General features: G+C 31.7%; 10 protein-coding genes across 10 annotated transcripts; 6 read left to right on the forward strand and 4 right to left on the reverse strand.

Moving 5' to 3' along the window:
* The first annotated feature begins 7,612 nt into the window (after window positions 1-7,612).
* On the forward strand, window positions 7,613-8,600 carry LOC115700089 (uncharacterized). The gene is made up of 3 exons (XM_061103347.1): window positions 7,613-8,047; window positions 8,142-8,274; window positions 8,418-8,600. The coding sequence occupies exons 1-3, from the start codon at window positions 7,749-7,751 to the stop codon at window positions 8,598-8,600; spliced, it is 615 nt and encodes a 204-aa protein (XP_060959330.1). The 5' UTR covers window positions 7,613-7,748.
* Window positions 8,576-9,348, forward strand: LOC133030265 (uncharacterized). The gene is made up of 2 exons (XM_061102818.1): window positions 8,576-8,907; window positions 9,008-9,348. The coding sequence occupies exons 1-2, from the start codon at window positions 8,612-8,614 to the stop codon at window positions 9,201-9,203; spliced, it is 492 nt and encodes a 163-aa protein (XP_060958801.1). The 5' UTR covers window positions 8,576-8,611; the 3' UTR covers window positions 9,204-9,348.
* A 777-nt stretch (window positions 9,349-10,125) lies between these two features.
* On the reverse strand, window positions 10,126-11,832 carry LOC115700090 (uncharacterized). The gene is made up of 3 exons (XM_061102819.1): window positions 11,259-11,832; window positions 10,571-11,141; window positions 10,126-10,437 (listed from the first exon to the last, which is right to left on the reverse strand). Exons 1-3 carry the CDS (start codon window positions 11,830-11,832, stop codon window positions 10,137-10,139), a joined length of 1,446 nt encoding a protein of 481 aa, XP_060958802.1. The 3' UTR covers window positions 10,126-10,136.
* Window positions 11,833-11,955: 123 nt separating this feature from the next.
* LOC133030560 (uncharacterized) lies at window positions 11,956-13,896 on the reverse strand. The gene is made up of 2 exons (XM_061103348.1): window positions 12,904-13,896; window positions 11,956-12,441 (listed from the first exon to the last, which is right to left on the reverse strand). Exons 1-2 carry the CDS (start codon window positions 12,928-12,930, stop codon window positions 11,956-11,958), a joined length of 513 nt encoding a protein of 170 aa, XP_060959331.1. The 5' UTR covers window positions 12,931-13,896.
* A 2,235-nt stretch (window positions 13,897-16,131) lies between these two features.
* Window positions 16,132-16,653, forward strand: LOC115702440 (uncharacterized). The gene is made up of 2 exons (XM_061102820.1): window positions 16,132-16,198; window positions 16,278-16,653. Exons 1-2 carry the CDS (start codon window positions 16,145-16,147, stop codon window positions 16,518-16,520), a joined length of 297 nt encoding a protein of 98 aa, XP_060958803.1. The 5' UTR covers window positions 16,132-16,144; the 3' UTR covers window positions 16,521-16,653.
* A 264-nt stretch (window positions 16,654-16,917) lies between these two features.
* On the forward strand, window positions 16,918-18,044 carry LOC133030561 (uncharacterized). The gene is made up of 3 exons (XM_061103349.1): window positions 16,918-17,512; window positions 17,607-17,739; window positions 17,883-18,044. Exons 1-3 carry the CDS (start codon window positions 17,340-17,342, stop codon window positions 18,042-18,044), a joined length of 468 nt encoding a protein of 155 aa, XP_060959332.1. The 5' UTR covers window positions 16,918-17,339.
* Window positions 18,045-18,080: 36 nt separating this feature from the next.
* On the forward strand, window positions 18,081-18,817 carry LOC133030267 (uncharacterized). Its single transcript, XM_061102822.1, has 2 exons — window positions 18,081-18,376; window positions 18,477-18,817. Exons 1-2 carry the CDS (start codon window positions 18,081-18,083, stop codon window positions 18,670-18,672), a joined length of 492 nt encoding a protein of 163 aa, XP_060958805.1. The 3' UTR covers window positions 18,673-18,817.
* LOC133030266 (uncharacterized) lies at window positions 18,098-20,162 on the reverse strand. Its single transcript, XM_061102821.1, has 3 exons — window positions 20,039-20,162; window positions 19,689-19,905; window positions 18,098-19,595 (listed from the first exon to the last, which is right to left on the reverse strand). The coding sequence occupies exons 1-3, from the start codon at window positions 20,149-20,151 to the stop codon at window positions 19,128-19,130; spliced, it is 798 nt and encodes a 265-aa protein (XP_060958804.1). The 5' UTR covers window positions 20,152-20,162; the 3' UTR covers window positions 18,098-19,127.
* A 21,143-nt stretch (window positions 20,163-41,305) lies between these two features.
* Window positions 41,306-44,627, forward strand: LOC115700561 (uncharacterized). Its single transcript, XM_030628131.2, has 8 exons — window positions 41,306-42,182; window positions 42,268-42,369; window positions 42,448-42,529; window positions 42,646-42,665; window positions 42,821-42,881; window positions 43,774-43,838; window positions 44,186-44,293; window positions 44,412-44,627. The coding sequence occupies exons 1-8, from the start codon at window positions 41,691-41,693 to the stop codon at window positions 44,475-44,477; spliced, it is 996 nt and encodes a 331-aa protein (XP_030483991.2). The 5' UTR covers window positions 41,306-41,690; the 3' UTR covers window positions 44,478-44,627.
* A 1,858-nt stretch (window positions 44,628-46,485) lies between these two features.
* Window positions 46,486-52,278, reverse strand: LOC115700798 (zinc finger protein CONSTANS-LIKE 10). The gene is made up of 5 exons (XM_030628450.2): window positions 51,997-52,278; window positions 50,491-51,210; window positions 48,553-48,780; window positions 47,812-48,104; window positions 46,486-47,441 (listed from the first exon to the last, which is right to left on the reverse strand). Exons 2-5 carry the CDS (start codon window positions 51,061-51,063, stop codon window positions 47,312-47,314), a joined length of 1,224 nt encoding a protein of 407 aa, XP_030484310.1. The 5' UTR covers window positions 51,064-51,210; window positions 51,997-52,278; the 3' UTR covers window positions 46,486-47,311.
* Window positions 52,279-70,150: the final 17,872 nt, after the last annotated feature.

Here is a 70,150-nt window from a genome sequence, read left to right on the forward strand (position 1 = left end):
CGTACCTAGAAGACTTCTCCAGAATCACGAGACTGGAGAGACGAGACAGTGTGTTCCTGGAAGACCTTTTCAGTTTCCCTTTTTATTCCTACACATAACTAAGAAAACTCCAGTTGTCAGATCATAACAGAGCATCATATCAAGATTAAAGGAGAAACTTCCTACAATGAATATTATGCAATTAATTTAGATTAATTGCCCACAATCAGTGTACGAAGTGTTGACCAAATCAATCCCAATTTGATCCACCTAGTCAACAGATTGCCTTCTCCATGGGTTGGACTTCATGAGAAAGCCGAAAAATATTATTTACTGTAAACTCCCCAATAGAGGAAAGGGAAAACTCAATGTAATTCTCAAACTACTATAAATACCCCACTAATCCTATGGATTAAGAGTGGAATTCTCTTGTAAACTTTGTTCAAGAAAACTTGAGAACATTCATTCTGTGTATTTCCTAAGGTATTTACAAGTAAAATATTTACTAAATAATACAGACTCATGGACTAAGGCTAGTTAACAGCCCAACCACGTTAAAAACTATTTGTCTCATTTTATACTTTCTCTTTTGATTATTTATTCTTTAGCTCTTATTATTTTTATTCTATTTTTGGAAATCTCGATAAATATTTTGGTGCTTTCATTGAGAGGTAAAGAAAGCAGTGAGACCACTTGCACATTACGTCCGAGTAATCATGGCCTCCACCCGAACCGAATCTGGCCTTCGTTTAACTGGCCCTAGTGCCAGAGCTGGAGATTCTAGTGACCCCCAAGAGGTGACTAGTCGTTGAGACGAAGATCAGAATCAAGATGATCCCATCATTGAGGACGCAAAGTCCAAAAAAAGTAGTTCGAAGGACGTTGAAGTTAACGTCAAAGATGTACTAGAGGACATGCATGAAGACGACCCTCGGGATAAAGTTGTTGATGATGACGCTGGAGAGAAGAGCTAGCCTGATGAGTCAGACCTCGTGGTCATCATGGCAAGACAACTTCAACTAGCCGAAAAGTAGGTTAACTAGGCAAGATCAATTCAATGAGTTTCTCGAAATTTTGCAGGATGTCTTAAATAATTATAACGTAAACTATCATGAAAAATTGGACTAAAAATTCTCTCATATGCTGAAATAAATAGGGGGTGTATCGATGGACCCATAATGCATTGTAGATTTTTTTCATGGTCGTGTACATTATAGTTATTTATGACATCCTGCAAAATTTTAAAAAAATCAAAAAAAATTAATACACCAAAACTAAAGTTTAAACTGTTGCACGCGTAACCCTTTTATTTGGAGGGGTGCATTATAAAAGTACATTTTAATTTATTGTGTATAAATTTAAAAGCGAATACAATATTTTTTTGGGTGATTCTACAATGCACTCCCTTAAAAGGGATGTACTGATACACCCTTGACTTGTTTCGGCATCCAAAAAAAAATTTTAGTCTAATTTTTTTTCATATTCATGTACGTTTTAACTATTTAAGATAACCTACAAAATTTTGAGAAATTCCGAATAATTTACAATATATAAAACAATGTTCAAACAGTCTATTTTACACGCGTATAAAATAAAATAGTCACGCGTGCAATACACTGTTTGAACGTAGTTTTCGGTGTATTAAACTTTTCTAAATTTCTTAAAATATTGTAGGATGTCTTAAATAACTATAACGTACATGACCATGAGAAAAAATTTGACGAAAAAATTATTTCGGGTGCTAAAACAGATAAGGATACATCAATATATCTATTTTAAGAAGTGTATTGTAGAATTCCCTTACTTTTTTTATTTTATTAAAAAATTAATATAATAATAAGAAATATTTTTTAGTGTATTTTTAATATTATAATTGGAATGAAAATAACTTTAACATTAATTTAAGAAATTTTTACACCAAAAATCTAAAATGATAAATTTATTACACAAATACCTATACACGCTAAACCAACTTTTTTACTCATCTTTTATATTTTATTACTATTTTACCACATGCACACACAATTCAACCTTTTTTGACACGTGATTGATTGATGTATTACATCAATCACTCTATACATCATTTCTCTCTTTTTTCTCTTATTTTTCCTTTTATTTTCCATTTCTTTTCAGTTTTTTTTTTTTAAATAATAACCTTCATAGCTGAACATTTTTCTCTCCACAATCACAACTCCATTTTCACTCTTCTTTTTGTTCTTCAATTTTTTTTTCAACTCCCATTAACCGTTTTCCCTCTTTTTATGTTTCTCTTAATCTATATATAAATATGGTTGTAACTCATTCTTCATCAACTCCTTCCCCTGTTCAAAAAAAAATTCTAAAATGGAGTTGAAATCTTTAGCTAATAGAAACAAGGGTAAACGACCTGTTGTTGAGGATGATGACTATGATTTTGCTCCATTGTCGAAACGTGGGCGAGCTCTTCCAAAAAAGAAATCAAAGGTGGCAGCCCATGAAAAAATTCCTCAAGATGATGCTCAAAAAAATGATCAAGATGAAGTTGGTCTTCAGTATAAGGTTTGATTTTAGTTTCTTTTTGGTTTCGCCCCTATTTAAAATTTGTTTGTATTTGCCATTTGTGTGTCTTGTGTTTTTCGATTTTACTATTCTAGGTTTTTTATTTTAGCATTTCGTTTGGTTTTTTAAGACTACTATTTTTTTAGTTTAATTTATTTGTTCTTTTTATGGGTTTTTTATTTTCGTTTGTTTAGTCTTAAAAACTATTTCATTTTGTTGTTTTTTTTTTGTTTTTTGTTTTTTTTTTCTGTTTTATGTTTTTCCAGATGTTTTATTCTTTTTCATTTCAGTTTTTTCATTTGTTCTATTCTCAGTTTGTATTAGTTTTTTCATAGTTTTTTAATAGTGTAAACACGTTCTGTATGTATTTTTTTTAGAAATATATTTTTGTCTAGTTGTTTCCTGTCCATTTGTATATCATCAATGGGTAACAATTTAATTTATCATGGATGTTGATGTTCAAAGAGTTTTTTCTGTATTTTAGTTTGTTTACAATTATTTTGTAGTTTTATTATGGTTTTGCTACTTGCATAATATATAAACTATCATAAAACGATAATGCAACTATAATGCAACCAAAACAAAAAATAAACAGACTTATACGTAATGTGTTGTCCCTTAATTCAAATTTGCTCTTCTTATTGTGTTTTTTAAAAAATATATTCAACATTGGAAACGAGTAATCAACCAAAATGCAACTATATATAACGTAGATCTATTATTCATGAGGTTTTTTTTAAAAAAAAATCACATCATACCTTGTTTTGGATCCGGGGGGAGCTCCAGATTTGTTTGTTACAGATCTACATTTCATGAATCTGGATTTTGATATTAGGGGAAGTTGTTTTGATCGAATAAAACCGAAAACAATTGTGTAATTTTAGTTTCTTCCCAGTTTTTCTGGTTTTTTTTCGTAAATTTCTGTTTAGATCATTGCAGGTCTTCTTTTCCAGTTGATTTCGCCGGAATTAATGGTTGTATTTCTTCGTTTTGGTTTCATTTTAGTTGTTTTGCGGTTTTGAAACGATCGAGGTATGTCATCTTCATTGTTCGCTCCGTGCAGCTAAAGGTTTAGTGCATGTGGTATTTTTGTAAATATTTGTATGTGGACTGTATAAATGTTTAATGGGGCGGCCCATAGTATTTTTGTAATTTTTTTTTCTTTTTTGTATTTTTCTGTTTTTTTCCCTTAATTAAATAATAATATAACACTAAATTTAATGTCTTCCTTAAAATACTCTGATTGGATATAAATTTGAGATTTTTACACCTCATGTCAAAATTGACATCTTTTTTACATTTTTATCAATACACGGTTTTTTAAAGAGATTTTTACACCTCATGTCAAAATTGACATCTTTTTTACATTTTTATCAATACACGGTTTTTTAAACTTTTTTAACTTTTACATTTTTCAATTTTACTTTTCAAAAAGTTTCATAATTACAAAATTACCTTTTCCCTTCTTCCTTACACACGTACACGCACGCCACCTCATAACTCCTTTTTTATTTTTTTTTTTGAATTTTTCATTTCTCTGATTCTTCCACTCTTCAAACCGTAGCTTCCCACGATCACCATTCTCAAGCCCTAACCCATTTCTTCTTCCCACGATCACCTTCTCCAAGCCCTCACCCACGTTTTCCTCAACCTACATTGTCATCCTCCACTATTTTTTTCTATATAAATGGCAACCACTAGAAGTGGTTCGAAATCACCATCTCCGGCGAAGAAAGTTTCTAAAAAATCGAAGAAGGCTCCAGCTGTTACTTCCAAAGTCGAACCTAAAATGGGGTTAAAAAAAATTGCTAAAAATTTAGTGGCTGATGTTCCAGAGACATCGGCCTCTAAGAAAAGAGCCCTTCCTGTTAAAGTAGATGCTCCTAAGACTAAGAGAGCAAAAATTTCCAAGTCTGCAGGCGATGTAAGTTTCTCTTTTTTGTTTTTACATTTTTCTTTAGTTTTTTTCTGGTTGTTTTACTTCTGGTTTCCTCATTTTCCTCATTTGATGATTTAAAGTTTTCCCCATTTTTTGTTCTAGGTTTCCTCAGATTCCGATTTTGAGGATGAAGTGCATGGTGAGGACCAAAAGCCCAAAGTTAAATCAAAGGTAATTTAAATTTGCTTGGTTTCATTTTATTGTGTTAATTTTTACATGAGCTTTTTAGGTCACTGGTTTAGGTGTTTATTAGGATGTTTTTATGTTTTTTTTGTGTTCTTTATGTATTTCTGTCATGTATTGTGGTTGATGTTGTTTTGTTGTTTTTATTCAGTTGTTGTTTGGTTGTTGAAAAAAAACCCAGTTCAATTCGTATTTTGTCACAGTTTTGAGTTGCTTTTCCCCATTGGTTGGTTATATGTTTTTTGTGAATTTGTTTTCGGTTGTTTTACACACTATTGGTATTGAAAAGCATTTTACTAATTTCAATTGCAACCAGATCTTTCAGTTTATTATTTAGTTTTGTATATGTTTATTGTCAGTTTTTTCTCGGTTGTTTGTCACACTACTATTTTCGACTACCATTTTCGAAATTTCATAACAACGAGTTTGTACAGTGTTGTTTTATTTTAGTTGTTTATGTTTTTTTGAAAGTTGTTTATCTCTTACATTTATCATACTGTAAGGGTTTAGGAAAACGTTGTTTTTAGGTTTTTTATTGGCTGTAATTTGGTTACTACATTTTCATATATTCATTGTTATTGTATCTAAGATTTGTTGCTTTTGTTTTTCTTTTTTGTTGCAGGTCCATGCTAGGACCTCAGTGAAGGTTGAAGGATTTGACCTACCAAAGAAAAATCCTGCTAAGGTGTCTTTTTTTTAAAAAAAAAATATTATTTTTATTATTTGTTTTCTATTTTTTTTTTAGTTTTTTTTGTTTTTGTCCTGATTTATTTTGTTTATATTGCTACAGGAATGGGATTATATATATGACCAGAAGAATCTGTTCATTGCTAAAGCCTTTTCCACTGCTACTTTCCAGGTGATAGAGAACATTAAATCTTGTCTTTCAGATGTACAGCTTGAAATCTTTTCAAAAACCTGTTTTGGTCATTTCCTTGACCTTCCCGAGTTTAAAGTTCAACCCCAAGTGTTTCATGGGTTGTTGCTCCGAGAGGTTCAGCAACCTAATGATGCTGAGTTGTGGGTTATGATACGCGGTGTTAGGCTTAGGTTTAGCATTGAGGAATTTGCATTGATTACTGGGTTAGGACCGTGAAGGTGACTGTAGTGTCTTAGATTTTAAGCAAGAGGTTAATAGTCTTTGTGAAAGATATTGGCCAACTTCGTCCTCTATCACTAAGGAATCTGTTAGGGAATGTTTTACCACCAAGAGGTGGGGTGATTCTGATGAGGATGCTGTGAAGTTGGCAGTTTTGTATTTCGTGGAGTGGTTCTTGCTTAGTGGCACTAAGCATAAAAATGTACCCAAGTCTATTTTAGATGTTGTAGATAGTGGGAGGTACAATGAATTTGCTTGGGGCCGGAGTTCTTTTGAATTGACTATTTCCTCATTGAAGGGTAAGCTTGATAGTTGGGTTGACGGGGTTAGGAAGGCAAAGAGTTCGGGAAAGAGGCCGAGTGTTTTTTACACTCTGATTGGTTGTCCTCATGTTCTACAAGTTTGGTTCTACGAGTGTTGTAAGTACATGAAAGGTAAGTCTTGCCAAAAGGAAAGCTCTCGTATTCCAAGGATCACTCAGTGGACATGCAATAGTCAACCTACTTTCAAAGTTTTGAAGACTACTATCTTTGATGTTTCCAAAGATAAGGTATATCTGTTTGTTGTAATTTGGTTTTTCAGTAGTTGTTTTTGTGTTGTTTTTTATTATTATTAATCTTTATAATTGAAATTTTAATTTTGGTGTTTTTTGGTCAGCTGCAACTTTCAAATATGAGGCCCACTACCGGTGAGTTCAAAGCTTTGAAACCGGCGCTTCAAGTTCGACACCGACTTCAACTCTTACAAGAGTCTTCCCGTCCCCGAAGAGCCAACTCGTTGCTCGAGTGACATTTCTGTCAAGCTTGAGGCCTTTTCTGAGAAATTTCATGGGTTGGAGGTCAAGATCGATTCGTTGCATACTTCCCAACAGAAGATTTCATCTGATTTGGTTGAGTTGAAAGAGTTTGTGTCTGCACAGTTTGTTTCTTTTGGTGCTCAGATGGCTTCAATGCAGACACAGTTTTCTACTGTTTTTGCCGATTCCTATGCCAAGGTATTTTAGTTTTTCAATAGTTGTTTTTTTGTTTTTTTTAAGTTGTTTCATACTAATTTAATATGTAATTTCAATATAGGAAAAAGGCAGTGACTCTTCCAATGATGATGATGGAGGTGGTGATGAAGCAGATTTTGATTTAAATGAATCAAGAACCGATGAAAATGAAGAAGAGAATGTTATGGGTGATGACGAAGGGGAGGGTAGTGAAGGTGAAGAGAAGGATGATCAACCCGATGAAGATTCTGACTCAAAAGAAAAAAATGATAATGGCAGTGATGATGATGCCACTGATAGTGAGGAGAAGGTAGATAAGTAGACAATGTAACTAGGTTTTAGTTACTTTGTGTGGTTTATTTTGTTGTAAGTCCGTTTTAGGTAGTGCTCTTGTAATTCTATGTTATTGTTATGTCTCTTGTTATGTTTTATTTTTCAGAAATTTGCAACTATTTTCAGACTATTTATTTGTATTTATTATGTTATTTATATGGCTGTGTTTGTAGATTTTGTTGTTCGGAATTTATTGTTGGTCTTATTATTTTACTTGTTGTTTTTATTTTGTGATGTAGTTTTTTTTTAGTTGTTCAAGTATTTCACAAAAAATAACTTCACTTTTTTCCATTTTCTTTTTCCTTTATTTTCTGTATCAAGAATTTCGTTGATTTCAATGACGGCCCTACTCAAATAGATGTTGAGGCTACTGTTCAGTCCGGGGTAAAAGCAGTTGAGCTTATGGTAATGTTGCTTTTGTGTTGTTTTTTGGTTGTGTAAAGGTTGTTATTTTTTAACCATGCTCTAATTCCTTTTTAATACCATATATAAACAGATGTCTTCAGATGGAATTGGTGGTGATCCTTGTAAACGATTTCGCTTCGAAAATGTTGAGGTTACGGATCGTCGTCTTGTTTGTTTTGAGGTATATTTTTTTTTTTTTTTTGGTTGTTTTTTAGTTTCTTCATACTTTTTGTGTTTAACACTGTCTATTTTCTTTCATTTTTGTGGAAAAAATATATTAGATGGGTGCAACAGGTCTCAATGTTGATTCTAACATTGAACTTGAAGATGACCCAATTCCCGTTGAAGAAACTCCTCTTGTTGACAAGAGGAAATCTAAGAAACCCTTAGCGCTGACGTCTCCGTTTATGGAGTATGACTCTTCCATTTCTAGTTCTAAAGATGGTTCTGGTTATGGAGTTGTTAAGTATGTGGCTGGGTTGTGTCCTCTCGATGATAAGATTGGTGAAGATGTAGAACATAAAGACGAGATTGATTTTGACTTGTGGCTTGGTGAAGGACGCCGATCGAAGAAAGATCCGTAAGTGTTTATTTTCAGCACCTTTGTTGTTTTTTTGTATTTTTTGTTTTTTACTTTACTATTTATGTTTCACTTTTTTTTTTAAAAATGTTAGGCATGATAAGGAGAAGGTTTACTTGAAGGGTAAGGATAAGATTGTTCCCCCTTTTCGTTTTGGCGTGGAAGATGTTGCAACCAAGATGTGGTTCCACAAGCTTGCATATCCTGGCCAATGTTTGACTAATTCTGTAAGTTATTTTATTTTTTCTTTTGATTTTTTTCAAAAATTTCAGTCTATAGTTTTATTCATGTTGTTTGTTGGTTGTTTTTAAGTTGTTGAAATATAATTCATTTTATGATTTTCCAACATTTATCATTTTTTTTTGTTCAGCATCTGGACATCATTTTTTACTATCTACGTAAAAAAGGAAAGTATGCAAAGGAGCCAAAGGTTAAGTTCACAACCACCGATTGCTTATTCTTCAAAACCATTCATGCTTTGTATGAAAAATTTATTGCACAGAAAAAAAATCTTTCTTTGATACTGCCCAGCATGCCATTGCTGATTATATAAGAGGTAGAAAAATGTTATGTGGTTCCCCTTGGCATTTGTGCGATCATGTTTTCTTTATCATCCATATGGAGACTGAATCACATTGGATTCTTGGTCGATTGAATATTGAGGAAAGGCGTGTGTACATGTACAACTCCTTGTCGACTGCTATGAAAGATAGTGCTGCTATCAAAGCTTGTCAGCCATTTGCGGTGTTGTTGCCCCACTTTTTTGCTTTGTTTGATGAGTTCAAAAAGGAAAACAAACCGATTTGTTTAGACCCTTTCGAAGTTGTTAAGGTTGATGGTTTGCCTCAACAAACCTCTAAGTAAGTTGTTTTTATTTTTTATTTTCAAATGTTTTTAAAATTTGTAATGTTATTTTCCTTTTCTAAGTTTTTCTGCTGTTGTTTTTTGGTTGTTTTGCAGTGACTGTGGTTGTTTCGTTGCATCGTTCGCCGAATACTTTATTGATATGAAACCGATTCCTCCCATATTTGATGTTGAGAAACACCGTGATAGGCTTGCTGTGTTGTTCTATAAGTATGCTCGCATGAAAGAAGTGGAATTTATTGATAGTGAAGATGAGGCTCCTCCAAAGGGTCCAAAGAAGAATTTGTCTTAGTTATCTATTGGTTGTTGTTGGAAATACTACTTTTTTTTTATGTAGCTTTTGTTTTTTCTATTACCAGATTATGTTCATAATCATAGACAAGTTGTTGTTTCTATCATGTTTTTTTCTTAATTGGAATTGGTTTTTAATTTGTTCATATTTTTGGATTTTTAATCTTTATATTTACTCCTACTCATGACAAGATACTATTAACAACCTTATTACAACCATCTGATAAACAACTAAATTGCATTTGTAATCACTTTATGTAGTTTATTTTTCCTTCTTATTAATTTCAACCTTCTTCCACTCATTTAATTAGTTATCTATAATATTTGATGTTCTTTTGTATATTAATGATAATAATACCAATTTCCTATTATCAATATCTCTCCACATAAAAAATCACAATAAAAAAATGTATGTAACAACCAATCGTAATATGCAGTATGTGTTTTCTAAATGTTTTAATATAGTTGCTTTTTGGTTGATGTGTAGTTGTTTCGACTTCTATGCTGTAATTCTTCTGCAGGTCTTTTTGTTATGTCCCTTTTGTCCACACTTGCCACACTTGTTTTGTTTCTTTGTTTCCCAAGCTGCTGCCATTCTTCTTTTCCTCGGCCTTCCAGACTTGATTCTCTCCTTTGGAGGCAACACTATGATTTCTTCAAAAAAATGCGGAAGTTCCCATTCTCTTACGTTTCCAGCGGGTATACTGTTTCTTCATATGTTTGCAGCCATGCTTTTGATGTGTAGTATTGTGCACAGTAGTTGTATGTGTTTATGTTCAAGTCCTTCATGACGGCGACTGCATGGTTACATGGCATTTCATCTTTTTGAAATCTATTGCATGTGCACGTCTTCTCCTTCAAGTTTACTATTCTTGTTCTGTCTTCATCTATCACCTCAAACAGGTTACGGTTTCTTTGGTTTCACCTGCAAGTTTTAAACCAACTTTAAAACAACCAAAAAACTATGCAAACACAACTGTTTTAATTTTACTTTATGCGAACGATAATCTGAACTTACTGTTAGTCGCAATGACTGTACATAGTTCCCTATGAGTTTTTTCTCAGATGATGGTGTCAGCCTTGTTGTGCATTTTTGTGCCTCCTTTCTATTATTGTATGTCCACTCTTGCATTTGTGCCCTCAAGCACTCCATTAATGTTGTCACTGGTGTTTCCCTTGCTGCTAAATTTGCTGAGTTCAGTGCCTCAGCTATGTTTGATGTCATGGTAGAGTACCTACAATTTGGACAGTTTCTGTCATAGTTATACTTTTGGAAAACAAACTCAAACGCAACGCAAAAACAACGCAAATACAACGCTATAAATAGGTGAACATATCATTAATTTTATCCTCCTTATTAGTTTTCACCTGTTGTTTTCTGAATGATACCTTGACCATTTTTCATGGCCAATTTTCTCCAGGTACGGTCTTATGCGCTTATCCAAGTTGTCTAGCTCCCTCATATGGAATTCAAACTCCATTTCTGTGTAAGCTTTTGCAGCTGCAAAGAATGGCACTCTGAAATGCTTTGCATTTTTCTTGAATTTTGTTTTGAGGTTCGACAAGAGGTGGAAGATGCAGTAGCCATGTGTTATTTCAGGGAACACTTTCCTAGTTGCTTTGATGATGCTTTCATGTCTGTCTGATATTAGGCATTGACATTCTCGAACCCCGAATGCTTCTCTTATTTTTTTTAAGAACCACTCCCACGATTTATCGTTCTCAGAATCAACTATGCAGTATGCTAGTGGAAAAATTTTAGATTCTGCATCTTGTGTGTTGGCAGTGAGCAACGTGCCTCCATACGCGGCCTTTAGGAATGTACCGTCTACCACGATGATTGGTTTGCAGTTTGGCCAACCTTTTATAGCAGCATTTAATGCAACAAATGCATATTTGAAACTGTCATCATCATCTTTCTCTATGTCTATTAATGTTCCTGAATTTTAATCAAACAGGATTGTTTCAAACAACATGTACTCAACGAAATAACAACGCAAAAACAACTGTTTTTCCACAAATATTATCAAAGTAAAATTTTTAAATTTTTTTTTACCTGGATTTGTTTTCTGTAGCATGTACAGGTATCTAGGCAAGAGATTGTACGACTCTTTAGCATTTCCATGTAGCTGGGTTTGTGCTCGCTCTTTACTACGCCATGCTTTCATGTAATTCATCTTTATTCCGTATTTGTCTTTCATTTCTGTCTTTATGTCTGCAGGGCTGCACTTTGTTTTCAGGTTCAAGAATTTTGGTTTTACAAAGTCTGCTATCAACTTTGATGTAGCTTGTCGTTGATCTCCAAATCTTATTGTAACTGCACATGTGTGTTCTTCTTCGTAGCTCCTTATTATGAATGTTTCTGTGTTTCCATTTTTTGTAGCCTTTAAACTCCATTTGCAGTTTGTGTCCAAACACACTATGTTGTATTCTTTTGTGCAAGATTTCACTACTTTGTATTGAAATGTCTTCTTGATTGCAAAGTAGCATAGTGTACTTATCAATGTTTCTTTGTCCTTGTAAATTTGCCCCTTCTCTATTGTTTCATGTCGTTTGTCATTGATGATCATCATTTCTGTGTTGTCCACTTCCTCTTCTTCTTCCTGGTTGTTTTCTAGTTGCTGTACCATTTCTCAGCCCACAAGCTTTGCATAGTCGGTGAAGTCAAAATATTCATCTACTCGCCGTAGTTTTTTCTCTCGTTGTTGTCTCGGTTGTTGTATGGTTGATTCGATGACACTCGTTATTCGTTTCTAGGAAAAATGCATCAACTTCACTCGCATCCCATCGTCTGCGAGATAGTTGTTGCTTGGAAGTTGTTGCCGTGTTGTTTCCGTGTTGCCGCAAGTCTTCATCTTCGTCTTTGCGTTGTTCTCATACGATTCCATGATCATATTGTTCCACACCATTGTTTGGTTAGGTGGTGCCGTGTTACTGGTTTTGTTCACACACAATGGGTACCTTGTGAAATCAACCTCCTTCGTTAATAGCTTTATGTAGAACAACAGACTTTTGTCATCCTTGATGTGTAGTGGTTGGCCTCCTTCCTTCAGTTGATATTTCAGTTGTAGTTGTGTTGATTCATGGTTGCATTGGAGTTCTTCCATCATTATTCTCTTTAGTTCCTCAAAAGTGCACTTGGTCGAAATTAATTCTCCACTTGATTCATAATCAACATAGTTTCTGTTGTCATCCCAATGCCCATTGCTCTGCACCAATATTTGTAATGGTTCCGTTTCCTGAAATAATGTAAATTATTTACTTGGTTCAGTTTTTGTAGTTGCAAACAACTATTTTAATCTGTCAAAACAACCAATAAACAACTATTTCCAACAATAACTTATGCATCTAACACTTTCATCTGACCGACTATTTATATAGGTTAAATCAACTATCAAACAACTATTTCAAAACTGATCACCAATTAATAACAGTAGATTCATATTTTCCAGTTTCTAGATCCCAAACAACTATTATTCCACTGTTAAACAACTTGTAAACAACAGTTTCAGAATAAAACACTGTAGCAACTATTTATATGCCTTAATGTTTATTTTCATGCAAACCGTTGTTGTTTTTTTCTCAGATTCATCAATATTTCATTATTTTTTCAATTTAATCCGGTTTTCATCAATTAATATCAAATTTCTATTCATCTACACTAAAATTTTTTTTCCACGTTCATGAAAAAATTTGTTTACCTTCAATTGTCCTTCTGATTCAATCATGGGTGAGTTTCTTTGATTTCCAGCTCTCCTTCTACTCGGTTCTTCTCCTCTGATCGCGATTTCTTTGTTCAATGATTGTTGTTTTTGAGTTTTTTTTGTACATCAATGGAGGTTTCCTGGTTTTTTTTTTTTCCCTTTTCGTTTTTGATTTTGGATTTTCGGGATTCAGCTGGTTTCCTAGGAGTTCTACATTTTTTTAGATTTCGATTTTGCTGGATTTGGAAGAAAAATGGTTGAGAATGGGTTGTTGGGGTTGGATCGCTGGGTCACGAACAAGCTTCGGCTGGTCACGAAGAAAAATGGTTGAGAATGGTGGTTTCCGTTTTCTCAGCCGGTATTTTTGTAATTACCAACTTTTTAGTTTCCACTTTTGTTTATTTCCTTTTTTAGGGCCATAAATGTAAATTTCATCTATTTTTGGTCTATAATAGAAAAAATCTCTTTTTTAAACTTTTTTAACTTTTACATTTTTCAATTTTACTTTTCAAAAAGTTTCATAATTACAAAATTACCTTTTCCCTTCTTCCTTACACACGTACACGCACGCCACCTCATAACTCCTTTTTTATTTTTTTTTTTGAATTTTTCATTTCTCTGATTCTTCCACTCTTCAAACCGTAGCTTCCCACGATCACCATTCTCAAGCCCTAACCCATTTCTTCTTCCCACGATCACCTTCTCCAAGCCCTCACCCACGTTTTCCTCAACCTACATTGTCATCCTCCACTATTTTTTTCTATATAAATGGCAACCACTAGAAGTGGTTCGAAATCACCATCTCCGGCGAAGAAAGTTTCTAAAAAATCGAAGAAGGCTCCAGCTGTTACTTCCAAAGTCGAACCTAAAATGGGGTTAAAAAAAATTGCTAAAAATTTAGTGGCTGATGTTCCAGAGACATCGGCCTCTAAGAAAAGAGCCCTTCCTGTTAAAGTAGATGCTCCTAAGACTAAGAGAGCAAAAATTTCCAAGTCTGCATGCGATGTAAGTTTCTCTTTTTTGTTTTTACATTTTTCTTTAGTTTTTTTCTGGTTGTTTTACTTCTGGTTTCCTCATTTTCCTCATTTGATGATTTAAAGTTTTCCCCATTTTTTGTTCTAGGTTTCCTCAGATTCCGATTTTGAGGATGAAGTGCATGGTGAGGACCAAAAGCCCAAAGTTAAATCAAAGGTAATTTAAATTTGCTTGGTTTCATTTTATTGTGTTAATTTTTACATGAGCTTTTTAGGTCACTGGTTTAGGTGTTTATTAGGATGTTTTTATGTTTTTTTTGTGTTCTTTATGTATTTCTGTCATGTATTGTGGTTGATGTTGTTTTGTTGTTTTTATTCAGTTGTTGTTTGGTTGTTGAAAAAAAACCCAGTTCAATTCGTATTTTGTCACAGTTTTGAGTTGCTTTTCCCCATTGGTTGGTTATATGTTTTTTGTGAATTTGTTTTCGGTTGTTTTACACACTATTGGTATTGAAAAGCATTTTACTAATTTCAATTGCAACCAGATCTTTCAGTTTATTATTTAGTTTTGTATATGTTTATTGTCAGTTTTTTCTCGGTTGTTTGTCACACTACTATTTTCGACTACCATTTTCGAAATTTCATAACAACGAGTTTGTACAGTGTTGTTTTATTTTAGTTGTTTATGTTTTTTTGAAAGTTGTTTATCTCTTACATTTATCATACTGTAAGGGTTTAGGAAAACGTTGTTTTTAGGTTTTTTATTGGCTGTAATTTGGTTACTACATTTTCATATATTCATTGTTATTGTATCTAAGATTTGTTGCTTTTGTTTTTCTTTTTTGTTGCAGGTCCATGCTAGGACCTCAGTGAAGGTTGAAGGATTTGACCTACCAAAGAAAAATCCTGCTAAGGTGTCTTTTTTTTAAAAAAAAAATATTATTTTTATTATTTGTTTTCTATTTTTTTTTTAGTTTTTTTTGTTTTTGTCCTGATTTATTTTGTTTATATTGCTACAGGAATGGGATTATATATATGACCAGAAGAATCTGTTCATTGCTAAAGCCTTTTCCACTCGCTACTTTCCAGTGATAGAGAACATTAAATCTTGTCTTTCAGATGTACAGCTTGAAATCTTTTCAAAATCTGTTTTGGTCATTTCCTTGACCTTCCCGAGTTTAAAGTTCAACCCCAAGTGTTTCATGGGTTGTTGCTCCGAGAGGTTCAGCAACCTAATGATGCTGAGTTGTGGGTTATGATACGCGGTGTTAGGCTTAGGTTTAGCATTGAGGAATTTGCATTGATTACTGGGTTAGATCGTGAAGGTGACCGTAGTGTCTTAGATTTTAAGCAAGAGGTTAATAGTCTTTGTGAAAGATATTGGCCAACTTCGTCCTCTATCACTAAGGAATCTGTTAGGGAATGTTTTACCACCAAGAGGTGGGGTGATTCTGATGAGGATGCTGTGAAGTTGGCGCTTTGTATTTCGTGGAGTGGTTCTTGCTTAGTGGCAATAAGCATAAAAATGTACCCAAGTCTATTTTAGATGTTGTAGATAGTGGGAGGTACAATGAATTTGCTTGGGGCGGAGTTCTTTTGAATTGACTATTTCCTCATTGAAGGGTAAGCTTGATAGTTGGGTTGACGGGGTTAGGAAGGCAAAGAGTTCGGGAAAGAGGCCGAGTGTTTTTTACACTCTGATTGGTTGTCCTCATGTTCTACAAGTTTGGTTCTACGAGTGTTGTAAGTACATGAAAGGTAAGTACTGCCAAAAGGAAAGCTCTCGTATTCCAAGGATCACTCAGTGGACATGCAATAGTCAACCTACTTTCAAAGTTTTGAAGACTACTATCTTTGATGTTTCCAAAGATAAGGTATATCTGTTTGTTGTAATTTGGTTTTTCAGTAGTTGTTTTTGTGTTGTTTTTTATTATTATTAATCTTTATAATTGAAATTTTAATTTTGGTGTTTTTTGGTCAGCTGCAACTTTCAAATATGAGGCCCACGGCTGGTGAGTTCAAAGCTTTGAACCGGCGCTTCAAGTTCGACACCGACTTCAACTCTTACAAGAGTCTTCCCGTCCCCGAAGAGCCAACTCGTTGCTCGGAGTGACATTTCTGTCAAGCTTCGAGGCCTTTTCTCGAGAAATTTCATGGGTTGGAGGTCAAGATCGATTCGTTGCATACTTCCCAACGAAGATTTCATCCGATTTGGTTGAGTTGAAAGAGTTTGTGTACGCACGCTTGTTTCTTTTGGTGCTCAGATGGCTTCAATGCAGACACAGTTTTCTACTGTTTTTGCCGATTCCTATGCCAAGGTATTTTAGTTTTTCAATAGTTGTTTTTTTGTTTTTTTTAAGTTGTTTCATACTAATTTAATATGTAATTTCAATATAGGAAAAAGGCAGTGACTCTTCCAATGATGATGATGGAGGTGGTGATGAAGCAGATTTTGATTTAAATGAATCTGAAGAAACTGATGAAAATGAAGAAGAGAATGTTATGGGTGATGACGAAGGGGAGGGTAGTGAAGGTGAAGAGAAGGATGATCAACCCGATGAAGATTCTGACTCAAAAGAAAAAAATGATAATGGCAGTGATGATGATGCCACTGATAGTGAGGAGAAGGTAGATAAGTAGACAATGTAACTAGGTTTTAGTTACTTTGTGTGGTTTATTTTGTTGTAAGTCCGTTTTAGGTAGTGCTCTTGTAATTCTATGTTATTGTTATGTCTCTTGTTATGTTTTATTTTTCGTAAATTTGCAACTATTTTCGTACTATTTATTTGTATTTATTATGTTATTTATATGGCTGTGTTTGTAGATTTTGTTGTTCGGAATTTATTGTTGGTCTTATTATTTTACTTGTTGTTTTTATTTTGTGATGTAGTTTTTTTTAGTTGTTCAAGTATTTCACAAAAAATAACTTCACTTTTTTCCATTTTCTTTTTCCTTTATTTTCTGTATCAAGAATTTCGTTGATTTCAATGACGGCCCTACTCAAATAGATGTTGAGGCTACGTTCATCCTCGGGTAAAAGCAGTTGAGCTTATGGTAATGTTGCTTTTGTGTTGTTTTTTGGTTGTGTAAAGGTTGTTATTTTTTAACCATGCTCTAATTCCTTTTTAATACCATATATAAACAGATGTCTTCAGATGGAATTGGTGGTGATCCTTGTAAACAGATTTCAGTTTCTGAAAATGTTGAGGTTACGGATCGTCGTCTTGTTTGTTTTGAGGTATATTTTTTTTTTTTGGTTGTTTTTTAGTTTCTTCATACTTTTTGTGTTTAACACTGTCTATTTTCTTTCATTTTTGTGGAAAAAATATATTAGATGGGTGCAACAGGTCTCAATGTTGATTCTAACATTGAACTTGAAGATGACCCAATTCCGTTGAAGAAACTCCTCTTGTTGACAAGAGGAAATCTAAGAAACCCTTAGCGCTGACGTCTCCGTTTATGGAGTATGACTCTTCCATTTCTAGTTCTAAAGATGGTTCTGGTTATGGAGTTGTTAAGTATGTGGCTGGGTTGTGTCCTCTCGATGATAAGATTGGTGAAGATGTAGAACATAAAGACGAGATTGATTTTGACTTGTGGCTTGGTGAAGGACGCCGATCGAAGAAAGATCCGTAAGTGTTTATTTTCAGCACCTTTGTTGTTTTTTTGTATTTTTTGTTTTTTACTTTACTATTTATGTTTCACTTTTTTTTTTAAAAATGTTAGGCATGATAAGGAGAAGGTTTACTTGAAGGGTAAGGATAAGATTGTTCCCCCTTTTCGTTTTGGCGTGGAAGATGTTGCAACCAAGATGTGGTTCCACAAGCTTGCATATCCTGGCCAATGTTTGACTAATTCTGTAAGTTATTTTATTTTTTCTTTTGATTTTTTTCAAAAATTTCAGTCTATAGTTTTATTCATGTTGTTTGTTGGTTGTTTTTAAGTTGTTGAAATATAATTCATTTTATGATTTTCCAACATTTATCATTTTTTTTTGTTCAGCATCTGGACATCATTTTTTACTATCTACGTAAAAAAGGAAAGTATGCAAAGGAGCCAAAGGTTAAGTTCACAACCACCGATTGCTTATTCTTCAAAACCATTCATGCTTTGTATGAAAAATTTATTGCACAGAAAAAAAATCTTTCTTTGATAACCGCCTAAAGACATGCCATTGCTGATTATATAAGAGGTAGAAAAATGTTATGTGGTTCCCCTTGGCATTTGTGCGATCATGTTTTCTTTATCATCCATATGGAGACTGAATCACATTGGATTCTTGGTCGATTGAATATTGAGGAAAGGCGTGTGTACATGTACAACTCCTTGTCGACTGCTATGAAAGATAGTGCTGCTATCAAAGCTTGTCAGCCATTTGCGGTGTTGTTGCCCCACTTTTTTGCTTTGTTTGATGAGTTCAAAAAGGAAAACAAACCGATTTGTTTAGACCCTTTCGAAGTTGTTAAGGTTGATGGTTTGCCTCAACAAACCTCTAAGTAAGTTGTTTTTATTTTTTATTTTCAAATGTTTTTAAAATTTGTAATGTTATTTTCCTTTTCTAAGTTTTTCTGCTGTTGTTTTTTGGTTGTTTTGCAGTGACTGTGGTTGTTTCGTTGCATCGTTCGCCGAATACTTTATTGATATGAAACCGATTCCTCCCATATTTGATGTTGAGAAACACCGTGATAGGCTTGCTGTGTTGTTCTATAAGTATGCTCGCATGAAAGAAGTGGAATTTATTGATAGTGAAGATGAGGCTCCTCCAAAGGGTCCAAAGAAGAATTTGTCTTAGTTATCTATTGGTTGTTGTTGGAAATACTACTTTTTTTTTATGTAGCTTTTGTTTTTTCTATTACCAGATTATGTTCATAATCATAGACAAGTTGTTGTTTCTATCATGTTTTTTTCTTAATTGGAATTGGTTTTTAATTTGTTCATATTTTTGGATTTTTAATCTTTATATTTACTCTTACTCATGACAGCATACTATTAACAACCTTATTACAACCATCTGATAAACAACTAAATTGCATTTGTAATCACTTTATGTAGTTTATTTTTCCTTCTTATTAATTTCAACCTTCTTCCACTCATTTAATTAGTTATCTATAATATTTGATGTTCTTTTGTATATTAATGATAATAATACCAATTTCCTATTATCAATATCTCTCCACATAAAAAATCACAATAAAAAAATGTATGTAACAACCAATCGTAATATGCAGTATGTGTTTTCTAAATGTTTTAATATAGTTGCTTTTTGGTTGATGTGTAGTTGTTTCGACTTCTATGCTGTAATTCTTCTTGTGTCTTTTTGTTATGTCCCTTTTGTCCACACTTGCCACACTTGTTTTGTTTCTTTGTTTCCCAAGCTGCTGCCATTCTTCTTTTCCTCGGCCTTCCAGACTTGATTCTCTCCTTTGGAGGCAACACTATGATTTCTTCAAAAAAATCTGGAAGTTCCCATTCTCTTACGTTTCCAACTGGGTATACTGTTTCTTCATATGTTTGCAGCCATGCTTTTGATGTGTAGTATTGTGCACAGTAGTTGTATGTGTTTATGTTCAAGTCCTTCATGACGGCGACTGCATGGTTACATGGCATTTCATCTTTTTGAAATCTATTGCATGTGCACGTCTTCTCCTTCAAGTTTACTATTCTTGTTCTGTCTTCATCTATCACCTCAAACAGGTTCTGGTTTGCTGGTTTCACCTGCAAGTTTTAAACCAACTTTAAAACAACCAAAAAACTATGCAAACACAACTGTTTTAATTTTACTTTATGCGAACGATAATCTGAACTTACTGTTAGTCGCAATGACTGTACATAGTTCCCTATGAGTTTTTTCTCAGATGATGGTGTCAGCCTTGTTGTGCATTTTTGTGCCTCCTTTCTATTATTGTATGTCCACTCTTGCATTTGTGCCCTCAAGCACTCCATTAATGTTGTCACTGGTGTTTCCCTTGCTGCTAAATTTGCTGAGTTCAGTGCCTCAGCTATGTTTGATGTCATGGTAGAGTACCTACAATTTGGACAGTTTCTGTCATAGTTATACTTTTGGAAAACAAACTCAAACGCAACGCAAAAACAACGCAAATACAACGCTATAAATAGGTGAACATATCATTAATTTTATCCTCCTTATTAGTTTTCACCTGTTGTTTTCTGAATGATACCTTGACCATTTTTCATGGCCAATTTTCTCCAGGTACGGTCTTATGCGCTTATCCAAGTTGTCTAGCTCCCTCATATGGAATTCAAACTCCATTTCTGTGTAAGCTTTTGCGGTACCGCAAAGAATGGCACTCTGAAATGCTTTGCATTTTTCTTGAATTTTGTTTTGAGGTTCGACAAGAGGTGGAAGATGCAGTAGCCATGTGTTATTTCAGGGAACACTTTCCTAGTTGCTTTGATGATGCTTTCATGTCTGTCTGATATTAGGCATTGACATTCTCGAACCCCGAATGCTTCTCTTATTTTTTTTAAGAACCACTCCCACGATTTATCGTTCTCAGAATCAACTATGCAGTATGCTAGTGGAAAAATTTTAGATTACGCATCTTGTGTGTTGGCAAAGTGAGCAACGTGCCTCCATACGCGGCCTTTAGGAATGTACCGTCTACCACGATGATTGGTTTGCGGTTGGCCAACCTTTTATAGCAGCATTTAATGCAACAAATGCATATTTGAAACTGTCATCATCATCTTTCTCTATGTCTATTAATGTTCCTGAATTTTAATCAAACAGGATTGTTTCAAACAACATGTACTCAACGAAATAACAACGCAAAAACAACTGTTTTTCCACAAATATTATCAAAGTAAAATTTTTAAATTTTTTTTTACCTGGATTTGTTTTCTGTAGCATGTACAGGTATCTAGGCAAGAGATTGTACGACTCTTTAGCATTTCCATGTAGCTGGGTTTGTGCTCGCTCTTTACTACGCCATGCTTTCATGTAATTCATCTTTATTCCGTATTTGTCTTTCATTTCGTCTTTATGTCTCAGGCTGCACTTTGTTTTCGTGTTCAAGAATTTTGGTTTTACAAAGTCTGCTATCAACTTTGATGTAGCTTGTCGTTGATCTCCAAATCTTATTGTAACTGCACATGTGTGTTCTTCTTCGTAGCTCCTTATTATGAATGTTTCTGTGTTTCCATTTTTTGTAGCCTTTAAACTCCATTTGCAGTTTGTGTCCAAACACACTATGTTGTATTCTTTTGTGCAAGATTTCACTACTTTGTATTGAAATGTCTTCTTGATTGCAAAGTAGCATAGTGTACTTATCAATGTTTCTTTGTCCTTGTAAATTTGCCCCTTCTCTATTGTTTCATGTCGTTTGTCATTGATGATCATCATTTCTGTGTTGTCCACTTCCTCTTCTTCTTCCCCGGTTGTTTTCTAGTTGCTGTACCATTTCTGCAGCCACAAGCTTTGCATAGTCGGTGAAGTCAAAATATTCATCTACCGCCGTAGTTTTTTCTCTGTTGTTGTCCGGTTGTTGTATGGTTGATTCCCGATGACACGTTATCGTTTCTAGGAAAAATGCATCAACTTCACCGGATCCCATCGTCTGCTTGAGATAGTTGTTGCTTGGAAGTTGTTGCCGTGTTGTTTCCTGTGTTGCCGCAAGTCTTCCCGTGCCTTTGCGTTGTTCTCATACGATTCCATGATCATATTGTTCCACACCATTGTTTGGTTAGGTGGTGCCGTGTTACAGGTTTTGTTCACACACAATGGGTACCTTGTGAAATCAACCTCCTTCGTTAATAGCTTTATGTAGAACAACAGACTTTTGTCATCCTTGATGTGTAGTGGTTGGCCTCCTTCCTTCAGTTGATATTTCAGTTGTAGTTGTGTTGATTCATGGTTGCATTGGAGTTCTTCCATCATTATTCTCTTTAGTTCCTCAAAAGTGCACTTGGTCGAAATTAATTCTCCACTTGATTCATAATCAACATAGTTTCTGTTGTCATCCCAATGCCCATTGCTTTCCGCACCAATATTTGTAATGGTTCCGTTTCCGAAATAATGTAAATTATTTACTTGGTTCGATTTTGTAGTTGCAAACAACTATTTTAATCAGTCAAAACAACCAATAAACAACTATTTCCAACAATAACTTATGCATCTAACACTTTCATCCGACCGACTATTTATATAGGTTAAATCAACTATCAAACAACTATTTCAAAGCGATCACCAATTAATAACGGTAGATTCATATTTTCCATTTCTAGATCCCAAACAACTATTATTCCACTGTTAAACAACTTGTAAACAACAGTTTCAGAATAAAACACTGTAGCAACTATTTATATGCCTTAATGTTTATTTTCATGCAAACCGTTGTTGTTTTTTTCTCAGATTCATCAATATTTCATTATTTTTTCAATTTAATCCGGTTTTCATCAATTAATATCAAATTTCTATTCATCTACACTAAAATTTTTTTTCCACGTTCATGAAAAAATTTGTTTACCTTCAATTGTCCTTCTGATTCAATCATGGGTGAGTTTCTTTGATTTCCAGCTCTCCTTCTACTCGGTTCTTCTCCTCTGATCGCGATTTCTTTGTTCAATGATTGTTGTTTTTGAGTTTTTTTTGTACATCAATGGAGGTTTCCTGGTTTTTTTTTTTCCCTTTTCGTTTTTGATTTTGGATTTTCGGGATTCAGCTGGTTTCCTAGGAGTTCTACATTTTTTTAGATTTCGATTTTGCTGGATTTGGAAGAAAAATGGTTGAGAATGGGTTGTTGGGGTTGGATCGCTGGGTCACGAACAAGCTTCGGCTGGTCACGAAGAAAAATGGTTGAGAATGGTGGTTTCCGTTTTCTCAGCCGGTATTTTTGTAATTACCAACTTTTTAGTTTCCACTTTTGTTTATTTCCTTTTTTAGGGCCATAAATGTAAATTTCATCTATTTTTGGTCTATAATAGAAAAAATCTCTATAAATTTTTAATTTTTATGTTTGAAAAGCAAAAATCTGAAAAAACAATATTATGTAATTATTAATTATTTAAAAATAGTAATATTTTATTATTACATACAACAATTATCTCTAATTTTTATGGAGATTGAATAACTTTTCTATTACGTTTTGGGTGGGTACATGACATTTTGTTTTGTCTTCAAACTCAGAATGTATTTCTTCTGACTAATAATAAACAAATACTGATGCTATTGAAATTGTCACCACCTCTTATGATATCTGCCCTTGATTTTTCTTTTTTTCTCCCACTCTCTGTCTCTGCAGTGAATATATATACATAACAAACAATCAATTAAACTTGAAACACTCATATTTGTCATTATGTTATATTTATTTAATTTAAGGGTCCAAGACTCCAAGCTACGAAAGATGCCGATTTGTGATGGTGTTACGCAAGAGGCCATTATGAACCATCGATCCGCAACGTGTCATTGCTTCAGTATGTCATTTTAAACGCGTGAGCCCGAGTAGAGGCACGTATAGCAGAAAGAAAAGATATTGCACACTACAAACTAACTGTTTCTGTTTGATGTAATGTTTCAATCAGAAAAAGGGGTCCTAAAATTGTGCCAAAAACGACTACCCTTTCTATCGCAATCTTTAACTGTACACGTATGATATGTTATTCACTAACACAAATACACTATTAAACAATATTGTTTATTTCTTTCAAAAAAAAAACAATATTGTTTATAAAATGTTTTTTTTTTTGAAAAATTATTTATAAAATGTTTAAATTACATATATGAATATTAATTGAATAATTAAATTATATCAAATAATTTTAAGCATATTTTTTATGTATAATAAAAAATAATGTATATAAAGAATTTTAAGGTTATGTTTGGAAGGATTTTTGTGAAGAAAAAATAAAGAAAGTATAGGAAAAAAATAATAAATTATCATCTTTGGTATGAAAAGGAAGATTGAAAAACACTTAATTCAACAAAAATTTTCATATCAAGCTTAAAAAAATTATTTATTTTTTTGTTCTCTACACTTTTTTTTCTACATTTTTTCTTTTTTTTTATTTTATTATCAAAATTAAACTTCCAAACATATAGCGGAAAGAATTCTTAAAAAAAAAAATAATCATCATAAATTTTTATAGATATATATATATAAAAAAAAAAGAAAGAAAGCATGCAAAGAAATCTTTAAATAATTGTCATCACTGTATCTCACTTGTATTCACCACTATATATATGTAAAGTTGATATTATCACTATGTCTCATTTGTAGTCATCATTAATATTATTTCCAGTAAATTTGCTCTATACATAAAATAAATCAAATAATAATTGGTAAGTAGTCACTTTTATACATAAGTAAATCATTAATTATCAATATCATATACGGTTATATAGTTTATTTTTTAAAAAACTTTTAATTATTAATGATCTCTAATTAAATAAAGTATTAAAAATAATTAATTAATAATCTCCAATTAAATAAAATAGAATAAAAATAAGAGAATTTAAAGTAGAATAAAAAATTGAAAAGATGAGAGAATTAAAATGAGAATAGACAGATGTTTTTTTTTAAAAGAAAATTTTAATTAACTAATGATCTCTAATTAAATAAAGTAGAATAAATTTTTAACTAACTAACTATCATAAGCAAAAAAATATAATTTTCGATGTATTCATAAACTAGACATAGTCTAATTTTTATTACGAGTAGAGGCATTATAAAAGTACTTTTTAATTTATTGTGCATAAATTTAAAAGCGAATACAATACTTTTTATATCGTGGAACATATAGAGTGTTCTATATGACTGAGAGTGCAATTCCAAGTTCTATGCGTGGATGCAACAAGGAATTAATAAGTTAGTGAATTTACCTAGTAAGTTCTGGGTCTGCTTATTGGAAGCTCGGTTATATAGGTCCATGGTCCCCATACTAGTTGAGACCATACTGCTTGTAAGACTCAGATAATTGATTTTAATTAATCAATTATAATTCTAAAATTAGACTACGTCTAGTTTTTGAATTTTCACTAAGCAAGGACTAAATTATGAAGAAAGAGATTCTAGGTCTTATTTATTAATTGAAAGACTTTATTAAGTCTAATTAATAAATATATTAAATGACAATATTATTTAATAATTAATTTTTAGTTATTAAATAATTAGAATTGGCATTGAAGTGGTTAAATTGGAAAATTGGTGTTTTTGAGAAAATGGGATGGAAAAATGTCAAAATGACAAAATTGCAAAGTGGGGCCCAATCCAATACACATGGCCGGCCACTTGTAATGCAATTTACCATTTAATTTTTTCATTATTTTAATGCCAAATAAATCTAACCTAAACCTAGGTGGTTACCTATAAATAGATAGTGATGGCTCACACTTAAAGTTGATGTTTTTTCTTGCCTTTAGGAAAAAGTTGAGCCTCTTATTCTATACCATAGCCGAAACCACATCCCTCTCTTTTCTTCTTAAAATTTTCATACCTTAAGTGATAGAGTGAGTGCCCACACACATCAAGTGGTATCTCAATCATAGTGTGGAAGATTGTGAAGAATCCAATCAATAAGAAGGAGAATCAGGCACAAGAAGGAGAGAAAGAGATCTAGGTTCAGATCTTGATAATGCTCTGCTACAGAAAGAAATCAAGGGCTAGAGATATGAACGGAATGAGTCATTATATTCTACTGCACCCAATGTAAGATTTTCTTAAACCCTTATGTGTTTATTTCATTGTTTTAGAAATTCATATTAGGATGTTAATGAAACATACTTGTTAGTAAATCTAGATCCTGGTAAAATATTTATAACAAGATCAACCATTGATATTGACTTAGAAAGATACAACGGTAAGATTATAATATCTTTACCAAGATCAATATCGGTCCCAGTCCAATGTATACTCCATACATCCGAAACTAGCATACTTGGCCAATGTTCTAGAAAGAACATAACATTTATCCAAGGTGCAAGTATACTTTATCGCTGATTATCACATCAGTGTAAATCCAGTGCACTGATGAATCAAGGGACATTATCTTTTGAAGCATATAATCACAATTACATTCCACTGTGTTGACATCACTGTAATCGTGTATAACTATATGTTTTGGACTTAACAGATTTTGTACACATTAAACCATAAACATGAAAACTACATGTAAACATAAATGATTTCTAATCTTCTATTGATAACAAATCAGATTGTATTGTAATGGGTTTTATTTAGGGCATAAAATCCCAACAAACTCCCACTTGCACTAGCATAAAATAAGTAGTGCATTTCAATCAATCAATTGTCTTGATATAGGTCAAAGTTTGCATCGGGACTTGAACTAGACATACCACAAATGTAAAGACCGCTTAGCTTTAATTTAAAAATTAGCCGATAATTAGGGCTTAATTGTGAAAATTATTTATTAGTATTAAATTATTTATTTATGATGATTTATTTGAATTCATAATGTATTTTTTATGTCATATAGAGAAATTTCATAATTTTTGCATGTTTTGTGTCTGGCAACATTGGAACGCGGTGTTTGGCTATTAGAATCACTTCCTAGTATTTTTAGTATAGTGGGACAATAAAGTTAGCCAATGGGAATGTCAGGAATAGTCAAAATTTTAGAATTTTTCAAAATACCCCTAAGTGCCTTTTATGCCCTTTTAGTGTGGGAGGGGCAAAATGGTCATTTCTCCCCATAAGTAATTTTGTCCTTTAGTGAAATTCTTAATTTTTTTAATCAAAATTTTAAGTTAATTTTAAGCTGATATTTATCAAATAAAACTTTATTCTTCATTTTTTTTTTACAAAATTAGAAATTTGATAAAAAATCATATATATCTCTCAACTCTCTCTCTCTCTCTCTCTCTCTCTCTCTCTCTCTCTCTCTCTCTCTCTCTCTCTCTCTCTCTCTCTCTCTCTCTCTCTCTCTCTTCGAACCCCCTAGACCAGCTAGGGTTCCATCTTTGCTCTTCAATTTGTTGAGGTTTCTAGCAAATTTTAGAGGATCTAAGTCAAGGTAACCTCTCTACAACTCTTTCTTTGATTTCTTGAATTGTAAGAAATGTTTTTGAGATTTTTGTTGTTGTTGTTGCTGCTGGTGTTTAGTATTTTTTCAGAGATTTAATTATGTTAGATTATGTTGAATTAATTATGATTTAGTGGTTGTTAGTACAGTTAAACAAGTTTTGAGTTTTAGAACTCAGACTTGGAGCTTTAATGGTGATTTTAGATTCTGAGCTTGGGTAATTGTTTTGTTGCTTGAAAAATGTTTATTGGGGTATAATATGCAGGTCTGGAAAGTTTGGTTAAGTTTGGAATCAATTTGGTTAGGCTTTGCAATTTTTTGGGTTTTTGGGGTAAAACCGGCTAACCGGTTTTACAGGTACCTGTAAAACTGGGTAATCATTTTTTGCAGCTAGAATTCCTGACAAATTCAAGTTGTCGATTCGTGTTAGTTTTAGATTTCTAGTTGGTTAATTCCCTGCTAGTTTAGGGTATTGCCATATTAAGATGCAATAGATAGGGTTTTGGTTTTAAACCTAAGTTCCAGTTGTGATTTAGCGAGTCACTTATCCATGTTGTTATCGATGTGATTTAGGAGCTTGTAATTCACCGAGCAGTTGTTCCACTCAGGTTGACTGGCACACCTGAATTCGGAATTGAGGTAAAATTAGTATAATTTCATGCATATGTTATTACATGTTTAGCGTACATGTTGTTTATGCCTGTTTGATTACATTGATAGCAGTAATAGTATACGTAGAGTTGTACTGATTACTGATAAATGTATGTTGGCTGAAATATTGATCGATGTTGTCACATCAATATGGCTAGAGTATGACTATCATATTGAGTATAGGCTGACATTATGGTCGATAGTATTGTCGTATGAACATTCTAGACTCAGTACCGTGTGGGACACGGGAATAGGGTTATGATCGGGTGTATGGGCGCCTGGTTATAACCCAGGATATTAGTATGTCTTATGTTATGCTTTTCTTACTGAGTCTGCCGACTCACAGTGCTTTTTTTATGTGTAGGTAAGGGCAAGGCTAAAGCTGAGGAGCCGTGAGAACGAGCAGGTGAAGATTGTACATGTCAGGGCGGTTAGGCCTGGAGCGTACGATCTTTGGGACATCAAGGCTTTTGCTGAATAGTCGCTAGGCGACAAAATTTTTTTATATGAATAGTAAACTTTTGTAAATATATTTTGTAACGAGATCCCGGGATTTATAAATGTATTACTTTATGTTTTTAATTAAATAAGAAAATTTTAATTGTTCACGATTTTCAATAACCTCGTTGATTAGTAACGAGCTGCACAGTACGTTAAAAATCACGCTAACACGCCTTTATTAGTTAGGGTGTTACAACAAACATATTTGAGGCATCGTAATTAGATTTAGAGAACTTTCATTTTTGAGCACTTGGAATACCCGATGCTCGGGCACCGAGCACCCAGGTTGACAATTTGTCAACTTGGGCCACTTCCAAGCATCAAACTAGAAATATGACTCATGCATCTTCTTTGTCTTCATCAAAAATGGGGAAACAAGTTCTTTCATGGAAGAAACAGACAAACTTAGGGACCAAAATAAGGGACCAGCGCCCAAGTTGACACTTGGAATTAGCCCAACCCCAGGTTGACATTTTTCAACTGAGCTAATTTCGAGGAGTTTCTTCAAAAAGTCTTTAGGGCTATTCTCTGTTTTCATCAAAGATTAAGATTCAACTATTTTTGAGAAATAAACAAAATTGTCTAAGGGCCAAGAACTAGACCCAGCGCCCAGGTTGACAACTAACACTGGGCCCAGCACCCAGGTTGACATATTGTAAACCTAGGTTGTCTCCAATCAGTTTCCTAAAAAAGTGATCATGAATTTTTTTCGTCATCAGAATTAACGAAGATTAAAGTAAACTAGAGGAGAAAACGACAATCCTAAGGCATGAAAATTGACCCCAGCCCCCAAGTTAACTGGTGATGACCCAGTGCCCATGTAATATCCAGTTTAAAATAGTATTTAATTTTTCGTTTGGATATTAATTGTGCGAGGATAATTAATTCATTTATTTGTGTTGTTAGTGAGTCGATATTATTGCTTAGAGTAGTTGTACCATTTTTTAAAGAAAGTTAAAGTTGTATTAACTACGAAAGTAAAATATTATGATATTTTCATAAGTAGGTAATCGTTTAATTAAAGCCCGATATGAAAGTCCATTAGGTTTTTATAATATATTTATTAGATTTAATTAATTGTATAAGTGGTATTAAATAATATTATTATTTGATTAATGTTAGAAAAAAAAATCGTAAGTTTAGAGAAATTCGCAGGTTTAGAAATTGTTTTACGAAAATGACCATATCTGGAGTTTTATAACTCCGATTGAGGTGATTCCAGTGGCGTTGGAAAGATAATTCAAAGATCTATAAATTTTGTAGAAATAACCATATCATAATTCGTAATTTTTTTAGGTGAAAACTAAGCCCTAAAGTTACGAGATTTAGAGGTTACAATTTAAATTTAAAAGTAAGATATTTGTTTATTTAATAATTTATTATATTTTTATTGCTATTATGTTAATATTATTATTATTCATAAAACTAAACCTAATAAGAGTCCAAATAGTATAGGTTTCATTAACCCTAAAATTATATCGTTCTATTCTTCCCACCTATGTGAGCAAGACTAACCCTAAAATTTTTAAATCATCTTTCCATTACATCCTTAGTCAAATCTATACCACTCTTCACTCTCATCTTTGATCACCATCATCTTATGTCTATCGATCCAAGCAGCTCGATGTATTTGAGGTAAGAAACTCTACATTTACTTATTTATTGATCACAATAGGAGAATATTCGTAGGTCTCCTTTTCTTATTTTTCAGAATGAAACATGTTTCAGTAAAACTGTCATATCTCTTTAAATACTCATCCGATTCTCGCAATCTTGGTGCCTATAGAAAGCTTATTCAATTTCCCATAATTCTTATGAAGAAAGGTTTTACTGAATCGAAATTTATCTATGTCAAAAATTAGTATTTCTATGCTGTTTGTTGTAAATCGTTTTTTTATATTTTCTATATAAGTTGTCTCAGTAAAATTCAAATATCTCTCTGAATAATGATCTGATTCTAGCTATCTTGGTACCGTTGAAAAGATAATTCAATTTTCTAAATGTTTTATGAAGAAACCATTCACTAATTATTGAATATTCTAAGTCAAAATTATTGTTTTATTGCTGTAGTTCGAAATCCATTTGTTTCAGGATTTCTAGAAAACTGTTTCGGTATAATATCTACATCTCTTACGTTATAACTCCGATTTTAAAGATTTTAGTGTCATTAGAAAGGGAATTCAATCTTCTAAAACTTTTATGAAGAGAGTATTCTCTGATTTGGAATATTTCAGTATCAAAACTTTGGATTCCCGATGTCTACTGTGATTCGTTACTCCATATTCCTTCTCAGAAATAGCTTCAGTAAAACTATCATAACTCTCTCAGTTTTAATCCATTTTTAGTGATCTTTATATCATTGGAAAGATAATTGAATTTCCTATAATTTTTATGAAGGAAACTTCCACTGAATTCGTGTAGTTATTGGTCAAAAATAGTATTCTTTCTGCTGTACTGTAAGAGTGCGAATTTTAATGTTAGAGCCTTGACCCATGTGTTATTATAGGTAGTAGTGACGAGATAACAAGTTTAAGCAGCGGGATTTGAGGTAAGGAAATTAGATAGTTTTGTATGTGTTTATCTGCATAAATTTAAATTCCTTATGTATTGAAATATGATTTATGATTTGTTATTATGAATATGTATATGGTACTGAGAATGTGTGGTATGGACACAATATGAGTTTGTGAATTGATACATAGATTATGGTTGTATGACTTGTATATGTTGTATGTTGTATTTGTATGTTTCAGGTTGTATGTTGTATGATGTATTTGTATGTTGTATATGTTGTATGTTGTATTTGTATGTTTCAGGTTGTATGTTGTGTGATGTATTTGTATGTTGCATGTTGTATGTTGTATGCTAACGTCTCAGGTAAAGTGGGGGACCATGGTGGGGTATGATACGGGATAAGGCCGTTGAATGTAGAGATACCCTACCCTACATTTTACTGAGTCGTGTATGAGATTGTTATGGTGGGTATGATACAGTGATGTTACTGTTGAATATAGAGATACCCTATCCTATAACAAGGGTAGAGTGCATAGGCCCGGGTTATTATATGGGCGAGATTAGGCCCGGGATGCCGTAGGCTGTGCTAGGCCGGGTTATGTAAGTAATGGCTATGATATGTCAATGTTATGGTAATTACATTATTATTTATAGTATTGATATGATTATGTTATGAATATGATACTGGATTTATGATCTCTGTATATATGTATGGTGTGAACAATTAGTATGGACCTATATGATAAAGGTTTTCATGTGTACAGTTATTTGGCTATAGTTATAAAATAAGGTGCATGATATTGCTAAAACTTAATAAATAAATTAATGATATGTGTGATATTATATGGTATTGTATGATAAGCATTTCCTTACTGGGCTTTTAGCTCACCCCCTTACTTTCCCCCTACAGGCAATAGACAGGGAACATTGAATGTAAGTTTGATGGGTTGGGTCAGTTCTGGTATGTATACTGCGAGGGGCTATGGACGAGCAAACGGTCTAGAACGCCGGTGGAGCCTTGGTTTTGTTTTTTTTTATAGTAAAGTAATCTCAGCTCAGTGGGGTGTTACAAATTTTTTTTTTTTTTGCACTCAACTACTTATTTTGTTTTTAATATGAATGATCATTCACCTTTTTGCATATTTATTGTAAAACCCACTGTGTATTTCCAAACAGCTTTGAATCTTTTTAATTAATGCATCAAAATTAGTATTTTGTAAAATAAGGAAAAATATTGGGGCGTTACAGCCCAGGTTGACAATCAACTTGGTGCACTGGTTTCCTCCAAGCATTCTCTCCAAAATTGTCAAAACAAGGTAAGAGACCTCGTCCTCAAGTTCAAAAACCTTGGAAGTATCAAAATGACATCCCAGAAGCTCCGAAATTAGCACCCAACGTCCCGGTTGACATGTGGCCTAGTTTGTTGGGTTCTGCTTATCTGATTATGATTCTATCTCGACCGTTAGTCTAGTCTTTCATAATAACTGAGAGCCATGAAGTTAGAAGAATCAAATTTACAACTTCATATTTTCACTTTTCTAACAAGGTTATTTACTCAGAAACTAGGTAGTTTCAAGTCTCTCATTTTCGTAGAACAGCAACATGTCCGAGAATTGGTAATCAGCTTCACCAGAACATAGAAATGGGTTAAGTGATGTCTAAATATCACTTAGGCATCAAAAAAAACATCTTTGACGTGTTTTCCCACATACCCAGTGTTCAGGTTGAAGTTGTTGCGAAAATTATTAATTACTACGCAAGTGCACGCAATCAAGTAGTATACTCACGCAAGTGAGGTCGAACCACAGGGAATTGGATTAATTACTACTAAACTATACTTATAATTCTATTTGGCAAATCAAAAGTATTTATGATTGAAAAAGGAAGAAAGAAATTCAAGAAACTTAAAGAAACAAGTGAATATTAATCAAGATGAGAGAATAGGGAGACGAATCCTGTTGTTAAGTTACCAATGTTAATGTCTAATTGCTATCCTTCTCTTGAAGTGAATGACATATTATAAATTAACCTAGCTCTTTTCAGGTCTTCTAGGTTCTAAATCTCATGCTCTCTAATTAATCTCTTAATTAAACTAACATGAAATCAGCATTAAGCAATAATCTAAATGTCACAAAGGCTATGTAAATACTTTCGTTTCACATCAAAACCTAGACTATCCAATTTTAGCATTCTCAATTCTCACTTTTCAGATTTCGAATTGAGATCATAAAACATGAAAAGGTGATCAATCTTGCACATGGAAATTAAACACAAATATGAATAGTGTTCATAATCAAGATGGAGGAATGACAATTATTCATTAACTAGGAAAAACTTAAACAACATTCATCATTCTCCCTAAATAGGAGTTTAGTTCAAAACATCCATAATCAAATCCATAATTAACATTGAGACAGAAAATAGCATAGAAAAATTAAAGAGAAGAGAAAGAACTAGTTGAAGCAATTGATCCGGGTCGCCACAAGCCGCTCTTCTAGCCTCCTCCTTTGTTTCTAGGGTTCCAATTCTGAATAATCCCTAATTTTCACGAACTCTCACTATTTAAACCAAGTCTCAACTTAAAAATTCGTGAAATTACGAAACTGCCCAAAAATCCCGTCACTGGGGTCCCCGTCGCGACTGGCAAAGCTCCCGTCGCGACAGGATTAAACTTTGAAACTTCAAGATCCTCTCTGCCAGTTCCCGTCGCGACTAGCATGTTCCTCGTCGCGACAGGAGTAAACTTTGACTCCTTGAAAATCTCTCTGGCAGTTCTCGTCGCGACTGGCGAATTCCCCGTCGCGACTGGAACAGGCAGCGACACCAATCTTGGATTTTCTTCTCGATTCTTTCACAACTTTTCCTCAATTCTTGAACATACTTTCTTTAAATGCCCGAGGACCTGAAACCAAAGAATCAAGCGTAATATAGCCCTAAAACTAGAAACAAAGAGTGAAAACTAACCGAAAATATGACCCGAAACTTAGACTAATTTTAGCCTAACAGAAGTCACATGTCAACCTGGGCTCTGGATGTCAACTTGGACGCTGAGATGTCAACATGGGCACTAGGCCCATCACAACCTTTAGTAAAATGGCATGACTCTCTCGATATTGATTTGATTGGCGCGATTCAACCTGCGCTTCAAAGCTATTTTAATGCTCTATTAAGTCATGTCTCACACTTCAATCACAATTACTAAGTTATCGACTCCAAAATTTACCCTCAATAGAATTACAAATTTAAGCTACAACTTACACGGAGCAGGTCACGTGGATGCGACTTAAGCTTCAAAAATTGATGACCGACCTCTGAAGTCAATTTCACCATTAGATCATCATCTACGGTCAAAAATAGCCTAAACAAATATTTGTTTTTATATCTTTTAGATTATTTTATTGTCATTTTGATAGGACCTCCTTCCTTATAAAATGAGAGCTCCAAACACTCATTTTTTTAAGTTCAGAAAAAGTAGCCATAAGGTCAGAGCATCTATCTCTAGTTTCTCTCTCTAGAAATTAGAGCACCCAGACTTATCTATGTTTTTTATAATCTATCTCGTGAGAAATAAAATTCGAAGTAGACGTAGCTCCATTACTGTCGCGATATAGGGAGTGAACTGTTATAAATCCTTGTGTCTCTCTTATATATACTTAACTTATAATTCATTCTCGTCAATCTAGCAAGCGGGTGTGGCTCAGATATCTATGTCCAATTTTTTGCGTCAATACATTTAATAAAGTGAAAAAGTCCTTGTAATGTTAAGCTAGTGATATGAGTTTTCCGTTAATTTCTAAGTTTGCTTTTTAATTTTTATTTTTAAGATTGTCATTCTAATATAACTTTGTTTTTTGGTTTGGTGTTGCGATATTTTTTCAGATTTGGTGACAACTATTATTAATGGGAAGGTGTTCTTTCAATGTGATGAGGCTCTGTTTAAAGATGTTATAGCTTTTATTGCCTAAATTTCTAGAGCGGTTTTGTCCCATGTGGCTCGCGATTAGTTTTTTGCAGCTCATGGTTTGACAAAACATACCCTTCAGTTAGACAATGAGCTATCCTAGTTCGAGGATGTTCTACCGCTGATTGTAGTTTGCTGCATTGTTAATCATGTGTGATTCTGTTCATCGCGTCAAGAAAAAAAAAAAAAAAGTCCTTTACATCTCTCCTCAAGGTCAATGTTTATATCTTTGATACTTCAAAAAAATCCAAAAAATTAGGTGAAAGATAATATTAAAAATATGTACATATTAAAGATTAAAACATTGATTAAGTTTGCCATTAGATTAAATTTATATATATAAATAATAGGAAGCGTCTGGAGCCCAGTATATTTTATTTCTAGTACAAATATTCCTAAATACTGGCACAATTTAAATATTTTAATCCTAATTCTTTCCATGATAGTGTTCAACATAATTATAGTGTTACAGTGAAACTCGTGTACTTTTTTATTTTTATTTTTAATGCATTTTAATGCTAGAAATAAGATTTAAACAATTCATTATTTTCGTGATTTTTTTTTCTTTTACCTGAGTAAAAGAAGTTGTTTCAAAATCTGAATTCGACGGTACAAACTATTCACAATTTTTTTTAAAAATATTCGTAAAGTTCAATGTAATAAACCCCATCATAAAAAATAAAAGGGAATTACCCCATATACTATTTTTTTAACTTTTTTTTTTTTTTTTAAATTTTCGGTTTGGGTTTCTAAAGAAGTTGCAGCGCTAGTTGCAATAGGGGTTTCTGTACGATTTTCTGTTGCAATTTAGATTGCAGCGCTAATTGCAATAGAGGTTTCTATGTAGAATTCCGTAAAAATACAAAAAAAAACTGGTTTAAAGTGTAAAAATAAAAAAACTCCAAAAATAAATGGGATTAAAATGCTTAATTTACGGCAATTCAAAATGTTATATATCATAAACATGCACACACCAAAAATTGAGGGGTGAGGGGGGCGGGGCAATTGACCTACCTTGTCCCTTAATAGATTCGCCTATGGTATAGATTTTCTGATTTTTTTAGCGGCGTAAGTATATAATGTTAATAACACTGTAATTTTTATATATGTTTTATCATTGCAGACTTTTAATGTGTCTTAAATTTGTGACTAAATTTAGTCTTTAAAAATAATTGAGACTACATATTTTCATTTAGAACTAATAATTTAAAATATGAGTTATACATGCATCCCGTTTAAAATACTAACGTAGTCTGTATTAACGAAATTAAATAAAAATTACACTTTTTACTAATATCGGGTACTAATGATATCGCTCAAAAAATCATTAGCATTATATTAGTTACAAATTCAAAATTTTAAGTACTTATGACACAATTATTCTTTATTATTATAATAATACACACTAACACTAAATAAGATGTTAAAACAAAATTAGGTGTGACTCAATAATATTATGTCGATTTATACTAATATTTGACTGCCATAGACCAATAAAACTATTGACAAAAGAAAATTTTGACCTAAAAAATGATTAGGTCTTAAAGTATAATTTTTGCAAAATTTCACCACTAATTTATTTATTTTAATTATAAGTTTTTGGTCAACCACTGTTAGTGATATGATCATATTCAAATAGTATGATTAGGAAGTTAATTGAAGCTAATTTGTCTCTTGCTGCCTAACCAAACCTAATAGAAGACAGTAGACAGACCTACGTATTCAGCATTATAATATCTTATCTTCTCTAGATCATATTATTCCTTGTTTTGTTTGTGATGATCTTGATGTGGTTGGTAAAACTTGAAAACATACTTGGGTGTAACTCAAACAATATAATAATAATAATAATTCTCATTTAATTATTCATTTACAAGGTAACAATATCGCATCGTCACGCACATTTATTTAAATATTTTTACTATACACAGTTGTTTTTTTTGATTTTTTATTGATTTTATAAGAAAGAAAAATTATATTTAATATATATTAAAAGATAAAAAATTTAAATCTTTTTTTTATTTTTACACTTTAAAATAATTTTTTTTCATTATAAAATTCCACACACAAACCCCTATAGCAACTAACGGAGTAATCTAAATCTCAAACAAAATTTGTATAGCAACTCACATAGAAATTACGGAGAAAACACTAAAATAACTTGGCCAAACCGTAAATTTGAAAAAAAATAAATCAAAAAATAATATATAGAGTAATTCTTCAAAAATTTATTAGTTTAATTAGTTATATTAATGTACTCTAAAAGATAGTAAAAATTTAATTTTAGTATATTAATATACTTAAGTAACATTATTTGATTGACTTTTTTATTTATTTTAATTGATAGTATTTATTTTATGTTTAAGTAGGGCATTGTTATAAAATAATATAAAGTTGATGAAAAGAAAGAATAAGAAGATGAAGAAAGAAAGAGAAAGTGAATGAGAATTTTTACAAATACAAGAGTGAAATAATAAGAAACTAAGAAAAAGGGAAACGAAAAAGAGGAATGTTGATTACAATTAATGGTAATAAATAAAAGATTTGGACATCCACATAATTATTAATATTTATAACACTCCCCCTTGGATGTCCATAATAACTGCCTTATTAAAAATCTTGCTGAAAACTTGATCAAAAAAAAAAAAGAGTATAGTGTAAACTAACTCCCCCTCATTTAGGCATTTGTGGAGATCTTCTAATCGACGAATTTCGATCTTGTTTATCTATCGTCTTCTCAAATGTTGATGTTGGTAATAACTTTGTGAATAAGTTTGCAAGATTGACCTTGATTGAATATGTTGAACACCAATATGCATTTTCTTGAAGCGTTAAAGAAGAATTTGGTAAAATGTGTTCTAAGTACTCTATCTCCTTCAATGTACCCTCCTTTTATAATTTTTTTTCATTATAAAATTCCACACACAAACCCCTATAGCAACTAACGGAGTAATCTAAATCTCAAACAAAATTTGTATAGCAACTCACATAGAAATTACGGAGAAAACACTAAAGTAACTTGGCCAAACCGTAAATTTGAAAAAAAAATAAATCAAAAAATAATATATAGAGTAATTCTTCAAAAATTTATTAGTTTAATTAGTTATATTAATGTACTATAAAAGATAGTAAAAATTTAATTTTAGTATATTAATATACTTAAGTAACATTATTTGATTGACTTTTTTTTTTAATTTTAATTGATAGTATTTATTTTATGTTTAAGTAGTGCATTGTTATAAAATAATATAAAGTAGATGAAAAGAAAGAATAAGAAGATGAAGAGAGAAAGAGAAAGTGAATGAGAATTTTTACAAATACAAGAGTGAAATAATAAGAAACTAAGAAAAAGGGAAACGAAAAAGAGGAATGTTGATTACAATTAATGGTAATAAATAAAAGATTTGGACATCCACATAATTATTAATATTTATAACACTCCCCCTTGGATGTCCATAATAACTGCCTTATTAAAAATCTTGCTGAAAACTTGATCAAAAGAAAAAGAGTATAGTGTAAACTAACTCCCCCTCATTTAGGCATTTGTGGAGATCTTCTAATCGACGAATTTCGATCTTGTTTATCTATCGTCTTCTCAAATGTTGATGTTGGTAATAACTTTGTAAATAAGTTTGCAAGATTGACCTTGATTGAATATGTTGAACACCAATATGCATTTTCTTGAAGCGTTAAAGAAGAATTTGGTGAAATGTGTTCTAAGTACTCTATCTCCTTCAATGTACCCTCCTTTTAGTTGAGCGATGCAAGCAGTATTATCCATAGAGAATTGCTTGGGTTGATACTTCTTTATTGAGTGCAATCCATATGTTTCCCGAATATGCTATGTCAATGATCTCACTCACACACATTCTCTACTTGCTTCATAAAATACAAGTATGTTAACATGATTTATAGTTGCCTCGTTAAAAACCTTGTCAGAAAAACCCAGTGGGACAAAATCTGAGCTAGGGAAAAAGAGTACAATATATATTTCATATTCATAACTATTTGCAAGTTGCCTCGTTAAAAACCTTGCCAGGAAAACCCAGTGGGACAAAACCTGAACTAAGGGAAAAAGAGTGCAACATAAATATGTCTCCCCCTCATGCACATATGATCCATAATTCTTTTGGTTATAATAGATCTCATAAGATTATTGTTATCACTTTTAAAATATCACCATATACAATCTTTGATCATATATTTTCTATATGGACTTCTAAATTATAGATGAGGGGTTCGTGGAACATTAGTCTTTATCCAACTAATTGTATCATTCATGTGTGTACACAACTTTGTTCATACTAAAATTTAAAATTTCAAGTAGATATGAACATAACACATTAATGGTACTATAAATTTTCATTTGTGACAATGATGGTACTCCAAGACCATATATTTGTTCCATCTTGTTGTATGATCTTAATTTCCATATCAAATGATCATATATCTATAATTCTTGATACATATGAAGTACTTCAAGACTTCAATACTAATGAACAAACTTTATACATTTAATATTTCTCAATATACATAAAGAAATAAAAATTTGTTCTTCAATCACTTATAATATAATCAAAAACTCTTCAAGAGTCTATCACAACGTATAATTTACGAATTTATACTGCATAGACAACCATAGGTATTTTTCAAACAATAATTTACTTACATGTCTTTATTTCATACAAATATCTTTGTCATATAGTGCGCGCGACTTTGAATTTATATCATTTAAGACATGTATTAAATTCTTCTAGAATTTTTAAATAAGGCTTATTTTAAATTCTCACTATATTAGGAGCTCCAAATAAATAACCTTTTTGTTGCAACATTTATGTGACACTTATAAATCCTCATAAAATATATTCCAGGCTACAATCAAATCATGATTATATTTTCTCAATATTTAAGCCTTACTTCAATCAATCTCATGTCTATGCAAACTTTGTACAACAATTCATTATGTACAAATACATATATGCAAATTTTTCATTAGAAATATTTATTTGCACACCCTACAGGTCTTACTTCACTTTATGCGAGTAAACTTGCCTGGACTGCGTCATAATATTTTGGCCAAAAATAAAATATATGTCAATGATTCTCGACAAATCTAATACCAGGCGCAGTTTCAGTAACAGGAGTTGTTTCACCATTCACCACGCTTTCCGTCTGTCCAGGATTGACAGCAGGTGGAACCCTTGTGTCGACAAGAGCGATTTGTGATCCTTCTCTCAATGAAAGCACCAAAATGTTGACTTCGCTTTTAGCCAACGACAGTGAGTCTTTTGATAAGCGATAAACGATATGTCGTAATGAATATATAATAGAGCAATTATAAGACACAAGAATTTTATAGAGGTCCAGCCCCGAACAGTTCGGTAATAGCCTAATCCTCGTTATTTGTATTGACTTAAGAACAAGGAAGAAGATTCCTTTTCTTATAGCTATTACAACAGTATCTCTGAATATATAATTCTTAGATAATGATATAGTCTTAGCTTAGCTGCGTATCGACTTTTTATCTTTCGGTCCCCTTGCCCAGTGAACATTCCTCACTATTTATAGGGTTGGGAAACTTGAGGAGGAAGAGTTTCCTCTCTCGTTACAATGCGCATAAACAGAAAGATCGTGTGATCAATGCTGAATGCAAGGATCGTGGGATTGAGGCTGAGTACACTGATAGTGGGATCGTGTGTATGCCGTATCCACATAAGTTGATCCCTGAGTTATAAGGATTGAGCTGATGACTCATGATGCGAAAGCTGAATTCGCTAAGTATTGAGTGCTCTGCACGGATAGCTGGATATCTGATCCTGGATGTGCCAGCGAGGCATCCTGCTCGGTCTATTCTTCGCGAGCAGATGCTCTAAGTGGACTCTACGTGTCACTATTCTCGTGATGCCACATCAAAGTGCAAAATTTGGGATAACAGAAGAAAGCGCATAAAAATGTAAACAAAATAGATATGCCATAAGAATTTTTCTTTTTAAAAAAATTGCTCTTTTTTTTCTTTTTTTTTTTTTTTGGAAGAAAAATTTACACAAAATATTTAAAATTAGACCTTTTTCTACATAGTTTTACAGATTTTTTTTTTTTTTTAACATTTGTATGGATTCAAGGTTAATTAAGATTTGTGCCCCCTAAACTTTGACATATACTAAATTATGACCCCTGAACTTTTAAGGTCGTTAAAAATGTCCCCTGAACTATTGAGATTGTTGGATTTAAGGATTTTGTTTCCAATTTTAGTAAAAATAGTAAAATTGAATAAAATTAAACAAAAGTCCTTAAATCCAACAATCTCAATAGTTCAGGGAGCATTTTTAACGACCTTAAAAGTTCAGGGGGCATGATTTAGTACATGTCAAAGTTCAGGGAGCAAAAATCTTAATAAACCTTTTATTTGTTACTTATTCTTTTATTTTTATTTTGTAAGAAAAACATTATTTTCATATTGTTTTTTCATAAAAATAATGCTGTACAAATAACAATAACAGACAAACAATACTTCATATTTTTTTATATATAAAAAGAAATTGTAAAAATGTTAAAATTAGTTACTTTTGGGTAATAATGAAATGATTTTTTTTTTTTTTGAGGTTTTTATAAAAAATATTAGATTTTGAGTAAATTTTTTTACTACCACACGAATTTTTTTTTATAAAAATACCGTCCTTTTATAAAATTATCGTAAAATAACAACACAGAACAATTAAAAACAATGATAAAACAACAAAAAAACCAACCATGAACAACAATAAAAACTTAACACAATTCACAACATAAAAAATACACAATATTTTTTTTAAAAAATTCCGACCCATAATAAACAAGAAAAAAAAAACGGAAATTTTGGTGTAAAAAACACTTACAGTTTTGAAAAGCCCATGGCGCAGCCCATCATAATGGGGTGGTAAAACCTCTCATTCATACTCTCTTCTTCTCCACAACAACAACAACCCTTTCACTCTCCGCCACACCGCGGCCACAGCCACAGCAACCACACTCTCTCTCTCTCTCTGATTCATATATTGGCTGAAAATAATAAGCATACATATAACAACAGTGACTCATTCACAATAAGGTTGTAATTGTTCACTTCCTCATAACTATACTAAACCTCTCTTAAACCCTAATATTCTTCCCCTTTCTAATTTTTCGTATAAACCTTATCCACTGCCATGGCTGCCGGAGAGAACCAAGCGATGGAGCCTTCGGCAAAGGGTCCCATGAGGAGGAATATAGGGAAGAAGAAAGGTTTCAAGGGTAGGAATAGACCGAACAGGGGCTTACCCGGGGGAGTCGGAGACTTGAGAAAGCCTAAGAAGATAGATGTCAAGATGAAGAAGCTGTTTCGTAAGCGAGCTAGGGATTACAATTCGGATGGGGAAGAAGATGAGGAAGAAGAAAATGATGATGTTGAAAACGAGAGGAAATTACAGAAAGTCGAGGAGTTGAGTGGTGGTGGGCATTCATCTGAGGAAGATAAGGATGAAGAAGATGAAGATGGGAATCTGAAAGAGCGCCGTGAAGATTTCGATGATGGGTTATCCGACGGCGAGGAAGAAACTGTTGGTATTCAGCCTGGAATCACCAAGTTTACAGAGGGTTGTAGAGCGTTTAAAATGGCTTTCAAGAGTATTATTAACAGGGTTATTCAAGACGATGGTTTGGTAAGCTATATTTTGTAATTTTTGTTTTCTTTCTTTTCTAAAACATGGGAATTACTCGATTTGATGTGATGGGTGTGCATTGCAGGGTCCGGTTCTATCATCTCAGAAGAAGCTTGTTGCAGAAAAACTGGCTGAAGAAGACGCTGAGAGGAAGGTGAAGAAGGACGTCAGGAGGGAAAAGCACTTGGTAAATCAAATGATCTTTGTGTACACTACATCTGTATCTGTTCCTTGTTTTAATCTTATTAGCATTTTAATGTAATAGATGGGAGAAAAGGGACATGTAATACCAGCAAATTATTTGGATGCACATGAAAAGTTTTTAATTGGTGTTGCTACAAAAGGAGGTAGTGGCTTCTTACTATATTTAATCTTTATATATATATTTGTTCTCTTTCTAAAGACTTATTACATTGTTTCTGGTACTAACTGAGTTACTACTTGTGCATTGGTGGCGTTTCAGTGGTCAAGTTGTTTAACGCTGTAAGTTGCTTCATGATACTCTAGTCAAGTTTGATCCTTTTATTATTATACATGGATGGTTTTGTAATTTGTATGGTTGGAGTGCTTTTAATTTAGTCACGTTTATGAATTTATCTTCTACTAAAGTGTGTTGTTCTTGTTCAAATCTTCTGCAGGTTAACAAGGCTCAACATGCTCAAAAAGGATTGGATCCTTCGAGGTCTAAGGATGCTAAAGGTATGATGTTAGATATATAATTGTGAATCTAAATACTTGAAAAGTTTCGCTATGACACTGAATTGTATGATAGCACATGCTAAACTGTATGTGGCCTTGTATTTCACCATTTCAATTACCTGGGGTTTGGATTTTGTTGCCCCAGTAGTGTATATTACATATTATATATAAAAATATAAGTATAAATTAATAAATGTAAGGGCTTTGGATGTAGTCCCATTTGTACACAATTAGGGGGCTATATTAATGTATCATCTTTGCAATTTTGTGACATGAACTATCTTTCTCTTTTTTACATTTTAAATTTTTTTGTACAAGATTTATCATTTATGCTATATGTAAATGCAAACTTACCTTTTATGACGGAAACGGACCAATCTTATCTCTCTATGTTAGTATCATTTTTGTTTATTTATAAATATACACACTCACACATACACCTCTACATTAATTCTACTTCAACCACATCTGTAGTAGATATACTTTCTTCTTTCCGTTTGCTGTTTAAATTTGATTTGCACTATAAAAACTGGGGTATCTTTACCTACACAGTAATCCAAATTCCAAAATTTTCAAGTCAAAGTTTATTATGTGTGAGCTCTAGCATTGGACAATCTATGGTCAAATCGGTCAATAGGTGCATTGAAGCTATTACTTGGAAGCTTGTGTGTAATCCTCTGTTTGCTGCATCCATAACGAATGTGCATGTACTTTTATTATTGCCGTTCATCATTATCCTATTTGTTGGACTGGACAATCCTCATTTGTTTAATTTCTATTGGTTAGCTCATATTAAATATATTTACCGTTCTCAGTGACTATATATAGCTATTAGAAAATATCAGATATGGCTTCTTTCTGAACTTTCTTGTTGTTGGCTAAATGTTACCAGAGCTAAGGAAACGAAGGAAAGATGCCTTCTTTTCAGAATTAGGCAAAACTCCATTAACTGCTAAGGTGAGCTTTCTTTCTATTTTTTCTCTAGTCTCTGCCTTCTTCTTCCCCTAATTTTTGTTTACTTTTCCATGCTTTTAGACACATTGAATGTGTCTTCGCGCTTCTTTCTTGGATATTTATTAAAAAGCTTCTTTAATGTTTTTGGCAATTATATGTTACGAGACAATCATTACATATCCTATTTCTATCAAAAAGAGTATTTTATTTTTTTTTGCCGGGCTCAGAGTAATTGAGTTTCACATGTTTGTATTATAGCTTTGAATGTTTGCACTTCCTTCCATAAAACTATGATTATGTTTTAGTTAGTTTACGTCTGTGGGTTGGCTTGTTTATTCTGTTACATTCAGGCTCAGACATCAACTGGTCAAGGGGACGGTGATGCGCCTGGTTGGGCTCCTTTACGTGATAATTATATGCTAACGAATTCCAAGTTGAAGGGTTGGGATAAGATGCCGGTAAGAATTTTGCTATCCAATTTGTCATAGATGTCAAATTGTTTCTTCAGTACTCATTCTATATATATTCAGTTTTATCTTTCTTCAAATAAGACTCTTGTTTTGAACTTGTTATTAGGATAACGATGCAACAGACGACATTGGGAGAATGTCAGAAGATAGTAGTTCAGACGGTGATGACTAATTTATAGCAGTTTTACTTGGAGCACCAACATTTGTTTTCATTTGTGCTATTGTTGCTATTCTGGATAGGAGTTTCCCAACCTCCTTTCTAAAGTTTTGTAGAATACTTTATATTATTGATCATTATAAATGAATGGCTTGAGTTAACCTATTGTTTTGTTCATGTAATTCGACACTTCTTCTGTTACCATTTTTTCACCCTTTATATAGCACAAGCAAAAGGAATTATTTGTTCATTTTGGGGGATATCTAGTTGTAGATGTTCTTACAAATTTTCAATTTCATATTTAACTGAGTTTGTCTTACCATAGCTGGATTTAATGCAGTCACCATAATAGTTTTACATTACTATCTAGGTAGGCATATATTTTTAAGTGAGGATGGAATTAATTACATTTTATAGTTTTTGTAAAAAAAATGCATACTATAGTTTGTCTTTTGAGTGCAAATTAAGGGTGTCTAATTATTCTTAGTGCAAATTAAGGGTGGCTCATAATATCTCAAAGCTGGCCCTCTAACTCAAGAATTAAGGATGGCAATTCTTTATTTTAATTTTATTCATTCATGTATTGTTATTAATTTTATTATAGTTCGTGTAGTGTTACTAAATCTTGTTAATTTTATATCTCATCGTCATCTTGTATTTGTCCCAGTTTGACATGATACGATTATACTTAATACATTAAATAAGTATCATAAAATATAAATAAAAACATGACAAGGTTATATAAATCCGAGACAAGATACAATTAAAACAATATTTAAACATATCATATTCAGGTTAATAATCTATCAAGTTAGCAGATTTGTGATTTTCGGATTTAGTAGATTAACCTGAGTTTTAACTTAAAATTTAATTGTGTTTAACCTATTTTGACATGTACTTATTTCTATAATATTTTGGAATCATGTAATTGTGACTTTTATCAAGAATCTTATTACCAAAATAGTAAGAAAATGAAGTGTGTTATCAAAACTAGTTTGATTGTTTTCAGAACTTAAAGTTCAAACCAATTATTTTTAGCTTTCGATGTTATAGGGAGAAAGAGAGCAGTGGAGTAAACAACTTGTTTGATAAATTTCAATTACACATCATTTATCAAAGTATCAAAATCTTATCATGAGTTAAGAATCGGTTAATAGTTAAGGGTAATTTTCTAATTTTTAATATTACTTTATTTTAAATATTAAGAATAAGGATGAAGTGCACTTGATTAAAAGTTTAAAGACTATAAATAATAATTTCATAACCTATTTTAAAGATTTTTTTATTTATTTTTATATTAGTTTAATTTTTAAAAATTACTATGAGAATCTGCATTCAAATTACACTTACCGAAAATTCTTCTTGCAATTCCAATAGTTTAACTCCAGAATACACTCATATAATTATTTAGTGAATTGAATGACGAAATAACACATTATTGAGAATTTTATAGGAGTAGCAATTCATGTTCTTGTTGTGTTAAAGATTTTAAATTTATTAAAAATTTACGAACAAAACACAATTTGTAACATGAAAAATTTATAAAACAAAGATGCGAACACGATACGTATAATGTCAAATCCTTAAATTCTCCAGTTGTATTGACGTGTTGTAAATTAAATTGTTGATTGTCATCTCTCACAAACACACAAACATGAACACAACTCAAATAAATTTAGTGTCGTATTGAACTTGCAAAATTTCTTATCATGTTCATCTCAACCCCGCATAACGTAACCCTTATTGCCACCCCCGACAATTTTACTTCTAATACACCTATACGATGTTAATATTATGGTATCACAGTAATAGTCATAAGGCAAAATAATAATTTTAACCAAACAATAATCTTTTTATTCAATGCAACATTAGAACCTTCAGAATAAACCAAAAATACTCCACTCTATTCAGCGTATGAACCATTGTACCTCTTGATACCTCTTGATCTTTACAGTTCCCTAACATAGAAGAGCAATCTGTATCCATTGGCAGTGGCACCAAGATTCAAAAACAATGGCAAAAAGATACAACTAGAGATGATCATGACCATTAGTATAAAAAATTACTATCCTCTTTAAACCGCATATGAAATCATCATGTGCTATACATGCCCATGCAAAAGAAGGAGAACAAAATATTTACAACTGCAAGTTCAAAGTCTGACCCTGCAGCGATTTCAGCCCGAACATCTTATATCCTCTACTACATACATAAAGATCCTGTAACTATACATGTCATAGATGTCAAGACCCAAATGAAACAAAAAAGGAAAAAGGACAATACTACAAACCCCAAGCCTTCCGGAGGACAAGGCCATTGTGAGTTCAGCTACTCATGATGCCTTTGCAGCCTCATCTTTTTATGTATATGACTGACTTTGACTGACTGGTGGAGGAGGATTATTTAGTTGAGATAATGAATATGTATAATGGTGCATAATTATGGGAAAAGAGAGATCAATAATGACTCTCCTTTTTTTTTTTTGTGAAGAGTATGAATCAGATAATGAAGATGAAGTTGCCCAGAGATACAGAGGAAATAAAGGTCATAGCCTAAACAAGGCAAGGACAACCAATCTGGTTGGATCATGTAGGCAATCATCAGATCTTTTATGGAGATATAGAATCAAACATCGGCTTGTCCAAATTATTGGTGAGACATCAGAACAGGCTTTCTACATTCACGTCCACCTTTTTTTTGCCAATTGGAGAAAATCAAGGACCCTGTGATACATTACACAGCTTGTCACGCACAAGGAAAAAATGCATCAATTTCATCCATTGTTTAGGTATGATTGTTTCCATTCAAACAGCAAGAGTTTCTTTCTTTCCTTTATAAAGTATCTGTACTCAGCAGCTTCTGGTTTGGTTTAAAGGATCGTAATCATAGACATCACCGGCTTTCACAAAGCGCCCCTTCACTCTCTTTCTTACATCAGCCCTCGCCTTCCGAGAAGCATACCTCACCCTTTTATCAAACCTAAAACAGCAAACAAGACTGAGGTAAATTTCTTGACCAGTGGAAGGTAATCAAACAAATTGGAAGTTTTGAAATACAACCACATTTAGTCAGAATGAAGAGAAAATATGTACAGAACAATCATCATAAATGGCAGAAGATGGAAAAGGACATGCTAATCTGCATTTCCTTGATATTTTCTATGTGTAGTGTGCATATATCGTGTTTCTTAAACTCCAATGATGGCACTCAGTGAGACATGTAATATATTAAGTACAGATGGAAAACATGTAACCAACATGTAGTGTTCATGTGAAATATAGAAACCCAAAACTCTAAGCAGCAAAGTTGATATGCAAAGCTAAGAAAGTTGAATGATCAGAAAATATACTTGCGCATCTTCTTCTTTTCCTTGTATCGCATAACAGCATCATTTCGATTGGCTGACTGGAGAGAAGCATCCTGGCTTGGAGGACACCATGGAGGTTCCCCCAAGAGAAGCATTGAAGAAGCTCCACAATCCTGATAATCTCCAGCAGTCGTTTCCCCATTTGGGCCTGAAAATGAAAGGCTTGACTGCTGCCTAGCGAAGCAAAGAAGTGGTTCTGTTTTAGTACTCATTGCAGAATCAGCAGATGCGGCATTGCTGCATGCTGGCATTGCATTTACCTGTCCAACTGATCCCTGAAGCAACATATCATTAATTAACCAGTTAATTTCAAAAGCATGCATTAGAAACATTATACAATTATTGATCATTTCAAGTCAAAAGTGCTTCAGTTTGACCATCATCCAAGACACAACATGCATAAAAGAGTTGATCAGTCTTTTAGGCTATCACATTCACATGCATGAAAATATAGTGGTCAATTGGCCCAACCATTGTGATGGGACCAGAATAACTGAAAGAAACAACAAACATAAGGCCCCAATTGTAAGAGCCAGACTAGATATCAAAGTTTCCTTTTAATTAATCTCTTACAAACATTATAGATTGCTCAACACAAAGCCATGAAGACCCTGTTGTAGTTCCATTGATGAATATAAAATACCATATAAACAATGAAATGTAAACTAAACAAGTCTGTTATGGAAAAGGAGAACAAGGGTAGTGAATTTGAGATAAAATTACCTCAGCAGCAACTGCACTCTGACAATTGGAGTCGGCACCAGACATTTCAGTTGCTTCGAATAAGCTATCAATACCTCCATTCTCAAAAAGCTCTTCTGAGTTATTTAGAGCTACCCCAAATAGCTCCTCGTAGTTTTCAAAATTCAGGTCCACCTCATCCATGTCTAAATCCGCATAAAGATCATCATTTGCACTAAGAGCAGGGCCTTTGATTCCAGGAAAGCTTAACTGTAAACTATTGATATTAAGCTTGTGCATTTCATAATGAAAAACAAATGATACAGACATACTTAAACACAGAAACAAACCCTTACGTTTTCCTATTCAAGAAAAAAGATAGAAAGCCGTAACACAAAGAAATCCACCCGCCTACACTACAAGTAAGAACTTCAAAGAATTTAACAGTAACTGGGCTACACAAAAGTAATACTACTACAGTGCACCAAATTTGTTTACCAAATGTTGTGGCATTATCTGATAAAACACTGCAAGTAATGACACTAGTAGTACTTGATAATGCGATGCAAGAAAAATGTAATAGCAAGAAATTATTTTAAGATTAGCAAATCAGACTACTCAGACTATAATTAACAAGTTTAGCAAGAAAATTTGCCTTTGTGCTGAAGACTACCTAAACATAACAAAGTCTGCATTTGATAAGATGCAAGGTTAAAATTAGTTCATGAACTGGAAAAAAGAGCGACTGACCAAGATTCTGAATAACTGGTCTCACCTTAATAATTTAGATGGGCAATACAGGCCCCAAGAAGAAGAAAAAACATAGTCAAAATATTATATATAGTACAAAGTGAGAAAGTCAAGTGCAAAAACTGCTTCTTACCTCAGCAGAAATAAGATACCGGTCCATGTATCCCATTCCACACTAGCAGTACTTCTGGGTTGAATTTAACTGATTTTTAGTCCTTTGAAAATCAATTCAACCTAGACTTTTTTAAAAAATAAAACAACCTAGACTCTCAGCAAACAAATAGTTGGATAGTTGTAATAAGAGGGTAATACATGTGATTTCCATTAATGTATGGGCATATATTAGCAGTCACCAACAAACAATGCTAGACCTATATATCAAGAGGAATGACAGAAAGAACAATCTGTGATTTTCGCTAATTTATCTTTTCCAGAGAAGTTTAATTTAGATCAAACCTCTAAGGTACGCAATATATTGAATACAATTAGGAAAGCCAAAATCTAATATAGGACAATGATTACAACTTAATATAATAAATAAACTAAAACAATTAATATGTAGCTGGGAAAATCCTATATATAATATAAATACATATAAATCCTAAATTTAACCTGAAGTACAAACTCTTATCAAGATATTTTTCACTTATAATAAGACAGGATCAAGTTAACAACAAAATTAGCCCAAACTCTAAGCCTTTTGACATGGAATTGGAATGGGATGAGTGATCACCAATGCAAAATTAATAATGAGGGTCAAGACAAGGGACAACCACTTGGAAAGAAGTTAGCTTCCAAATGATGGAGCCTATCCATGTCAAATAGGGAAGGGGATAGCATGTTCAAAAATGAAGTTTACAGGTAAAAAGGGACGCACCTTGATATGTAGGAATATACCAAATACAAGAAACAGAAAGGCCTACAAACCAGCTATATACCAAATATCACAGATAAAACCACAAGTCCATAATAATAAAAACATTGTTTCTGAGGAAGATACGAGACTTGACAGTGTAAACCATGGTGCAAATGAATTCTAAAGCATGATTGAAAACAAGAAATAGACAAATAATGGATAAAGAATGATTCAATGTAAGTAAAACAAACTTTCAAACATTCAAAAAGAAGGTTAAAATATAAATCCAACTCACTAATTCACATCAACCTCCAGTAATATCATTAAACAAAACTAATAATAGGTGCCATTTAAAAGTACATATTGATTAATACCTTGGGAAAAGTTGCATTTTCAGATTCATCTGGAAGGTCGAGAACTTGGGATGCAGCATTAATCTCAGGCACTGAAGAAGAGCTCGGCCAAACACTAGCCTTAGCCATGCTTGTCACACTATTTACTCCAACCGAACCAGAAGCATTTTCGGAAGGTCCAGGGTCATTTCCAGAGCTATTCTCATTGATGCTCATCAAACCCATTTCTTGCTCACAAGTAGATTCTCCCCCAGTAGGGGAATCTAAAATGGAGGACCAGATGGAAGAGAGTTCTGCAGCCGAGGGGCAGCCAGAGTAGGATCTGATTGTTTGCCTCTTGTGTGTTGAAGATGAAGTAGATGCACCATGGCCCATCCAATCACAATTCTGACAGAGAGAAACTCTCTCTTCTGCGCATCTCACTAATGCCGGTTGGGAATGGCATCTTTCACATATTAGAGTTCTCGAGTGACGCTTTGAGAGAATATTAGCAGAGTGGACATTTCGATCACATGATAAACACAAGCATGCAGCATCAGACCGACAATATACCATGGACCTTTGATCCCCACAGTAATCACACAAGTAGCCCATGATTCAAAATGACTGCTTTCCTCAGCCAATCAAAAACTTCCTTTTCCAAGTTTCCAAACTTCTAGCAAAACAACAGACCACTCTAACCAAAATTAGCTTCTTAGAGGAACCACAGTTCTTCAGACTCTCAGAGTGTGCCTCAAAAACCTTCAACAATGTCACAGAAAGAATAATTCAGCTTTAATGTCTCTTTCTAACAAATTTAAGGAAGTGAACTAAAAACAAAATCAGCACTTAATCCTTCTTCTACTAAAATAAAGATTTCATCTGTTTCTCACAAAAACTTGATCTTCATAATTCATATGAAAACTAAAAATTTGGATGTGAATTATAACATTGGAACAAAAAAAAAAAAACTTCACAAGAATAATTTTGTTGTGACATAGAAATTCTTAAAAGAAGGTAAGCTCCAGAAATTTTACAGCTTTGAATTAAAATGATAAAAGAAATACTGGTGAGGGCGATGCCTTCACTTATCATATCTAGTGATCTTTAGCAACAACTAAATTAAAACCATATCAAATATGCTAAAACAGCACAACAAATACACATCTAGTTGTTGTAAATGTAATATTCGTTTATCATCAAATTATATATATATATATAATAAATAAACACATACAAAACTGTGGGTTATATCAAGAAATGGACAAAACAAAAACTGAACCCCAGCTGGTCCTTAGTATGAATTATAAATAAAGTAAAAAAAAAAAAAAGGTATGATAACAGTTTGTTGGAAAATCATATGCAGAAAGTTGAAGGAGAGAGATTCATAAGAATTGACTTCATAACTCTAATATTTTTTTTTTTAAAAAAAAAGTATGAACATGGGTGATCAGATGAATTCTTCAAAAACACATAAACAACAGAACCCAGAAGCTTTAAATTTTTTTTTATTAAAAGTTGAAAAATAAATAAAAATCAGATATTTACCTCAGAGGAGGACAGAGATGACAAAGATCTACTGAAAAGTCGCAAATTTATAGTTTAGCAAAAATTGGAGAGGAGAAAAAAGGGAAAAATCTGAAGCAGAGAACCCTAAAAGCTGAAGCTTTTCCTGAATCTCTTTTGTGTGTCTTCAGATGGGAAAGAAAGAAAGAAAGTTTTTTTTTTTTTTGGTTGCAATAATAATAAAAATAAAATAGAATAGATAGAGAGATAGATATCAAATATGGGGTGGGTGTGAGGAAAAGAGCATAAGAAAGAAAAATTACACATGTGTCATCTTAGCTAAGCAAAGTTGATAAAAAGTGCATTACATTTTGTGGGTCCCTGGTCCTTTTCTTACACTTTTCCCTTTATGTGGACCCCATTTCCTTATAAAATATCATTTGAATATTAGTATTCTAAGATACCTTTTCCCTCACCTCTTTCTAATTTTCTTTTCTTATTAAAATATAATTTTAACTGCCAAGTACTCAAAAAGTACTTCTCTCTCAGTTTCAAGCAGCCAATAGTTGAGTGCCATCTCATTTGCTTTGCTACACCTTCACATAACAATTAATAATTTTGCAATGATGTTTGCTATTTTAATTATTTAATTATTTATACAACAACAAGAGTACAAGTCTTTTTCTATTTTTGTTTTGTTAAAGAAATATAGAGAATAGTTTTAAAAAACTATTAATTTAGGCAGGCATCCATTCTGGTCCAATGCTTACTTAGCTTTAGAGCATCTGCAAGGACACGGCAAAAGTTTATATATGCCGTTGTTTTGTTCCAAGGAGACTGCAATTGTGCCACCATTTTCAAGTTTTGTCTACAGTGCACGGCATTTATGCCGTGCACTGTAGATCACTGCATTTTTTTTTTTTTTTATAATTTAATTAATATTTATATATAATTATATTATTATAATTATAAAATTTAGAATTATTTTTTGAAAAATTTTACAATACACATTTTTAAAAGTGATGTACGAATCTACTCTTATTTTTAGTCTATTTTTTTTATACAATAGTGTATATTATAGTTATTTAATACATTTTGCAAAATTTTGAAAAAATTAGAAAAATTTAATACGCCGAAAACTGCACTTCTCTAAAAGTGTCGCACTGATATACTCCTACCTGTTTCGACATTCAAGAGATTTATGTAGTTTTTTTTTATAGTCTGTGTACATTATACTTATTTAAGACATTTTGCAAAATTTTAAAAAATTTAGAAAAATTTAACACGCCGAAAATAAAATTCAAATTTTCTATCATGTGACTCTTTTAAATATAACAATTGTGGCAATTTTTGTTAATTAGTATGATATTAATTTTTTTATTATTTTATTAAAAATTAATATATAATAATAAGGAATATTTTTTTAGTGTAATTTTTGGTGTTGTGGTTGGAGTAAAAATATTTTTTGACGTCAAATTTAGTGATAGTGTAACACTAAATTCAGTGTATCCTTGGAGATGCTCTTAGTACCACTGCACTACTCCACCATTACAATTTACAAACCCAAAATCCAAAACCTTAAAAGCTCTAGAAACACCATACTATTTTATATTATATTATTATTGTAGTAGATTAAGCAACTTGGCACTAATTAGAGAAAAATAACACCCAAAAAGTGAGACTCGTTAAAATCTATCTAAGATAGTGCCTTTTTTTATTGTGTCTTACTTATTGGTGGGTTCTCTCGAATAAATAATGGGTGGGTTGTTGATTATCTCCCATTGTTTGTACGATAATACTGTTCGAGGGTATATTAGTAGTTTCATAGTATACTAGAGAAAGGGTGAGTTTTGTAGTTTTGTTTTTAAAAATGTACATTAATTAATTTTTTTTTTTAAGGAAAGTTGATAGAGGTTTTATAATTGTTTTTATATTACAAATTATGTGCAAAATAGTTTCTTGATATAATATTGGTGGGCAGTTTGGCATCTATCTATTATGATTATGAATATAGCCAAATTTAATAAAAACAAAACCAGAGTTACTATTATGTGAAAAAGTTTAATAACATAATTTATTAGAAAGTATATCATGTTAAGACATAGTATGTAACAATGTATCAATCATTTAGTAAACAACTTTTTTTATGATTATTATTATTTTTATGAATCATTTAGTAAACACTAAATAAAAGTATGTAACACACCCCCTACAAAGGGATGTTTTTTTTAGATATTTAAAATTACTTATAAATCAATTCAATATCATTCAGTAAAAATTTACAATATATGTATAAGGTATACTTAATGTGTCCAAGCCTATCCCACAAATATATTAAAAATGATATCTTCGGAGGGGTGTAAAGCTAAGCAAATTGTTTCTACTCCTAAAATATTTAGAAATGCTAATAATTTATTTTTTTTTCATAATTATGTATGTTGTAGTTTTTTTAAACCACTTGTAAATTTTTAAAAAATTTTAAAATAGTTATCAATGCCAAAAATAAAGTTTAAATAACTACTTACCACTTGTATAATAAAAATAATTACACCTGCAATAAAATATTTAAATCATACTTTTAGCATCTTAAGCTTTTCATTTTTTTTTTTTTTTGAAAATTTATAGATTAATATAGAACACCTTTTTAAAGAGGTGAACTATAAACTTTTCTCTGAATGTTTATTAATTTAGTTAAAAAAAGTATTTAATACTGTATTAGGAAAATTTGATAATCCCCATAAAATCTCCTAATTCTACTCAAATTCAACCACTGTTAATTTTTTGGATGAGATTGTTAGATTACTTTTCTTGGTGATGCAAATACAAGTCGTGCTGTGGGAAAAAACAGCTGTAACTGTACTGTGAGTAAAAGCATCTGTAGCAAAACTGTGGAAAAAAACTGAGCTGAGTGTTTGGTAAATTATAAATTTTAAAGTATTGTGAGTTGTTAAAATCTATTATTATGATAATGATAATCTAATTTATTACAATCACAAATATGTAAAAACTTATTTTATATAATATTTTATTTTTTATATATTTTTAATTTTTTTTCAAATATAAATTTATATGCATTTGATATATATAATTTATAGTACTTGTTTATTATGTTTTATCAAATGTAAAAAAAAAAATAGAAACTCAAGTATATAAGAAAAATTTTAGGTTGATGTTGTTTGTTAATATTAAAATAAAATATAAATTATTTTTTTTTTAAAAAAATAAGAGATTTAATAATTATTTATTTTATTATAATTAGCTTTTTTTATTTTTTATTTTTTTAATATGTAATAAATAAGTAAATATGGTTTTAGTACAAAAAAAATTATTATAGTCTTTTAATCAAAACAACTTTTTCTAAAAATTGGGTTGGAGCAGCTTCAACTTTTAGCTGTAGCTTCTCCAAAAATTCTTCAAAAAGCTATTTTTTGACTATTTACCAAACACATTTTTATCACGGCTTTTTCAAAAAGCAGCTTTTAGCTTTTTCCAAAGGCTGTGCCAAACGGGTCCTAAGACTATTTCTAATACACTTAAAAAAATATGCTAAATTTAATAAAAAAAAAAATAAGAGAATGTTAATAGAAAGTAAGATGACTCAAGTTCTCTCTAGAGGTTTCAAGAAGCGTGTTCCTCTTTCTCCATTCGGTACCCTAATTGGGTCTCTAGTCCAGCCAAATAGGTTTTGTGATGGTTGTTGGCATGTTATTGTTGGGAATATTTTACCAGGATTTAAATTTACTAATAAGTATGTTGAATTAACATCTTAAATATGAATTCTCTAAAACAATGAAATAAACACATAAGGGTTTAAGAAAACCTTACATTGATTGTAGCGGAATATAATGACTCCTTCCGTTCAAGATCTCTAGCCCTTGATTCCTTTATGTAGCAGAGCATTATCAAGATCTGAACCTAGATCTCTTTCTCTCCTTCGGGTTTGGTTACCACCGTCTTACTCACTATGATTGAGTACTTGACTGCTATGTGTGGGCACGACACTCATTCACTCAAGGTTTGAATATGGTGAAGGACAATGAAGGAGGCTGAAATCACTAAGGAATGAACTCTCTCATCTAGGTTGAAGGCAATAGTTAAATTGACAAGAGGATGAGATGAGAGTATCATGTTCCTTCTATAGTGTTTCAACTAGGGCTTAGGGCTGAATTATATGGATTAAAAAAGAATAAAATATTGGGCAAAAATTCACATCATGGCTGTACACTATAAGACCAATTTCTAGTTAGATTTTTGCTACTTTATTTCAACCACTTATTTTTCTTTTTAATAATACCATATTTTCCAATTCAATCCTATAAATGTCAAAACTATTTATTTAATAATTATAATTAGTTACTAAATAAAATTGCCATTTATGTAATTTATTAATTAGACCATGCAAAGTCTCTTAATTAACAAATTGACCCTAAAACCTCTTTTCTTCACAATTAAGTCATTGCTTAGTGAAAATTCATAAATAAGACATAGTCTAATTTTAAAATTATAATTGATTAATTAAAATCAATTAACTGAGTCTGCAAGCAGTATTATCTCAACTAGTGAGGGGACCATGGGCCTATATAACCGAGCTTTCAATAAGTAGATTTAGAATTCACCAAGTAAATTCTCTAACTTATTAATTTCGTCTTGCGCCACTATAGATTTAGAATTGAATAACACTCTCAGTTATATAGAACGCTCTATATGTACCACGATATAGATATGTTAATATGTTATGATTATCCATTGTTACAATCTTAATAGTCAAAGATCCTCTATAGATGATCTACACTGAATAGGGATAAATTTACTGTTCTACCCTTCAATGTATTTTATCCTTAAAACACTTAAATGATACTTCAGTAAACTAATATAATTACTGAAATGAGATCTCAATCATTTATCTCTATTAAGCCAAGCTCAAAGGAAATCATCGTTTTACTTCTAAATACCTATAGAAGCTATAGATTCCATATCTATGATCAGCGCTCCCACTCAATTAAACTACCATGTCCTTAATCTATATGTCACGAGAAGATCCAATTGCTCGACTTTAATGAACAAATTGAAGAACATAAATAATACAACTAAGTTGAACCTAACCATATCAGGATTAAGATACATAGACTTAAGATCAACCATTGATATTGACTTAAAAAGATATAACGGTAAGTTTATGATGTCTTATCCAAGATCAATATCGGTCCCTTCCAATGTATACTCCATACATCCGATACTGGTAAACTTTGCCAATGCCTTGGAAAGGACATAACACTTATCCAAGGTGTAATTATACATTATCGCTGATTATTATGTCAGTCTAAATCCAGTGTACTGACAAATCCTGGGAATTAAACTTTTGAACATATAATCATGATTATATTCCACTGTCCTGACGACACTATAATCATGAACACATATATACATATTTATATATGTTCTGGACTTAATAGAATTTATACATTGAATATAATCATGAAATAAATCATGTGAACCATGCAACATAAAACAATTTATAATCTTTATTAATTAGTAAATCTGATTATATTTAAATGGGTTTTATTTAGGGCACAAAACCTAACAGTTATTCCCTCTAGTTTCTTTCATCATTTCCGTTCTAATCACATTAGTTACTGCATTAATGTCTCTGACGATTTTTATCCTCAGAATCTCTCTTCAGGCGAAGAGTTCTACTGCATTTATTGCACCCCGCCCTTTCGTTCTCTCTTTTGGTTGTGTCTTCCTCGACACTTTTTAATATTTGACTTCACCAACTCTAACTATCAAATCAGGAGCCAACCCAAAGATCCTTTTTTCTTCATGAAACTGGTGGCAAGTTGAAACGATGGTGATGATGGAGCCATCATGATGCCTAAGGATCCTAGAATAGGAGCTATCGTCAGAAGCAAGCCAAGAGGCATCCTACGAAGTCTAGTATTTTTTCTTGATAAAGCTCGATTAAGATTTCATTTTCATGCACCTGCTTAGCTCTGTTCTTTCTTATTTGCTCATCTTGATAGTTGTTAGTCTCGTTATGGAAGACCTAGGTTTTAACTTCCCCCAACCCATGATCCTAACCTTTGATAAAAATACGGTGAAGAAACTCCTAATGGTATCAATCTCCTTCTGAAACTTTGTACTGTAAAACACTTTAGCCGTTCTTCCTTGATCAAAACTCTCTCTCAAATTTAGACTTCTCAGTGTCGTTTCCCTGTGATTCTCTCAGAGCACTCTGATGGCCTTTTTCTTGTTACTTTTGGCTGTGAGGGGGATAAGAGAAGAATCCTTAATGGACAACCTTGGCATTTTGCCCAAAGTCTCACCATCTTTGCTGCTCCATATAATTCTTTTCCTATACCCCTAAAAATTTGCATTATGTCCCCTTGTTGGTTCAAATCTATGGTATCACTTTTCGATGCAAGTCCTATGAATTGGCTAAACTTATTGCCACAAGTGTGGATGAACTGATTTAAGTGGATAGCACTACTGTGAGGGAAGGAACTGGACCTTATTTGAGGGTTCAGTTTCTTGATGTTAACAAACTAATCAGGAGAGGCATCCATATTCATTTTCTTAAAATGGGTAGGGAATTTACCAAATGGTTAGACTTTAAGTATGAAAGGCTCTCTGATTTCTGCTTTTATTGTGGCAAACTGGACCATGCCAAGAAATACTGCCATGCTTATCTTCAGAAATGTGATGAATCACTTATCCCACCTATTTGGCCTTATGATATTCTCCTTCGTGGAAAGGAAAATTCCTCTGAGAAGCCTCTCCCTTTACGGTACCCTCATGCCCTAGCCATTACCATAGTTGACTTGGACCTCTCTGATCTCTCTCAAGGAGGTCAAATGATGAATCCTTTCATGACTCAATCCATTAGTTTTGCGCCTTTCCTCAATTCAAATATGGCATCCTATTCATGTTTAAGCGCTCTTAGAAATTCTCAAAGTATCATGATTCCCACTCTTATCAACCCTAACAATTCCATGGATTGTGTATCTTTTGGCACAACTTGTAACAGTTCTTATTCTATGTCTCATTCTTCACATCTTGCCTCGATCTCCACTGATTCATTTATTGTTAGTGATAGTCTGGCTTTAACCAATCCTGAATTAGTGCATGCTACCCACTCTCTTGCAGAAGCTCTGCCCTCTCTGGCTTTGGGCTAGAACAATGCTGATAATTGAACCTCTAGGATGGATGTTCCCCAACCTGATCCTTAGGTTAAAGGCAAGGGACTTGCTTGTGCCTCTGGAGTTAAAAGACCATCCTTTCAAACCTTTTAAGCCAATGTTGGAGGCTTTATGCACTCCATGCTCAAGCGTGCTAGGGCTGGTGAAAAAGACTCTGATGTTCCTTCTTTTGTTGTTGATCTTGAAGAGGCGGGTGATGCTGAGCACGCCTGTCCATAAAAATGAGTCTCCTGAGTTGAAATGCTAGAGGTCTGGTGAATCCTTGAGCATTCAATCATCTTTCCCTCCTGGTCAAGACTCATAGGCCAACTCTTCTTTTTTAATGGAAACCAGGCTTAAGCCCCACTTTGTTGATAGGTTTAAAAGGTCTTTAGGTTTTGAGTTTCGTTTTGAGGTCCCTAGGCAGCATTTGGTGGGGCTACTTCTTTTGTGGAGAGTTGATGTTTATGTTAATATTTAAATTATTCCTCTAATCATATAGACTGTAATGTTAGTTTTAATATTAATGACATGTGACATTTTACTTATTTTTATGGTTCTCCTGTTAGTCATCAAAAGCACTTTACTTGGAAGTTATTACATGATATTTTTTATACTGCTCCTAATCTACCTTGGTTGATCATTGGTGAATTTCATAGCTATCATTTTAGTAGTGATAAGATTGGTGGGAATCTCCCTGACCAACTTTCTATGTCTTTTTTTTTGCCAATTTTCTCAGTGAGTTTGCAATGTTTCCTTTTCCTTACGTTGGTAATAAGTACACTTGGACTAATAAAAATATCAGTGAGAGGTTAAATTGGGTTGTAGTTTCGGAGTGTTGGTGTGATCTTTATCCTGATAATAGTCTTCACCACTTAGGGTTTTATGGTTCGGATCATCGAGCTTTAAAGCTCGTTTTAGCTACTTCTAGTCCTAATCCTGTTAATTTCGTGAATAAGAGATTTAGATTTGAAAATAACTGGCTTGATGATCCCAGTTTTTACAGGCTTGTTGATATAACCTGGAATGCTTGTCCTGCTCTGAGTCAGCCTAATAACCATTTCCATAGTTTCGTTTCTAAGTAAAACCACTGTATTTCTTCTCTTAAAACTTGAAATAAATGCAACAACCATCTTTTTAAAACCAGAATCCAGCACCTTACTCATGATATAAATAGTATTTAGAATAAGGTTTTTCTTAGTGACATTGATAAAAATCGCCTCATTTAGCTGCAATCTATGCTAGATGCAATGTTGTATAAAGAGGAAGTTTATTGAAAATAATGGGCTAGAATTAAATGGCTTAAGGTTGGGGATAAAAATATGAAAATTTTCCATAAACATGCTTCCTTTCGTAAGAAAACTAATAATATCAAGTACCTTATAGCTGCAAATGGTACTGTGATCAATACTCAGGATAGCATTGTTAGTTTGATAAACCCTTACTTTTTCTGACCTTTTTTCTTCTCAGAGGAGTGATATTGAAGTTGCTGCTTCAATCTTTGATTCTCTGGGATCCGGTCTTGAGGAACAAGATATAGGGGTTTTTTAGCCCAAGACTTCATTGCTGATGAGGTGAGAAAAGTTATCTTTCAGCTTTCTAGTGACAAGGCTATAGGTTTAAATGGTCTACATGCGTATTTTTATCAAAAAAAACTTGTCTATTTTGGGTAGGGATATCACCAATGCAGTTTTAGATTGTCTCAATCAGGGAGTTGATTTCACTGATGTTAATTCTACCCTAATCATTTTAATCCCCAAAAAACAGCATGCTAATATACTGAAGGATTTTCGACCTATCAGCCTTTGTACTACGTTTTACAAAGTCATCTCAAAGACCCTTGCTAATAGACTCAAATTGATTCTTGATAAGATTATCTCTCCCTTTTAGAGTGTGTTTGTCTCGGGTCGTGTCATTTATGATAATATTATCATTGCTAACAAGCTTGTTCATGCCATTACTAATAGGAAAGTTGGTAAGAGAGGGTGGGCTGCTTTAAAGCTTGACATGGCTAAAGCCTTTGATCGAGTTGAATGAGACTTTCTTAGGAATCTCATATTTCATTTCAACTTCCCCGTTCGCTGTGTCTCTCTCTGTAATGACTGCATATTAGATTATGGATTAGAAAAAGCAATTAGCATTAATTATTAGTGTTTTATGCTTATATATGATTTTATATTGTCGTGGGGCTCTATTTTTAGAAATAGGCATTAGAGTTATAGTTTTTCAATTCTTGAAATTTTATTAAACTCTAAGGGCTCGTTTGGTACGTAGGATTGGACTGAATTGGACTGAAAAAGATTGGACTTGATTGGATTATGCTGAAAGTAATCCTGTGTTTGGTTTAAGAATAGACTGGACTATGTTATTTATTTCTTTTTAGAAAAAAAAAACTTAAATTAAAATAAAAATATATAATGATAAATTAAAGTTAAAATATATAATAATAAATAAATAAATATGAATAATTTGAAGCAAAAAAATAAATAAATTATAAAATAAAATAAAATAATATATCCTATATAATTAAGTATATATCATAAATATATAATAAAATATTTTATTATATTTTTATTTAATAAATAATTAAAATAGTAAAATAAAAATACTTGAATAATATAAAATTATTTATCTTAAACATTAACTTAACCACTAATTTAATATAAATATTAATTTTTTAAAATATTTATATAAATTTAATAGTAATTTAAAAATAATATATAATTTTATTGTCTTATTGTTTTTCTTCGAATTAATTTAAGTAACTATTATTTAATTAATAAAATTCTAAATTTTGAAAACTTATGTATAATAATTCAAAATTATACATTTTCACTAATTTTAATGAATAAGTTCTTGATAAAAAAATGTATAAATAAATGTGTGATAATTATTTTCTTTAAATTCTTATTAAATTTAAAATACACTAATAAAATTAAAATTAAAAAAACGATAAAAAAATCTCACCTGCATGAGATTATTTATCCCACCCTGCTAGATGAGATAAATAATCCCAGACATATGAGGTTAGCTGGATTAGTTATCCAGACTTCTAACATGCCCAAACACTGGATTGGACGAATTAGCCTGTCTAATCCAATCCAGTCATGCGTACCAAACGGACCCTAAGAGTATTATTTATGTTAAATATGAATTATGTAGTTATTATAATTTTTGCTCGGCGACGACGAAAAATGCGATAGATGGCCGTTAAAGTCACATGGGTAAGTTTATAACATATTTTTTAGCAAGACAAATATTTAAGATATTTAGAATATTAGAGTTAGGCGGGATTATAATTTTGGACTTACTTTATTTCTCTAAAAATTCCACTAAGTGGAAAAATAAATGAAAACTTAAGGCTAAATTTTCCAAAATGTCCATTACTTCCTTCATAAACAACCTTATTGATTAGAGGTAAAATAGTCAAAATACATTACCTCACATAATTTCGACATACGAAATGCTCATAAGTCGTTTCTCGCTAATTCTAACTTTCTAAGACACTAAACTATATCTAAGTGACTTTAATGGTCAAATCGTCAAGTTCCACTGTTATCGGGCATAATAAAACATAAAAATATTAAAATTTATAATTAACATGCATGACACAACTAAAATACAATAAAATTTCCATAATTGAAAAATTATTTCTCAAATGCCTATTTTTTACAATAAATTTTATTTTGTACTAAATGTACGTATATAACATAAATAGTATTTAAATCACTAATAAACTACTAATTTTCGTATCTAAATATGCGGTAATTGTACAAGATTTTGGTAAAGTTCTATTTGTTAAAAGAAAAATGCTATCGGACACTTTAAGGTGCCAAACAATACAAGACATACTATTGATGTAAATTAATATAATGAGTCTCACATATTTTAATTTAATAAATAATATAAAAAATTACTAATTACTCAAAATGTGACACATCAACATAATGTTAGGTACCTTGCTCTTATTAAAACACTTCTCTTTCTTTTGGCTAGTTTGTAATTTGTGAGTTTCTGATCAATCAATTATTGTCTCGGATAAGAAGTATTTTGTTAGAATCCTCTTTGATTTCGATGTTATAATAAGAAAAAATATATATACATAAATAGTGAAATTATCTGGATTTAGATTTTAATTAAAACATTTGATGGAGATGGGCAGTCACCGGCCGCTTCGAAAAACTATTCTTTTTGCCGACTTTATTTATAGTATTTCATTTTCCTTAATAAACATAAAATATCCATTCATTTTCTTATTTTTTAAATAAAAAAAAAAGTGACGACTTAGGACGACGAGGCACTAAATGGATTGACAAAAATAAAAATAAAGATGAAGCTTTTTATGTTTGAAATCTGTCTTAAATATCAACTCAAATCCACCTAAAATACCAACAAGAAGGCCCCAGCAACCATGATATTTTCACTCATTTGTTATCGGAATTATACTATTTTCTATTGTTAATTTATTTGCTTTCAAATTAATATATTTATATCTATGTGATATTTGTCAAATTATTATTAAAATATTTCTTTATATAAAATTTGTTTTAAATATGATTAAATTATTTATCTATCAAATACATAATATATTTCATGCACTAAAAAAATAAAAAATATTTAACTAATTCTAATTTTTTTAAATTAATATTTAATTTCTTGAAAAGCTAAGAACAAGAAAAGAAATGAAACCATTAGTTTTCTAACTTTTATATTTTTAATATTAAAAAAATAGATTTCAATTATTAGAAATTTATTATTTAAATTTGTTATTAATATATAATATCTTACCTAATTGTTATTTTATAATAACTGAAAATGTATTTCATTAAATATTTATTTTCAGTATGTTTGTAATTAACATAATATTTTGACATTAATTAATGAGAACTAGTATTAAAAACAAATAATAAAGTAAGCACTTTGTCATTATTTAATTAGAGTTTATAATATTTTTCAAAACAAGTAACTATTCAACACTTTTAAAAGCGTCACTCTTATTTGTTGTTTTTAAATTCTATAACTAATAATCAATAAAGTGCTTATATATTATTCATTAGTTATGCCAATAAGATATTTGTGTATTTTACTTTTTAAGTTGTGAGATTTGTGTGATTTTTTACTTATCTGTTGAGATTTGTTCCGTTTAACTTTTAATAAAATTTTATCTTTAATATCAATATATACTCTAAACTAATCATTCATTTAGTAGTTATATTTTCATGAGACACAATTGTACTTGCAATAAATTGTTTTAATGTAGAGGTAATTGACAAACTATATTGTAATATTCTATAATTGGTTAACAATCCCTATATTATTCACTAAATTAAAGTATGAAAAATTTAATATTGAAATGCACCAATATTACTATACTATTTTGTGATGATTGACACCTTAAAGTGCTATATGCTAATGTGTGATTTTATTTTTGAGGAATGCTAATGTGTGAACTTTATTTCAAATGTTATTTAATTAGCCCTACCAATAAGATATTTGTCCACTTTGCTATTTTTTAAGTTGTGATATTTTGTTATCAAAATGTTGAGTCGACACTCTTATGGCTATTAGATTGTGAAATTTTTAGTAGAGTTTTGATATTGTAATTGAGTTAAATTGACTGTATTTTAATATGACTTCCACAAGTAACTCTTAATTTTTGTTTACAACAAAAAATAAACATTAAAGCACTTCTAATAGATGAGCTAAAATAGTTCAATCTTTAAATTATAAAGAAAAAATTATAAAATTGAGCTTCCAACAAGTAAGGTAAACCTTAGTTATTTTACATATTTTTTAGAATAGTGCGCTTAGCTAAATGTAGAGATAACTATTCATTAAACTAAACATATTTTACTATTATTTTCTTTAACTTTTCTATATATGTGTGTAATATTATATGAATTATTAATATAAAATGAATAAAATATATTAAAAATATAATATTTAAATGATATAAAGAAAAAATAGAGAAGTTGGTGTATGATATAATGTAAAAGTTTGAGTTAAAATAAATAAAGTAGAATTTTAGTGATATATTTTAAAAAATAAAGTGAAGAAACTGTTGGAAGTGTTAGAAAAAAAATATATATAATAAAAATAATAATAAAAGGAGGAGTAGAGTGAATATAGAAAATATGTTGTCATAATAGATGAGATGGATCGAAAGAAAAGAGAATAGTATAAAGTTGGTTTAGTTTAGAGTATACTCATTTTTGTTTGGCTCCATAAATATTAATTCATTCAGCTAATATATTATATCATTTTTTTAAAAAAAAAATTATATTAATATATATCTGATATTATTATAACTAATTATTTACTTTTTATAAAGAATAAATTATATTAAATTTTTAAATGGTATATAGAAGATATGAAGAATGTGAGGTATAATGTAATATAAATGTGTAAAACAAATAAAAAAAAAGTTAATTTTTTGTAAAATATTTTGAATAATAGATTAAATAATTAAGTTGATGTGAGTGTTTTTTTTGGAAAATAGTATTACTATTTAATAGCATTGCTATATATTGACGTTCAAAAAATATTTTATAAAATTTATTATATTAAATTATGTTAGATCAATATTTGTATAATTTAAATTTCGGCATTTCTCATCGGAGAAGTCAGGCAAAATTTGCCCAATTGGGCTACACTCTCCACTTCTACGTACCATCATTTCATTCAAATCAAATTTGGAGAACTAAGACAATTTTACCTTTTTTTTTTTAGCTTTTTCTTTCCAGTAAAATACTAACAATAGAGTTAAGCATATCAATATAAATATCAATTTTAAAAATATTAAATAATTAAATTTTAATTGAATTTAAAATTTTAATTACTTATTTAAACTAAATTAAAATGTTAATTAATTTAATTAAATATTAGATATATTAGATTTTTGGACACCCTATACAAGTTACAACACTCAATCCTATCCAATTAGATATTTAAAAATAATATCCAATCTAATTCGATCATAATTAAATATCCAATATTTAGCAGTTTGTTAAAATTGGATCGATCGGTTCTCGTTAGATTTGATCGATTTATGCACACCCTTGTATATAAACGAGGAACTTACAAAAATATTATAAAATGAAGGAAAATTTACAAAAATACTGAGACACAAAGATTTTTATATTTTTATTATACCAAGTTAACAAAATATTGTGTTAAAATTTTAAAATTACAAAAAATACTATGTTTTAGTAAAAAAAAAAAAACAACTAAAAGAGTTGAAAAAAACCCTAGAACAACTTGACAAACAACATGAAAATAACTATAAAACCACAAAAAGATAACTGCAAAGCAACAGAAAAATAAAAAAAACATTGACTTAATTGCAATAAGTAAAACAATATCAACTACTCAATATGTTTTTCCAGTACAATTTTTTTTACTTAGTTTTGACAACTTAATTTATCTTTTTGTACTATTACATTTTTTTTTCATGAAATTTGTTGGTACAACTTTTTTTTTTCTCTTTTTCATTTTGAGTTAGTGATTGTTAAAATGATAATTTATTTTTTAAAAATTAAATAAATAGTTACATTAATAATAGAAATAATAAAATCTTATGATTTTTTTTTTTTTTGAAAGAAAAATCTTATGATTTTAAAAGGGGTATATAATATAATAAGTAATATAATATCTACTACTGCATATCATGTCAATTTAAAAAAATAAAATAAAAAATCTTATCATTATATTTTAAAAAATGTGTCAAAAAAATAAATTAAATGTATGTATCTACATCTACCAAACAACACACGTACAACAAAAAAAAATCATCAGGAATAAGTTAAAAATATACACCATAAAAAATACTCATAAAAAATAATTGTTCAACAAAAAAAAATTATGAAAACCACTTAAAAATAACATAAAATAGCAAAATAAATGCACATATATACAACAAAAATATTGTGTAGAATAATCTGAAAGTATACACGATTAAAAATGCACATAAACTAAACAACAATTTTACTAAAAAACAACAGAAAAAACTATAAACACTTAAACAACAACATAAAAATAACTATAAAATAACAAAAAAAACAGTTATAAATTAACAGAAAAATAACAAGACATTAATCTTGTTAAAATATTTGAATTATCCATAAATTTACTCTAAATAAACTAAGTGTATATATTATTTTTATTAATCATGTAAAAGATAAAAAAAATATATGATGAGTGCTCTTAATTTTTTTGTAAGAAAGAGAAAGAATGTTAAAAAATATATGAAAAAAACAAAAGTAAAAAAAAAATAGTAAAGATTAAAAGAAATTAATTAATATTTTTTTTATAAAATGTGATTATAATTTGAAATAGTTAGAGTGAGAATAGTAAGAAAATGAAAAAGAAAATTAAAATAAGTGTTTGTATTTTATTTTTTAAAAAAAGATAATAAAATAAAATTTGTGAGTACAAAAGTGTTAAAAAATGAGATAAAAAATGTATATATACTTATATATATATATATATATACAAAGATAAAAAAATAAAAAAAAATAGTTTAAAAATAAAGAGAGAGAATTGAAAAAAAAATGAAAAAGAAAAATGGAGGGTGAAGAGAAAAGAGAAATAAATAAAAAATAAACAGTTGACTTAAAAAATGTCAGCCAAAATTAATTAAAGAAAAGATATAAGGAATAGAAAAAATACTTTAAAACTTTAATAAGTAAAAAATAATAAAAAGAAATTAAGTATGAAAAATATAAATATAAAAATTTTCTCGTAAAAAATATAAATATAAAATTAAAAAAAAAATAATATTTAGTGTAATTAACCCTACATAAACAGTACTCAACACTACAAATGTGGCCCTTTCACCAAGAGCTATTGAAAATGAAAGCATCAAATTTACCCATTTTAATAGACAAAGTTGTTTTGTTCGTGACCAAACTCCAATGTAACTCTTGAAAAAAAGGACAATTATCTCAATAAATATTAATAATAAGAAAAAAAATATATTGACAAAACACATCCAACAGTCCCACACTAGTACTTCGAAAGAAACAAGTGTTTCCTTCTCTACATCTCTTCTTTTTAATACAGAAATGATATAAAAAAGAGAAATGTTACAATATACTAGTAGTTCTTAATATGTCTTTTGTATTAATATTATTATTAATTGGGAAATTTCAATTTTTGCCCTTAATAATATATCTTATATCAAATTTTATACCCCTTACTAATTTATACAAAACAATTCCACTATTTTCAAATTCTACCCAAAATACCCCTTCCATTTAATTTTCCCACTCTCTCTTTCCCACTCTGTCTTTCCCTCTCTCTCTGTCTTTCCCACTCTCTCTCCGACTTTTCCTCTTCGTCCCTGCCCAAAAACAAAACAACCGAACAACGAAATCTAACCCGACGACGACGACCACGCAGACGCCGAACCCAACAACCCTCTTCTTCCCACTCGATTTTTCCCTCTCTCACTCTATCTATCTCGGTCTTGAATTCGACCCGTGCTCGTGGAAACCACCACGAACAGTCGCCAACACAGGCCGTCGCCGATTCGTGCTCGTCCAAACCCAACACAGGCCATCGCCACCACAACCACGGACCGTCGCCACCACCACAAAGCTCAGTCAAAGGTAAGTTTTTCTTTTTCAAAAAAAAATTAATTTTTTAATAGATTTGGATGTGAAATATTGCATGCTGTTGAAATTAGTGGAATTTTTGTATATTTTGTGCTCTTTCTTGTGATAGGTTGTATATGTTGGATATGTTTCAATGGTGTTTGTGTGTTTTTACGTAGTTATCGATGAAATGTCGATAGGATATCGATAGGATATCGACATATATAGGTTTCTGTTTATAGGTTATCGATATAATGTCGACAAGATTGGAAGTGTTTGAGTCTGTGTTGTTAGTGTATGTCGATAGGATATCATTGGTATGTCGATAGGATGTCGACCTTATTTGGAATAAAAGTGGAGGTCTACAATATCGATAGGATATCTACCTTATGTCGATATCTTGTCGACTATTGTTATGTAGTTGATATATGTTAGTGTATGTCGATAGGATATCATTGGTATGTCGATCGGATGTCGACCTTATTTGGAATAAAAGTGGAGGTCTATAATATCGATAGGATATCTACCTTATGTCGATATCTTGTCGACTATTGTTATGTAGTTGACATATGTTTGATAATGTCGACAACATGTCGACAGGATGTCGACCGATTGTCGACATGTTGTCCACAATGTTATTTTAAACTGTTTCTGTGATAATGTCGACTACATGTCGACAGTATGTCGACTGTTTGTCGACCAAATTTTTTGTATACTTACTGTTTGATAATGTCGACAGAATATCGACATGATGTCGATGTTATGTCGACTATTTTTTAAATTTTGTGGCAGTTATATTGATTTGTTTTTTGTTTTTTCAGATGGCTCCCTGACTCATTATTCCAAAGACCCGAGCATTTCAACGGCCGCGTCACATATAGGGGCACCTTTGGAATTTTTGCCAAAATTAAAGCTCGGTTTGAGGAGTTCAACCTTAACAACACGGCGAAGGAAAGCCGTTTCGGGAGCTTACGGAATGCCGTACCACCGACATTCTCCTCGGTGTTATTTCACCACCGATGCTCCACAAAATGAAAGTGGATGCTCGGGAGGAGTTGAGGATGAGGTTTTATGTTGGTCGGAAGGAGGTCCGATTCGGGAGTCGGAGTTTGCACTCATTACGGGTTTGGACTTCTCCTCGGGGCCAACGAGAAGAGGAGAAGGCTGCGCGGGTCGCGCGCTCGGGGTCGACCGATTGATCAACAAATATTTCAACCGGTCGATAGTGTGAAGACGAAGCACTCCAACTTCGGTTCCTGGCCGCCGTAACCGGAAGACTTGTACAAGCTCGGCTTGTGCTTGTTTGTGGAGTCAGTGCTTCTGGGCCGCGAGGCCAACGCGCTGATCACGCCTCACATCATTAGATATGTGGAAGACCTCGAGTTCTTCTTCTGGATTCCTTGGGGGAAGCACTCATTCGCCAGACTC

Source organism: Cannabis sativa, chromosome 8, assembly GCF_029168945.1.
Source record: "Cannabis sativa cultivar Pink pepper isolate KNU-18-1 chromosome 8, ASM2916894v1, whole genome shotgun sequence".
Taxonomy (NCBI): Eukaryota; Viridiplantae; Streptophyta; class Magnoliopsida; order Rosales; family Cannabaceae; genus Cannabis; species Cannabis sativa.

Coding starts and splice junctions, on each gene's coding strand:
- LOC133030267 (XM_061102822.1), top strand. CDS start 18,081: ATGTTATGTGGTTCCCCTTGGCATTTGTGCGATCATGTTTTCTTTATC. Junction 18,377..18,476: donor TTGCCTCAACAAACCTCTAA/GTAAGTTGTTTT, acceptor GTTGTTTTGCAG/TGACTGTGGTTGTTTCGTTG.
- LOC115700798 (XM_030628450.2), bottom strand. CDS start 51,063: ATGGGCTACTTGTGTGATTACTGTGGGGATCAAAGGTCCATGGTATAT. Junction 48,781..50,490: donor AAAATGCAACTTTTCCCAAG/GTATTAATCAAT, acceptor AATAGTTTACAG/TTAAGCTTTCCTGGAATCAA. Junction 47,442..47,811: donor GAAAAGAAGAAGATGCGCAA/GTATATTTTCTG, acceptor TTGCTGTTTTAG/GTTTGATAAAAGGGTGAGGT.
- LOC115700090 (XM_061102819.1), bottom strand. CDS start 11,832: ATGGTACAGCAACTAGAAAACAACCAGGAAGAAGAAGAGGAAGTGGAC. Junction 11,142..11,258: donor GCTACAGAAAACAAATCCAG/GTAAAAAAAAAT, acceptor ATTAAAATTCAG/GAACATTAATAGACATAGAG. Junction 10,438..10,570: donor TATCATTCAGAAAACAACAG/GTGAAAACTAAT, acceptor TCCAAATTGTAG/GTACTCTACCATGACATCAA.
- LOC133030265 (XM_061102818.1), top strand. CDS start 8,612: ATGTTATGTGGTTCCCCTTGGCATTTGTGCGATCATGTTTTCTTTATC. Junction 8,908..9,007: donor TTGCCTCAACAAACCTCTAA/GTAAGTTGTTTT, acceptor GTTGTTTTGCAG/TGACTGTGGTTGTTTCGTTG.
- LOC115700561 (XM_030628131.2), top strand. CDS start 41,691: ATGGCTGCCGGAGAGAACCAAGCGATGGAGCCTTCGGCAAAGGGTCCC. Junction 42,183..42,267: donor TTATTCAAGACGATGGTTTG/GTAAGCTATATT, acceptor TGTGCATTGCAG/GGTCCGGTTCTATCATCTCA. Junction 42,666..42,820: donor TGGTCAAGTTGTTTAACGCT/GTAAGTTGCTTC, acceptor AATCTTCTGCAG/GTTAACAAGGCTCAACATGC.
- LOC115700089 (XM_061103347.1), top strand. CDS start 7,749: ATGGGTGCAACAGGTCTCAATGTTGATTCTAACATTGAACTTGAAGAT. Junction 8,048..8,141: donor CGCCGATCGAAGAAAGATCC/GTAAGTGTTTAT, acceptor TAAAAATGTTAG/GCATGATAAGGAGAAGGTTT. Junction 8,275..8,417: donor GCCAATGTTTGACTAATTCT/GTAAGTTATTTT, acceptor TTTTTTGTTCAG/CATCTGGACATCATTTTTTA.
- LOC133030266 (XM_061102821.1), bottom strand. CDS start 20,151: ATGGAGTTTGAATTCCATATGAGGGAGCTAGACAACTTGGATAAGCGC. Junction 19,906..20,038: donor TATCATTCAGAAAACAACAG/GTGAAAACTAAT, acceptor TCCAAATTGTAG/GTACTCTACCATGACATCAA. Junction 19,596..19,688: donor TACAGTCATTGCGACTAACA/GTAAGTTCAGAT, acceptor TAAAACTTGCAG/GTGAAACCAGCAAACCAGAA.
- LOC133030560 (XM_061103348.1), bottom strand. CDS start 12,930: ATGATTGAATCAGAAGGACAATTGAAG. Junction 12,442..12,903: donor AATCAGAAGGACAATTGAAG/GTAAACAAATTT, acceptor ACATTATTTCAG/GAAACGGAACCATTACAAAT.
- LOC115702440 (XM_061102820.1), top strand. CDS start 16,145: ATGGCTTCAATGCAGACACAGTTTTCTACTGTTTTTGCCGATTCCTAT. Junction 16,199..16,277: donor TTGCCGATTCCTATGCCAAG/GTATTTTAGTTT, acceptor ATTTCAATATAG/GAAAAAGGCAGTGACTCTTC.
- LOC133030561 (XM_061103349.1), top strand. CDS start 17,340: ATGGAGTATGACTCTTCCATTTCTAGTTCTAAAGATGGTTCTGGTTAT. Junction 17,513..17,606: donor CGCCGATCGAAGAAAGATCC/GTAAGTGTTTAT, acceptor TAAAAATGTTAG/GCATGATAAGGAGAAGGTTT. Junction 17,740..17,882: donor GCCAATGTTTGACTAATTCT/GTAAGTTATTTT, acceptor TTTTTTGTTCAG/CATCTGGACATCATTTTTTA.